The sequence below is a fragment of the Zonotrichia leucophrys genome, chromosome 4, assembly GCF_028769735.1.
Source record: "Zonotrichia leucophrys gambelii isolate GWCS_2022_RI chromosome 4, RI_Zleu_2.0, whole genome shotgun sequence".
Lineage (NCBI taxonomy): Eukaryota > Metazoa > Chordata > Aves > Passeriformes > Passerellidae > Zonotrichia > Zonotrichia leucophrys.
The window spans coordinates 44,532,612-44,602,734 of NC_088173.1; the positions used below are offsets into that span (position 1 = coordinate 44,532,612).

General features: G+C 46.3%; 3 protein-coding genes across 3 annotated transcripts; all 3 read left to right on the forward strand.

Annotated features, from left to right (window-relative positions):
- Window positions 1-9,254: 9,254 nt before the first annotated feature.
- Window positions 9,255-39,659, forward strand: LOC135447432 (ovocleidin-116-like). The gene is made up of 5 exons (XM_064712370.1): window positions 9,255-9,298; window positions 35,343-35,414; window positions 36,957-37,010; window positions 37,151-37,243; window positions 37,344-39,659. The coding sequence occupies exons 2-5, from the start codon at window positions 35,355-35,357 to the stop codon at window positions 39,330-39,332; spliced, it is 2,196 nt and encodes a 731-aa protein (XP_064568440.1). The 5' UTR covers window positions 9,255-9,298; window positions 35,343-35,354; the 3' UTR covers window positions 39,333-39,659.
- Window positions 14,962-19,118, forward strand: LOC135447429 (dentin matrix acidic phosphoprotein 1-like). Its single transcript, XM_064712368.1, has 5 exons — window positions 14,962-15,390; window positions 16,231-16,306; window positions 16,406-16,447; window positions 16,905-17,159; window positions 17,278-19,118. Exons 1-5 carry the CDS (start codon window positions 15,281-15,283, stop codon window positions 18,523-18,525), a joined length of 1,731 nt encoding a protein of 576 aa, XP_064568438.1. The 5' UTR covers window positions 14,962-15,280; the 3' UTR covers window positions 18,526-19,118.
- On the forward strand, window positions 27,523-32,461 carry IBSP (integrin binding sialoprotein). The gene is made up of 7 exons (XM_064712369.1): window positions 27,523-27,604; window positions 28,657-28,730; window positions 28,808-28,858; window positions 28,977-29,048; window positions 29,232-29,285; window positions 31,271-31,372; window positions 31,667-32,461. Exons 2-7 carry the CDS (start codon window positions 28,677-28,679, stop codon window positions 32,231-32,233), a joined length of 900 nt encoding a protein of 299 aa, XP_064568439.1. The 5' UTR covers window positions 27,523-27,604; window positions 28,657-28,676; the 3' UTR covers window positions 32,234-32,461.
- Window positions 39,660-70,123: the final 30,464 nt, after the last annotated feature.

Consider the following 70,123-nt stretch of genomic DNA (forward strand, 5'->3'; position numbering starts at 1 on the left):
AGCTGATAATGAGAATTGATCCCTCTGATGCTGCCAGTTTTACAGCTGCAAAAGCCATCGGACATAAGTCCTTGATGGCTGACTGCAATAAGATCAAAACCAAACCAAAAGTATTTCAGGACAAGTTAAAACAATTTTTAACAATCCATTCACATTAATTTACTGTAATTGTTTAATCTCTTATGTTTCCTTTCTACCATTTCATTTTATTTTATGCTTGTGTAGATCTTGTTAGATCTTTAGAGATTTGTTTTTTTGGGTTGGTTGTTTTGTTTTTTTTTCCAACCAGAGCTGTCTGTAATTTAAGACCAGATCAAGTCACAATGAGCTGCTTTGACTTAATTTGAGGAGGATCAAAATGAGACTCACTTATTGTGCAGAATTATTTTGATATTAGTTGGTGGGTTTTGTCTTCTCCCAGATCCTACATTTCTTTCAAGGGTTCCCTGTTTGGTACATGTTTTCACTAGGTCTACCAACACGTTCTTGAAAGGTTCCTCCAAGACCAGCCAGCATTTCTCGCTCTTTCTTTTCCAATATGAGAAAAGAAGGTGAATCTGTTTTTTTGGTCTTGTCTATTGGACTAAGGTTCCTGAACTGATATTTCAAGAGACTGTTGAAGGGAAATTAGGTTGCACCGTGGCTTTCAGCTGGACCACTGTACCGGTTCCAAAGGAGGTGTGTGCTTTTCTTGGCTCTTGTTGGCTATAATGCTTTATTGCTTTGCAGGATCACTGGAAAAATAATTATTCCAGTGGTAAGATAAGGGTTGTATTCCTAAACACAGAAACTACACATTATTTTCTCTTACAAAGGTAATTTTCTGTTCTAGACATAAACATCTGAAATGTGTTATCCTTAAAACAGATGACACTCTATGAAAGCTTCAGCTCTTTTGTAGTCAGTGGAAAAAAATTGCAGAGGGTTAGATATAAAGCATTCTAAAGTTTTAATTAAGAATAAAGAAGAAACAGTACCATAGCAGTAGAAGAGGTTCTCCTTCTTGGCCTGCCACTGATGTACCAGAAATCCTTGAGCCTTGCAAAATGTGGCTGCTTTTCTTGAGATGTGTTTTGGTGTCTGGAGCAGACCTTCTCAGCATGTGCCTTGCGCTGCAAGTGTCAGTGAAGGAGGATGGTACTCTTTGGGTCTTGGGTGAGCAAGGACTCCTAGGCTTCCATGGGGCGAGGTGGGGGCAGTGGGCTGGTGGAATTCTGGTGGATTATTGAATCAGAAAGACAATTCAGCGCTCACGGGCCCTGGGCCAGCGGAGCTCAGCGGCTGTGTGGGAAGGACATATTTAGTGATTTGCAGGGAGGGGAGCCAAAGGGAGCGGGTACAAGAGTTTCTGCTGCATCAGCTGCTCCCAGAAGCGCTGAACCAAGGGATCTGCTGGGGCAGCCACACTGTTGGCTGGAAAAGTGGAACACAGGGGATGCCAGCCCCTGCTGAACTGCCCAGTGCTGTTTCAGTGTGGTGCACATGGTGCGTGTGAGCCTGCAGAAGGGTAGAAATTCTAAATTAGGTATGTAAAACCCAGTATTGGTTGGAGACTCTTGCATAACTGAGGAGTTTGCTGTTTGGAAGCTGTTGCTATGGCTGTGCTGCCTGTCTGCCATCAGAGCGAGCTGGTGAGGAGTGTGGAAACCTCCATGAGCCTCTGCAGCAGAGGCTTTGTGGCTTCTGGTTCTGCAAGCATTAATAAGTTTATTCTTTTTTTTTTTTTTTTTTTTTTTGTCATCTCATTATTCCATAAAATGCTCCACCATAACTGGAATGCTTTCTGGGAAGTTGTCCAAAAATAGTGGAGGGGATGCACCAATGTAAGGGCAAAAGCACTTCCAGTGATAAAGGCAGCAATCCAGTCTCAAATTCCACATTCTGCCAATATCCTTTCTTCCTAAGGAGGGCACTTTACATATTGTGTTGACATGATTGGAAGAGAGGCTGAAGCAAAATGAAATGAAATATGCGAATGGTAAGAACTGTAATGCAAATGCTGAAAATTCAGTCCCTTTAGATAATATTTTAATTTGTTCTTTTTAAAGTTACAATTTTTGGCTTCTCTTCTGTTCACCCAAAATGGCAATAGACAATGGGTGTTGATTAGAGAAAATACAGTGAGAAATGTACAAACATTTACCATGTTTTATGTGGCCAACTGTGAAGTTTATAGTTAATAAAAAATTTTTTAAAAAACCAAAAGAGCCTGAAATCAGAGCTGAGCCCTCACTCTGTAGACCAAGCAGAAAAAAAACTCTTTGACAAAAGTCCATGAGAAATTCTTTAAATCCTTTTCCCTTTTATCTCTGCTTTTCTGCCTGGAAACTAATCCATGCCTATTGGAGTTGAAATTCTGCTTGTCTGTCAGCCAGTCGGTGCCTGAAAGGAGTGGGCATTATTTCAGAACTTCCCATTTGTTTTTTCTTTTGTTGTGCATGCTGAAAAGATGATTGGTTTTATCTATTCAAAACTCTTTGTGCTGTACCATCAGATTAGCTTTACTGGGTTATCAAAGATAAGTGGCTTTGCTGTGATTTTTCAGTGTTTGAGATATGGATGGACTCTCAGCTGATACAAGAAAACTGTTCAGGTGGCAACCCAGAAATTAGGACAAGTACAGCAATGTTAATTTTATGGTAACTAAATATATGAAGTCTTTTTGTCATAAGATTTTCTGATAATGGCTATTAACCTTGCCTTGAAGTTTTTAATTCACAGAAAAAAGTGCTGGGCTCTGAAGAACTGTGCAGAAACTTGAAGTGGAAATTTGTAGGAGTTTGAAGGTTATTATTGGAAAACTGTATGTGATTTGTAGGCTTTGTCTGATTCTGTGTTTAAACATCTTTCTTGGGAATTGCAGGACAGTGGGGAGGAAACATTTTGGTTTGGAGGATATTGAGGAATTATTGCTTATCAGAGCTGTTACATATTTACAAAATACTTCATTAAGCAAAATCTTCAATCTTTGCTTTTGATGACAAAATGCTTCAGTTGAGAAGATCTCTGGTTGTTTCCTGATGTTGCTGAGAGGTCTGGGCTTGTCTCGGAGCCATCAGTCCTAGTGCTGCAGTCCTCAGCCAGTCCCACTGTGTTGGGCACTGTGCTGTTTGGAAACCTTTCCAGTGGAGGATTAGTAATTCCCTAACCAGAAACAGGTGCTGGGCTATCGAGGTGAGGTATGGGGGGGAAGAGGGGAGGCAAGCAGTTGCTGAGCTAAGTGAAAGGGAGGATATACAGCAAACAATAAAGATTAAACATAGAAGAAATAAAACAGAGGAGTACAGGAGGTGAAAAAATCTGATTTATCTGTCTCACTGTGGCAGCTGCTAGACAGACACTTTAAACAAAGGAAGAAGAGCAAAACCTTAGAGGATTTTGTGTTATATTTATTAATGTACCCATCTCTGGCAGCAATGATCTGTGTGTCAAACTGACTGTGGATTAGGCTCAAAAGATATTTGTTTTTATTGGAGCTGTCTGCCCTTTTGCATGCTCACTCCTGCCAGAGGGTTCCTATTTCTGCCCACAAGAGAGTGGTGTTGAGCCATTGGCTTCCAGACCACGTACCAGGCTTCAACTTCCAGGTTTTTAAAATGAAAAGTAAATTTTAACATCAGTGTGTGACAGTGGTCACAGCAGTTTTCAGGATGAGGGAAGAGACGTAGATCTGACTCCATATTTCAGAAGGCTTGATTTATTATTTTATGATATATATTATATTATAACTATAGTAAAGAATAGAAGGAAAAGTTTCATCTTAGAAAGCTAGCTAAGCTAAGAATATAAAGGAATGAATAACAAAGGTTTGTGTCTCGGACAGAGAGTCCAAGCTAACTGGGCTGTGATTGGCCATTAATTGTAAACATCCAACATGGGCCAATCCCAGATGCACCTGATGCATTCCACAGCAGCAGATAACCATTGTTTACATTTTGTTCCTGGAGCCTCTCAGCTTCTCAGGAACAAAAAATCCTAAGAAAGGATTTTCATTAAAAGATGTCTGCGACATCAGTGCTCATTCTGGTCTACAAATAAAGTTTGGCTGTTCCATCAAATATGCTTTACCCCAAAATGAAAAGGTGTGTAGGCAAGGTGGAACTCAAGTGTTTTAGTGTAGATAAAGAAACTGTGCACATATACTGGCTATTATATCAACGATATAATACCTAGCTGTGTGTCTATGTGTTTTCTCTTTTTACTACAGAGATAAAAAACAGCAAAATGAACCACAACACAACAGTCAGACATGAAACAGTTGAGTCTGATTGCAGTCAGTGCTGGTGCATGTGTGCTGTGGAGTTCCAGGTGGTGAAGATCATAGCCTGCCAGGTGGTGTTGAGAGGGCTCTGAGCACATCCGTGGTTGCCTCTTAGCCATTAAATAAGTGATCAGGAGATTTAGGGAAATCTCAGTGTAACTTCCTTAACAAAAGGTGCATCTGAAGCCTTTCATGAGCTGATGAAATGGCCTTCATTTACACATCCATAGGAATTATTTAGATTCCCAAAAGATCACAGCCTGTAGCAACTCCCATTGGAAATGTTGGCAAGTACTGCTTGTCCTTTCCTACTGGAAATAATTGATAAGGTTCATGTGGACCATAGAGACATTTCATGGGGAGTTTAGTTTTCTTGAGAAAGGTAGAAAAATTGGTTGCAGACAGTGCTGGGGGTAGGAGGGAGTTGATGCCTCTGACCAGTTCTGTTCAGTTGTGCCACACCAAAGGAATACTGGAGGTGGGAGCCTTCTATCCCTTATTTTTGGGGAGGCAGGAGAATATCAGTTGTGGCTCTCTAGGTATATTATAGTAGTGATTCTGCCCAGGAAGTTTGCCCATGTATTTTTGCATGCATTTCTTTCTAAATTACTTTATCTACCAAAAAAAATCACTGATAATTATAGTAAATATAATATATAGATGTGCACATAGACAAATATAAGTTATAACTCCTGGACTAAGTAGTATTGGTACATTACTCCTTTTCTCTTTCCTCCTAAGAAAGAAAGCTTGACTTCCTTCTGGAGGCTTCTTGTGCTGAATTTGGAATTAAGATTTTTGTATTCTGGGAAATGAATTATTGGCACAGGTTTTTTTTACTCTAAAGGCTGCCCTTCTCTACCATCTTTTTTGTCTCCAAAGGCAATGCCTGGAGTCCTTTTAAGATTAGCAAGCATCTCTGGAACATAATAATAAATGCATATGAGCTGCTGCTGAGTATATTGAAACTCAGTTATCTCCCAAGAGCTTTACAGAGAAAATCTCACAAAGTGTGGCTTATCATTAAAAACTTTTAAAAAATCACAGAGATGTGAAGTTAAAGGTCTTCCTCTTTGTTCTTTTTGTGGCCTGCTACTTGGTCAGTTCTGCATCTAAAATCAGATTCTCTTGAATACAGATGATGTGGTTGCAATTTATGTTTTGCTCTAATCCAGGAGCCCTCCCTCACCAGTGTTTTATTCTATACAGCAGTAGTTCTGCCTACTTTCACATTCCAATTTTTTTATTGCACTGAGTTTTCCAACCCTTCAGCAGTCTCAGTTAGTCAAAACCCTGTTGCGGCTTTGTATTTCTTATTCTACCTGTGTTAAATGCTGTATGGGATGCAGTTCTGTCTGGGATTTTCGTGATGCCTGGGAAGACAAGAAGTTCCAGGCAGAGCTCCTGTTCCCTACATGTATGGAATGAGTCATGCTTCCTGGTGTGTGAGAGCAGCTCCAAACAGGGCCCAGGCTCCAGCACGGCCGCCCCTGTGCTGCTGCTATATCAGGCTCTGTCTGTGATGCAGTCAGCGTGTTAGAGACTCCCATCCCTCTCTCCTGAGAGCTGCTGCTCTGGACTGTGTCATGCTTGACCACAGTGCCTGCATAGGGTGAAATTATATGTTTAAAAAGGAGGGAGAGAAATAAACATCTTGCCCAGCTGGGGAACATTTGAGTCCCGTTGGGGAGGAGCTATTTTAAAGCTCAGACTGAAAGATGTCTATTTTTGCCCTTCAGCCAGACAGACTCAGCTAATGGTCTAAATTGTTCAAACCATTTTCTTGACCAAATTCTTAAAAAGAGGAATGAAAATGAGCAGGAAGGGTCCTTAAGCCAGCAAGAGATAGACAGGGCTCAAACCTGAAAAGATTTTATCTATACCCTTCTGTTCTTTGGGGCTGTAGAGATGCGCTTTATTTTTATAGTTGTAGTGTACATTTGCTTTAATAATGAGCCAAAGAGATTAAGTTCAGTGTGAGGATTTTAAGAGCAATACTGCTGAAAACACACTGTGGAGGTTGTGCAGTCTCCGCATGTGTCTCATGAGCAGGTGGTTATTTCACTCAATCATTTCAGATGCACAGCATGGCTGGAGGCTTTTGGGGAAGTGTAACACAGCCAGGACTGCTCACTGTGGCTCATCTTCCCTGTTTCTGATGTTCTGCTGAGCCCTTTCCTAAAAACTGCCTGTGTAGATGGGTTTAAATCTTAGGATAGGGAAAAAAACAAGTTTTATATTATGCATGGGTGCCATTTAATTGGATTTCCAACCTGACTGCCCTGTGAAGCAATTATGCAGCTGTTTGAGAGCACCATGAAGCAAATATAAGTGGGGGAAAAAGCCAAGTCCACTTGTGACAGGTAATCTGATGTAAAAAGTACACACAAAGGAGTTTGTCAATGTTGTTTATTTAGTGAGTGCTGTGATCTTTGGTGGTGACAGAAAGGCAATGAATCTGGTGAAGGGTCTGGAGCACAAGTCTGTTGAACAATGGCTGAGGGAGCTGGGGGTGTTTAGCCTGGAAAAAAGGAGGCTCAAGGGAAACCTTATCAGTCTCAACAACTGCCTGAAAGGAGGGTATAGCCAGGAGTGGGGCAGTCTCTTCTCCCCAGCAACCAGTGACAGGACAAGAAGGTGCCTCCAGCTGTGCCAGGGGAGGTTTAGGCTGTAAATTAGGAAGAATTTATTCACAAGAAAGGATGATTGGACATTGGAGTGGGCTGCCCAGGGACATGGTGGAGTCGCCATCACTGGAGCTGTTTATGGAAGGAATGGGTGTGGCACTTGGTGCCATGGTCTGGTTGGCATGGTGGTATTTGGTCACAGGTTGAACTTGATGGTGCTGAGGTCTTTTCCAAACTTAGTGATTCTGTGACATCCAGAAAGCCTTGGGCCATAAGAAGACAAGGATTGTGAAAGATTGCAATTAATCTGTTCCTTGTTATTTCAGGAACAGCATGGTCTTAGCATGGAGTGTCATCCTCTCCTGTCATGGTCCTGGTTCTGCTGATATTCCTTATAGTGTGTGACTTGTTTCAGCTCTAATGCTGGGCCTGTCTTCCTCAGGAATCAGAAAAACCCAAGTGTGATTTTGTACAGCTAAACGAGCCTTTCCTGCTCCTTGGCCTTTCTTACCCTGTTTCCAAGTCAGCATTTCAGAGAGCTTCCCTCACCTCTGGGAGCTTGGGGATATTGAGGAATTATTGCTTATCAGAGCAAATGCCCCCCTTGGGGCATTTTGGCTTGGCTATAGGCAGCTAGGCATTTCCCTGAATCAGAAAGCTGCTTTTAGGATTTTCAGGGCCCAGGAGAGTTTTGGTACCCTCCCCATGGCATTGTGTCCCCAGTTTCTGGGTGATTGCCCCCCTCTTCCCTCAGGTTTTTCACCTTGCTTTGTGCATCCTCAACTCCATGCAACTGCCTGTTCCTCAAATAGAAATAAATACTGAGGAGAGTGAGTTATTCATGCCAGCACAAAGGTCAGGCTGCTATCAAACCTGCCATCTCCGTGTGTGATGTCTCACAGCCTCTCGAAAGACAGAAACGGGGCTGTGGGTGAGTGGGTGTAATGTCTGTAATGTCTGTAATGTCTGTAATGTCTGTTGTTCAGCCAGCCAGGGGTTTAAAAATACCACTTGTGAATGACCTGATGAGAGCAGTTTTAGAAGGCAATCCACAACCAGCACGTTTCAGTTTTCTGATGGGAAAGGTATTTGAAGAGGTGTTTATATCAAAACAAAATTTACTAAACAAGAAGGGAATAGGACACTGAGGGGAGATAAATATCCATGGTGGAGTGGCTGGTGGCTTTCACTGCAGTTCTAATGCCTGTTTGGGGTCACTCAGGGCATTGGATTTGTACTGGGGAGAGGGGAGCAGAGGGGCAATGAGATGGGTGATCAAAGACTGGTTTTCATTTCCAAGCACCCTTCTCTAGCGCTGTAGCAACAACTTCCTGTCTATATGTATTATGCTAATTTCAGTGCTGAGAAATCCAAAAATAGCTGAGGAGAGAGGAATCAAATTATAGTTTTGCTATGGGATGAGGTAGTGGGAAGGACAAGTATGCTGTACCTTCTCCCCATGTGTGGGCATGGGTGCCTGTCTCCCTGTGCTCAGAAGGAAGCAGGACCCAAAGTGGGAGCAAGCCAAGCACTTGTGTGGAAGTGTCACCTTGTAGAGATCTCTGGCTGTTGCCTGCTTTGCCCCAGAAATTCATCTCCTGAGGTCCACAGCCATTAAAGAACAGCTTGTCAGCAGCGCCCCACATTGTGTAGAGCAAGACCTCCATGGCCACTTCATTTCAGAACCTAATCATTACAGAAAAGGAAAGAAAGGATAATAACTTGGAATATTTCTACATTTAAAATTCTCCATAATACTATATATTTTCTAGTTTCTTTGTTATCCCCTAAAGGCAGAAGTTTCAGGCCAAGTTCCAGTGAGCTGTGCATCACTCTGGAGTCTGCAGTGCCTAGCCCATGCCCAACTCTTGCTCCCACATGTCAGCCCCCCTGTGCTGCATCCCACACCTCCATCATGGAGCATTTCCCTGTGCTGCACCACTGTGATGGAATCATGACTATTAGCCCCTTGTTGGCGGTGGGGCTGTCCTGGTACAGCACAATAAGGGCTGGGTTTGTTAATGGGAAGTGGCTTTTCTGGAAAATATCACAACCTGAGTGGGGTTTGATGATGCCTCTGAGTGCACTAATGCTCGGCTAGCTCACATGGCTTTGTTTTGGGTTTTGGTTTCATTGAAATGAAAAAAAAAAGGGGGAAGTGAATCAAACTGAAACCTCCCTTTATTCTATTTATTTTTCAGTTGGAGGGAACGGAAAGATTTGAGCTTACCTGCTGGAGCACATTAGTCATGTGAAGAGATGATGGCTGTGGGCATGGGCAAGATTTGAGCGTGGGCTGGGTAGTGAAGTGCTTAATCCCACAGTGCTGAGAGGACTGTGTGTGCGATGGATCAGCTTTTGTGATTCTGGCCTGATTTCTTCAATAAGGAGTGCCAAGACCCTGCTGAAGGTAAAAGGATGCCCTGGCACATAAGCTGGGCTGACACTTCCAGCCATCCTGCGTGGTTGGGCAGACAGAGGAAGTCCTTTCATGGCTTTGCATTCCCATGTGGGTTGGTTCTGGGGAGGAGCCTGGTGGAAGACAGAGGTGGTGATGCAACTTCCTCGTAGAAAGCCACAAAGTGTACCATGTAATTACATCTGGGCAGAGCAGGGCTGCCCCCACAGCACAGTTACGTACGTGACTGGAGCAGACAGTGCTGGAATTTGCAGATATGTCAGGAGTCAGAAATACTAGAAACCCTCAGGAAAGGTTTTGTCAATAACTGAAGCCCTGAAGTTACTAAAAAAAGTTGGAGGGGAGCTTTGTGTTCCTGCTCCTGCTGTGGGACCATGCAGGTAGGGAAGAGGCAGCACATGTTCTCAACCGTGCTTCCTCATTCAGCACCTTGCTCTCATTTGTTTGCATCAGTCTTCCCAGCTTGCATATCAAACATATTTTCACCCCTTTTTGTTTGTGACTGGTTATGCAAAATCAAATTCTGTGCACAAGAGTCAATGCTTACCCAGTATTCATTTCTTATAAGCTTTTTTAAAAAGATTTCTGCTCCTAATCTCTTGTGCAATAATCTTTTGTGCATTCGGTGTTCAGAAAAAAACCACCAGTAATGAGAGAGTATTCCAGCAGGAATAGTGAAGAGAAACTAGACTGAGTCAAAAGGTATTGACTGTCATGTGCAATCACAGATATGCAGCTGCTTTGAGGTATACCATTGAATTCTACTGGAAGTTTAACAGAGTGTGAATGAGTTGTGTAAGAATTCATCTGTCATTTACAGCTGCTCATTGAAGGTGATTGGTATGAAATGACAAAGAACAACGTGGGGGGGGGGGCTGGGGGAATGGTTGGGAAGTTTTATTTATCTGTAAATCAAACAATGAAGAGTGTTAAAGTCATCATGGAAGAGTGAAGGCTGGATCCAGCCTTTGTGACTGGTATCTAAATTGGATGAATTGACTACTGAGGGAATAAGGTGAAGATCTCATAAATGTAGGTCTTAAAAGCAATCAGCTTCAATTCCTACTGCAGTCCCCATGAAAGTGGAGCAGAAATGCAGATCCCTGCCTCCGGATCAGGGGTGGCTGCTGTCAGTTGCCATGGTGATGTTCCCTTGCTGTATTTTAAGGTGCTGGAGTCAGCTGTGCCCAGCCTTCCTGGGAAATGCACACCAGCGTTTTGGCTGCTGGCTGAATGCTGATACAGGTTTGTCACCAACAATCCTACATACTGTTTTCAGGAAAACAACATCCAGTAAGCAATTCCAGATTTTTCTTTGTTGCTCTGATATTCAGAACACACTTATACTGCTTAAGCTTGGCCTGCCCCTCCCCCAGTATTTAATGACCTTTTTAGGAACCACGGAAAACCAAGAAACATCTCCTCGGATTTAATACTTGCTGAAAAGAAGTTTATCATAAGCATGTAGATTCCTGTATAGAGTAACTTCTACGGGATTTTTGTTGCATAGACCTTTGTGCAATATGGAATATTGTGGAAGATGTGGGTACAGCACCCACATAATAATAGTTAATAAAAAGATTGTGAACCAAATGAAAGTCACCAGATGTGTGATGTGTTATGCTTTTATTTTCTGAGGTTGTATTAGTTGAGACTTCTCTGGCTTTGTGAGTTGTTTGGCATTGCTTGAGTTTTGGTAGTGAAGGGTTTCAGTTTTGGTATTTTTTTGGTTCCTTATATTATTTTTTTAAAGTTATTAGGATTTTGAGGATTCAAATGTCCTTTGGAGGTATGAGCCAAATTGCTGATGATCTGTTGCTCAGAGCTGCACTGATGGTGTCAGTTTTTCCAGGCTCCCAGGGGACTGTGGTAGCGCTTCCTGTCCAGCTACACCGAGCAGCAAAAAATTTAGCCCGAGTGAGCCATAATGACAGTACAGGAATCAGAGGACTCCTGACTGCTCTCCAAGAGGGTCTGGCTCTCCATACAGACATCTTCATCCCTCAAGCTGCCCCCCTGTCCTGGCTTCTTTGCTTCCTCTGGGCACCTTGTGCTTCCACATTACCTGTTTGCACTCCTGCAGTGCCTACAATCGTGCAATCATTTCCACCACTTGTTTCCTTCTGATGTTTTTTTCCCCTCCAACAAGAAATCAGGGTGCTGTCACTCAGGAGACAGACACACACCTGACCTGCACAAACAGCACAACTGCCCCTATGTCACCCTGATGTGATCAGGGGCAAGGCTGGCCCCTGATCGCTGCTGTATTTTCCTTCCTGAGAGCACTGACACTATGCTGCTTTCCAGATCTTTGCAATTCCAGTTGGATGGGAGCAAGCACAGGGTGAAAGCTGCAGAAAGCTTTTCATATTAAGGCTGCATTATTGTTCCACTTCCAGCTTGTGATTGACAAACACTTACTGCTCCGACCTCCCAAGGGGTTGAATTGTGAGCAGGAAGTGATTGTAAAAGATATTGTACTCTGAGTGAGATGTTAGGAGCTGTAATTGCCCTCCAGTGTCTCTATGATTACTGCTGTCAGTGCTGAGCTATTGACAGCCCAGTGTTACTGGAGCTACCTGGTGGCTGTGCCAGCATTGTCAGAACAGGTCCCTGCTGTGAGGCAGAGCTGAGCATCTGTCCCTGCCCTTGTTTTGACTGAGGGCAGCAAGATGCAGCAGTGCCTGTGTGCAGGAAGGTGTGCTGGATCTGAAAGTGGCCAGGCAGAAATGAGACATCCTTATCCACACCCGATGAAGTCACAGCCTCAAATTAGTGAATTCAGCCAAGATTTATAGAAACTGACAATCCAGTCACACACATCTGGGAGGGATGGCACAAAGCACTTGTCCAGCCATGAGCTCCAGTTGCAGTGGGCATGATGTGGATAGCAGTTATTGCTCCATGTGTTTTGCTTTGGCAAAAGTGGCACAGAGCAGGTGCAGCACCTGTGAGACTTTGTCCCAACAGACCATTGGGGCGATACGCTGCTTTTGCTGGAGGTCATTGCTCAGAGCAGGAGGTAGAAAAATGCTATAAATAGACATATATAGAGTGTGAGGCTGGCACAGGAGGTGGGAAGTGAGGGATTTGGGGAGCTTGCCTTGCACAGGTTTGGGGAAAGGGCATGGTGCATCTTGTGAGTAGGATAAGGTTGGCTGCTCCCTTCGACAGCATCACAGAGACTTTAAACAATCTGTGATGTCTGAAATAGGTGCCTGAAATAGAGCAAATGACTGGTGTCTTTAAAGTGCCTTTTTTCTCTGGCTGTAGAGGAAACTCCATGGTGGACATGGAATAGGGTTAATGATCCTTCCCCTGTGCTGACAGGACGCCAGGGGAGAGGGCTGTTGGTTTTATGCAGAGGTCTAGCATTAGAAGGGGCCTTGTGTGTGTCTGTATTTCAGGGCCCCTGGACTCTGGCTCCTGTGAGATGCTCTTTTCCAGCAAGGAGAAGTAGCAAATTTTAGAGGCTTAGAAGAAATCCAGCCTGTGCATGGCTCTGTGTTGTGACAAACATGCTGGTAGTTCCAAATCACAGCATTTGCAGCTATGGGGCTTGCTCTCAGAAGGAGTTGGAATATCAGTGTTGCTCTTCAAACACCCAAAATGTCATCATTAGCTACTGGGCTCTGTGTCATGTTAATGCTGTGAATGGCAGACAATGTTTACTCAGGTAACAAAATGAAACTGTGTTATAACACCTGTCACCAGAAAGTGTGGGGGAAAGGGATTTGGATTTGGATCTGATCATAAGGTAGGAGGTGTTGCTGAGTGTTTGGTTGAGTGCTGAGGACATGTGCCTTGGGTCCTGCTCTCATCCTAGTCTTCCCTACTCCCCTCATTCATTGATCCTTTTCCTTTTGATGCTGCTGTCAAAATCCTTAAGTTTACTCAGGAAAGAAGTGCACCAGCAACATTAATATTATTAAAATACCCTGGACTGGAAAAAAAGAGGAAACAGAGTTTTTTTTCAACACTATTTAGTTCTTGAGGTTTTGATGCTGAGCTGATCAGTGGGGGAGAGCAGCTGTTCTGTTCTTCCTCCGCCAGCTGGCTGGCTGTAGTGCCAGCTAGTCCTTTGGCTTTGGTGTCTCTTATTCCTCCTGCTGTCTGCACTCATTTCTTTCCTCTGTTCTCATGAACCCTACACAGTCCAGACTGTCAAACAGAGGAGTGATATTCCTGCATCTTCTTACCAGTCTGCCAGTTTTCTGGTTTCTGACTTGGCCACATACTCCTTGGTAATCTGAGGGTGCCAACTTTAGCCTGGCCAGGCTTCCCCCATCTTCCTTCCAGGAACTGAGCATCTTGGTAGAATAGGACTTGTGGAAATGCCCAGTGTCATTTAAAACACCCAACAGACAGCTGCTGTTCCCCTCCTCAATCCATTTCTCACCTTTGATGTAACAACAATAATCCTTAATATTATTTTTTCTTTATAAAGTTAATTGTAAGGTTGCAATATGTGGGCTGGGGTTTCCTTTCCTTGAAAAACACAGGCAGATCTGCTTGGACAATCTGGCTAATGCTGTAGGATGATCTCTGGAAGGGATTTGGGGGCACACCTCATTGACGGACCCAGGGCTATTGGAGATTACAGGGGTGTGGGTCAGGTCAGTGTGCTGCCAGTGAGCATTGTTGGGTGTGCTGGTGTTTCAGGGCCTTTGCAAAGCAGGGAAGTGACCTTGGGGTAGTGGCTGGTGGGGCAATGGGTGACGTGTTGTATAAGAGCCGGGCATGCAGAGCTTGGTGTTCATCTCTTTCTTAAACTGCAGCACCTGGATGTGAGGCACCACCAGATCTTTGGGGGCTAAGTTAAATGCAGGTTTGGCATTAAAAAAAAAAAAAAAAAAAAAAAGACAAAACATGGTAATTGTTGGAGGCGCTTAAAAAAGATTGGTAACATGAACTCATAACTGGCTGGGGACAGGGGTATAATTTTGACACAGGTCAAAAGGAAAATACATCCCATGGTATCTGCAGCAGGGGTCAGGTGGGGAAGAAGAGGGAAAACATCTGCTGAAGGTATGGGCACAGGAATGAGTGGCTTGATGGTGACCATCTTGAGGCCAAGGGGCTGTGGGGAAAGCAGGGGGGCCACAGTGGCGCTGGCACCTCCCTGCATGGGGCGCAGGAGGAAGAAGAAAAATTATACTCATCACATTCAGCACCTTGTAGTCCTTGCAGGACAAACACACATGGACTGTGGGCTGGTAATGAGCCCTGGCTTAATCCTGACCCTGCCCAAGTTTCTTTCAGTCATTTATTTCACAGTGCCAGCATCTTCTGTGAATGTCAGCAAAGCTGCAACCCTGTCCATGTCCCCTTGGCACATATTGTGGTGTGAGTTTTCCAGAGCAGAGGTAGCATCCCCTCCCTGTCCAGCAGCTGGAAGGAGCACTGGAATGCTACACTCAGTGCAGAGTGTGAGATGTTCCCTATACTCTTCCATTGAGTATTTCCCTTCTCCCTGGTACAAGCACCCGTGTGGGCATGAAAATAAGATGAGTACTCTCTTTCTAGCGTGGTTTTGTGCTCCTGCCCCAAGGTACAGAACAGGGCTGAGACCTGGCAGGGAAATGGTCCCCGTGTGTTTCAGCACTCTGGCCCATGGCACAGGGCAAACTCTGCCCCCAAAGTTAGGTTGCACAGGTTAGGAGGACATCATCCCTGGGATGGGGTCCAATGCTTGGCGTGGGTGACGCTGTAGTTGTTTGCGTGTGTCATGGAGGGAAGTGTGTGAATGGGATAAATTTAGCAGTCAAAACACAGGGCCAGCACAGTCTGTCATTAACTGCCCTCCCATCCCATCATCCTGCAACCACAAGGAGCTTTTTTAGGGCCGGCGTCATGGCAGAGGCCAGAGGAAGTGTGGGAGGCCAGTTCCTGGTGACACCTCCAGGCGCAGCAGCGCTGCCCGGTGGTGCCATTGGCTGCCCCGGCCCGGGGCTGGCACTGACCAGCAGTTAAATGCCTGCCCTGGCACCCTGGGACACACAGCCTGGAGCATTCCAACACAGACAGCCAGCTCATCCCTTCCCCAGCACCATAGGAGACGGACGCGTGCATCACACCTTGAGGTAAAGGTCTTGGTTTCTTTGAGTTGATCTGGCATTGCCTGGAGGGAAAATGGCAATGTTTGAAAAAAGGGTTTGAAGACTTCCTCACAAGTTTTAGTTGAAAGCAGGAGGATTATCATCTGGGATGTAGGTGTTGCTTTGTCAGGGAAGAAGTCAGAAGTGTGCTCTTTCTAGCATGTTTTGGGTGCAGGGTGATGTTCAGTGTGGTTAGTGTATCCCATAGGGAAGAGGTGCTGGGCTGGGCTTAAAGAAAATGCTTGGAAAATGAGAGCAGAGCTGGAGGAAAGCCCCCACTGCTTTATCTGCCTGCCAGGCAGCAGTGCTGCTGGGGTGCCCACCCAGAGGGCTCTGGGGATGCAGCTGTCTGTGGCATTATCTCATTGGGATGCTCCACTTTGGAACAGTAGGAGATTTTATGAGGCTGTGGGGACCACTCCAGGGGGAGGTGCAGCTCTGCAGCCCATGGTCTCACAGTGCTGCCCATCTGAGGTGCAGGCTCCTGTAACAACTACTGAGCTAAGCCGAGTGGTGACATTACTATGGGAACAGGAAACGCAGGAGAGCTCTCCTGCTCCTTAATCATGGAGAGCTCTCCTGCTCCTTAATCATGCTCAGACAAAAATCCTGCCAGTACATGGCTGGGTATTTCAAATCCCAAACTAAAGGGAGATTTCTGCGCAGGAGGTGCCAGGAGGTGGCACAAGGACAAATCCCTGGCTTGTTTGATGACACGCCAGGCTGAGCACTGTGATTTGGGAGGGCTTTGTGGGACCAAATTCCAGCCAGAGTCACATGCAAAGGCTTTGCTCTAGCCTGCAAATATTTCATTCCTTGTTGCAGCCACAGGGACCACAGGGCTGACATGAGGGCTGCATTCCTGGTGCTGCTCCTATGGGCTGTGGCCTGTGCTCACCCTGTAAGTATCCCCTGGACTGACACTCCTACCCCAAACCCCTTGGTTTTGCCCGGCCAAGGCACACTGATCACTGACCAAATGTCTCCTGGATGTGTTTAGGTGCCTGGCCATGAACCCTCCCACTCCAGCGCCCTGCAGGAGGTAAGCCACAGGCGCTGCTGTCCCACAGGGAGCAGCCCCTAAGGGAGCAAGTCTGGGATGGGGAGCCAGCTCTGGGCAGGCCTCCTTGGACGAGGAACCTAGGAGGGATCTGCTGCTTCTATGGGTCTTTGAGCTTGTCTGTCTGCTCAGTCCTTTCAAGCTGGGTTGGTTTCACCCTGTTTTGACTTGTCTCCCTGTAAAAGTTCCCAGTTCACCTGACACCTTTTGCTGTGCTGGCCCTGAAATAGCCCAGCTTGGGCTTTTCTGGGCTGCTCTTTTGCTGGTGGCTACCATTTTATTTTGTATCTGCAGAAATAACTAAAGGGCTGAGGTGCAAGTAATAGAAAAGACTTGAGCTCTTGCATGGCTTGGGAGAAAGGTCCTGCAGCAGCAGCAGTAAAAGTACTGTGGTTGATATTTAATAAACCAAAAGCACCATGTCATGTTTTGCCTTCAGGATACCGCAAATGAAGATTACATTGGCAAGCTGGGCAACCGCCTAGATGGTGGGGATGGCAGACATCATCCTGCCAATCCAGAGACAGGGGAAAATGCACTTGCCAGGGACCTGGCAGGTGGGAATGCCGTGTATGAGGAGCTGGATGAGTTCAGTGGCCAAGATGTGGGAGGCCGAGTTGGGCAGGCTCAGCACATGAACCAGGTGGACCACGACGACACGAGTCCCCACAATGGGAATGACCTTGGTTTCCTGGTGAGTAAGTGAATGGAGAGGAATGTTTTGTTCTGCCAGGAAAGCTCCCTTGGCCCCAAAGCTGGCATTGGTCAAGGCTGTGCTTGGCTTTGCATTCATCTGTTTGTCACCTCCATAGGAGGTGGATGCCCGTGACACTGATGACGCTGACAATGGAGACCACTACGGCGCCAGAGCCAACGCGTTTTCCTCCCATGGTGGCGGGTTCCTGGACGAGGAGGATGACAGTGGGGACGACACCTTCGATGCCAATGGGCAAGAAGAGAGGGGTGAAGGCCCTACCTATGGGGCTGGTGCTGATGGGGCAGGGGAACACGAGCACGATGCTGGCCGTGGGGATGTCGGGGCTGGAGTGGGGCACAGCAGCAGCAGCAGCAGCAGTGAGAGCACTGGGGCAGACTACCGACGCTACAGGAACTATGGGCACACCTACAGGCACAGAGGGGCCAGCAGCAGCAGCCAGGAGGAGAGCTATGACTTCCAGGACGAAGCCATGCAGGGAGATGATCCCTCTGTCTTTGACGGCCCAGGCAGCAGCTACAGGATGCGCTACACTGGCCCCCGTGCTCTGGGGAACAGTGGGGAGAGTGCCCAGGGGGCTGGCTCCCACCGCTGGGAGGAGGGTGACAGCAGGTCCCCCGAGGTGGAGGATGGTGACTCTGGAGAAGACAGCCCATCTGTGGAGAACAACAGTCAGTCAGAAGAGCCTGTTGACAGCCAGTCAGAGGAAAAAAGCTCCAGCCACTCCAGGGAGGATGGGGATGGGGATGGGGAGGACAGCCCCTCCAGGGAAGATGAGGACAGTGAGTCCAGGGAGACCACTGCTGAGCAGTCAGATGAAGAGCCGGGGGAGACCCCAGAGGTGGTGAGAACCTTGAATGAGCACAGCAACGGCCAAACCTGGGAAGGTCAGGAGGACTGGGATTCTGCTGAGGACAGGAGTGTGCTGTCCACACCTGACAGTGAGTCCAGGGAAGAAGAGACTGAACTGAGCAAGTCCAGAGAAGATGATGATGACCAGAGCCATTCCACAGAGGAAACTGTGGAGGAGTCGGAGGAGGATGAGAATGACTCTGTGCCAAGCACATCAGCTGAGAGCCCAGAGGTGCCAGAGGATGACAGCAGCCCAGAGGACAACACAGGTGAGGACAGCAGGTCCACAGAGAGCGACAACAGCGAGTCCCAGGAAGATGAGGATGACGTGGAGAGCCACTCCCAGGAGGATGCCACTCAAGGGTCCAGCAGCCATGGGGACGACAGCTCCCTGCAGAGCCTGGAAAGCGGGGCCCACAAGCAGCAGCTGGGCGCCCTCCGGCGCAGACCTGCTGCTGACTACGATGACAATGACTGCCAGGATGGGTACTGACCTGTGCCCCGGGACCTCAGTGGCATCAGGGGTGTGGGGGGAGGAGGGGTTAATTTATTTGCCATATAGCCTGGTTGACTTCTTCTCAAGAAGTGGTTAAAATGGAGTGGTTAATGCTGTGGTTAAAATGGAACCAGGTTTGCCAGAGCTAGGCCTGGGCATGCTACACAGGGAATGAATGAAAGGCTTGCCAGGCACAGGGAGAACACCGAACCACAGCAAGAAAGGGTATTTTCTGTATCAAACTGGAGAGCAGCTGAGAGCTGTGAGGGCCAGCAGGGTGATCCTGCCCACTTGCCCCAGGGGCACAGTGGTGGCTTGGCACTTCTGGTCATGCTGGGCAGGTCCCTGTGTTCACTCCTTGTGTTCACCTACCCAGACTCCAGCTGGCGCTTTCCATTAACTCTATGTCCAGCACATAAAAAGGAAAAGTTACAGCTGGTATGCACATGGGGTGCATGGGCACAGCAGGGTATGAAGTACCACTTCAGGATGGGATGTATGTAATATTTTTAATATTTTGTAAGAAATGTACAGAAAACATTATACTGTATCCTTTTTGCACTTGTATTTCAAAGCTGAAATATACCCTGTTGATTTCTTTAATCATTATTAAAACCACCAAACTCCACTATAGTGTGGTTTGAGGTGTTGCTGTTTTTCTCTCCTGGGTGTGCCAGGGTCTGCAGTTTGGGGCTGGACCAGAAGGAGCAGGAAGCAAAGGGCAGGATATTTGTGTGGAGAGCCACAGCATGCCGGGAGGAGGGGGAAAGCAAAAGCTGAGGGTGTTCCCACTCCCTCTATTTCCAGGTGCCCCAAAGGCCACCCCTGCCCCTTGGTGGACTTGCAGTGCAGTGGAAAATCTGGCTGAGGACCCCAGTGAGCTGGGCCTGAGGCTTTGCTGTATTAAGGCCATCACCTCCTGCAATGTGAGCAAGGGTTGTGCTGCTCTTCCTGAGGTGCAAGGGTTGTGCTGCTCTTCCTGAGGTGCTGGCAAGGTGTCCCAGGGCATGAGGACTCTTCTGGTCCACTGGCTTTGTGTGCCCATGGTGGCGCCTGGTACCAGTTCCCTGCAGCAGAGATGCAGGTGAGCAAGGTAAAGGTGTTACCATGAGTAAAGCCTGTTTTACTCTCTGTGACATTTGGTTGATTTTTCCCTCCTATCAGCAAATAAACAACATGTTATTTAAAATCACATTGTTTTAAATGCCACCTAGACCCTTCTTCCTTGTTCACATGTGCAAGACAAGCAGTACAATGTGGGTTTTCATGCTGAAGGTGAAGCTTGGGCTGTTGTGTCACTGTGCAGTTTTACAGCATGGAGTTGTGGCTCTGCAGGGGACAGTCCCCAAGGGGCCAGGGTGAGTGGTTACATTCCCTTCAGCTGTCAGGTCTCAGGGCTGAGCATTGCAGTACCAAATTCAAGAACCAGTAAAAAACTGAAACCTTTTTCTGCTACTTATAGCACAACCACACTTAATTTGTAGCCTGTTTCCACTGCTTGAAGGCTGGGAGCTGAACAACTAGTAGTTTTTATGGAAATTGTGTTTTAATATTCACCCTGTGAAAACCTTTTTCTGCTTCTGTATGAGATCAGCTCTGAAACTTGTGGCTTCTCCATGCTGCTGTCTTGGGAAGGAGCCTCTTTCCTGACCCTTCATCCCACTAGTCCCCACTTCACTGTGAATACCTCAGCCGTGACCTGGCCCTTATTTTTTGGACCTCTCACATCAGTTGTGTGAATTGCTGGGGATACTGTGATGGCAGTGATGCCTGTCAGGGTCATGAGCACCAAAATTCCGGAGTGCAGCTCCACCACTGGGGTGAAAGACAGCAAGCGTGGCTATCTTGTGTTCGGTGTGGGTCACATCCCTGTCGCTGCAGTTTAGAGTTGTAGCAATGAGTGTTTGCTGCGGTGGGGCAGGCAGGGCTGGGAGCCCTCCCGCGGCCAGCAAGCGGTGCTGCTGTGCCGGCAGGGCCACGTTCTGGTGCCGCCTGTGTCGCAGGGCTGGGTCGCACCCCGGGGCCATCGGAGGCGATGGTCACATAGCGACAGCTGGTGGCGGTGGGGATGAAGCAGGTTTTTTGGGATCCCTCCAGGAAAAGGCGTGCAGCTCTGCAGTGAGCCCAGCCTGCGAGAAGCACAGTGGAAACATGTCAGGAGAGGGGTGAAACCGCTTCTTGCAAATTTGTGCATGACCCTGTGTCCATCTTCATCCTTCTGGGAGTGGTGCTGGGGTGCACAGCAGCCTGGCACAGCGGGGCAGGGGACTGCGTGTCCCTGTCCTCCTCACTTCATGCATGGAGAGAAAAACTGGATTGATTTGGGTTTAGTGTGGGCGGGAGGCACGAGTGCCTTGCCAACAGGGCCGAGGGCGTCCGGCTGTGTGTTCCTGGGGACATGCTGCCACTACAGCCGTGTCCTGGCCAGCAGCGCCCAAAACTTGCCTCCCGCTGGCTGGCTGCTCCCCAAAAGGCAGGGAGCCGGTGCCAGAGCAGACTGCTGCTGGCTGGTCCTGCCAGGACAGCTTCCCACGGACCATGCCTCCTGGGCACTGCCCTTCTCTGGGAAAACCTCCCACTTGGCCTCAGGGAGGGAGCAGCTCGTGTTGGGCTTATGCAGGGATTTGCCCAGAACCTGCCAAGGACATCTGCAAGATTTTGGGGGACACTGGTGTTATTGGACTGTCCCTATCAAATGCTGTTCATCTGTGTGTAAGCAGGACCACCCTGCTTGACATCTGGAAGGGCAGGATTTCACAGGGTGAGGTTTTTGATGGGCAGAGGGAGTGTGACCAAAAGATGCTCTTTGAGAGGATTTAAAGGGATTTTTAGGAGTTTATGTATTCGGTTTTTGTGCTGTGTGTGCACTGTGAGCATTAGAGGGGGAAACTCCTGCTCTTTGCTGCTGGGCTGCCAGGACAAGCAGCTGGGAAGGTCAGCCACAGGCTGTGCCATCGCTGGAGATGTTCCTGCCTCCAGTTTCAGGATGATTACGTGATGAAGTTGTCAGATTCAGTTTTTCTGATGGGTTAGGCAGGGATAAAAAATGCCCACGTCAATGTATGCTTTTATTATCCACCCACATGACGTTCTTTGTGCAGTGGGGGTGGCCTCCAGAACTGAATGCAGCAATTTACCCAGAAATCAGCATTGGGGGTTAAAGCAGGTATTTTTGGATCCATTTGGGTTTTTGAAAACATGAGTTTGCATAACCTTAAAATAAAGGTTTCTTGTGTTGGTTTTTTGGGTGGTTTAATTCTATTTTAAATAAGTAGCTGGTGGCTGAAGTGGTGGGAGGCAGCCGTGCTGAGCCTGGCTGTGGCAGCTGAACTTGGGGCAGCCACGGCATACAAGCTGTACTTATTCAACCTCATTATTTTCGTGGATTTGGTGGGAGAAACAGAGAGACCCATGCACTTGCAGGCCACCTCTCCATCCAGCAGTGGCTTTTTTGACAGTGCAGACAAATTTCCTGGGCTTTGCATGGTGATCTGAGTTCCACAGCTGGCTGCAGGCTTTTTCTTGGCCTGTGTTTGTGTTTACCAAAATGGGAATATTTGTGAAAGAAACATTGATAGAATCACAGAATGATCTTGGTTGGAAGGGACCTTAAACACCATCTCAATTCAACCCCCCTGCCATGGGCAGGGACACTAATCCAGGTTTCTCAGAGCCCCATCCAACCTGGTCTTGAACACTTCCAGGGACAGGGCACCTACTGCTTCTCTGAGCAACCTGTTCCAGTGCCTCCCCACCCTCACAGCAGAGAATTTCTTCCTAGTATTGAATCTAAACCTTCTCTCTCTCAGTTTGAAGTCATCCTCCTCTTGTCTTGTTGCTACATGCCTTTGTAAGAAACTTCTCTTCCTCTTCCTTGTAGGCTCCCTTCAGGTCTGATGGGGTTGTCTGGTCCATGACCCTGGGATGTAATTCTGTTGTGGGAACCACTCCTCTCCAAGCACACAGTGCGGCCAGGAGAGTTTGATTGCGTTTCTCTGCCCTTTTCAGTGGGGAGGAAAATCCTCTGACGGAATCACTGAGGCCATCAATCTGAACAAAAGAAATATCCCAGACGTGGGAAAACAGCCTGTGACCTCAGTGAAACCCCAAAATGTTACAAACCTTTTGAATGCTCAAAGGAAATTTTTCTTCCAGCTCTCTTTACTGCCATGCACTTTGATGGCAAATAACTTTCCCATCCCTGGCTTAGCCATGTCCTGGGAGTTTTATGGTTCCCCCAGCACTGCCCAAAGAAGTCAGGCACCACAGGATGGTACAAGTAAAGTGTAAGTGTTAGCATCCACCTGTACTGCATTCCCCCAGCTCATGATGGAAACCTTAAATCCTCTCATACTGCACTCCTCAATTTCATGATGGAAACCTTCAGAGTGAGCAAGTGGTTTGCAGTTCAGTTTTTTCCTGTTTCCTGAAATGCAAAGCTGCAAAGAGCTATTGTATTTTAGCAGAAGGCATCAGGTTACTGAACACAGGGGCTGAAACTGCACCTGGGGGGCCAAGGCAACATCTGCCCTTTCTGTCCTAGACCTGATGTTGCTTCACCTGCAGAGCAAAAAATTGGTTTTATGACAGTGTAAAAACTTTGTGAAGACACCTTTTAAAAATGGGAAATGAGTGCCTGAGTGTCAAGGTACTTTTTGCAGAAGACACGTACTTCTCTATGTATTTAGGCCAGTTTGGATGGGGCTTTAAGCAACCTGGTCTGGTGGGAGGTGTCCCTGCCATGGCAGGGGACTGGGACTAGATGAGATTTAGGGTCCCTTCCAATCCAAAGCATTCTGTGATTCTGTGATGTGTGGATATATACATCACTGTTCTGCAATTTATGTGTGTACACAATAACAAATAACCAGTTCAAGAGCAGCAGTTCCTGCTGATACACACATCACACTGCCTCTGCTGCAAGTGGGTCCTTTTTAATGCCATACTCAGGGGTTTTACCAAGTTAGAGCAGCATATGCAGTGACAGGGAGGTAGGAGCCATCACCAGCACAGCACAGAAGCAGCATGCTTCCATGCCTTTCAGATGCCTGGAGGTCCAGGGATGCCGATTTAACTTTGTTAGAGAGCTCAGTTCCTGAGCTGAATGTGCAGGGGGTTGGTTGTTACTTCTGCAATGAACAGAGGCTACCTTCCTGCTTGCCTTCTGAAAATAAGAGTTTTTGGGAGGGTTATTTGTCTTTTTCTCCTGAGAATGTGTTTGAGAGCTCTCACATGGATGGAGGCAGAGACAGCTGGGGGGACCAGACCTGGCTGGTCTTGCTCTGGCTGATGAGGAGTTTGTTGTTCCTGAAAAAAAGAAAAACAAACAAAGAGAGGAGATCCAATATACAGATATTGCTCAAACACGTGAGGGCCTGGCTGGTGGCAAGTCTGGGATTTGCGATAATGCTGCAACCTAGCCTCAGTGATTTGCTGGGGTTGGTTCCCAGAGCTCAGGGAACTTCAAAGTGCTCACATTACAGAGCTACTCCTGGCCTGAATTTTTCCAGGAAATAGAATTAACTTCCTTTTTCTGGTTTCTGCTTAGAGAAAAAGGAAAATCATGTGAAATGTTCAGTTGCAGAGGGGCCAATATATAAAGATTGTGTACTGATAATGGAGGCTGATACAAGGTGCATTTTAGATATTCTCCCCTCAAACTTTTATTCTAAAATTGGATGTTGGCAAAAGAATAATGAGTTATGTGTGCAGCTGATGCTGGTTTGCATTTGTGTTTGTGCTCTGAGAGGTAAGGAGAAAGAGGGGCATTCTTTATTCTTATTCTGTTGCTCCCTCTTCTTTCTCACCACTTCTCTCCCCAGCTGGTGATCGTGGTACACGCACTCCTGTCCCTGACAGTATGTGAGGAGAGCTGGAAGCCAAGGCAAGCTCTCAGGTGCCTCCTATGCAGGTTTTGGGGGTGCCCTGGCCGCTGAGCTGCATGGCAGGGGTGTCGCTATAGGACATGAAACAACATGAACGCACACACCGCTGCTTTCAAGGTGAACAAAAGGGAAGTTTATTTTCTGACTTTAGCATTTATCATTTTCTAAAAGTGACAGTGGATTGGAGGGTAAAAGTGCCACCCCCCCAATGACACTGGACAAACTAACAATCTATCAAATTTCTCTTCTTCCATAAAAGAATGCAAAACAATAAGTTATTTACAGAAAGTGTGTGAGCAAGTTTGCTACAAGAATGTAGAAATCAGAAGGCTTAGAAAATATTAAAAAATCAGGGCAACACAGGGGTGCCCCTTTCTCTGCTGCAGCAGCACCTTTGTCTCTTCCCACCATGCTCAAAGTGTCCTTCTGGTTTTGTTTTCTTTACTTATTTTTGTCTCTGAGGTTTCCTTTCAGAATAGCTTCAGGGCATGGAAATAGGATGGTGGGGCCTCAGCCCTGCAGTGCCGGGTAGGGCAGGAGCACTCTGCTCTTCTCATTTACCGCTCTGCAAAAATAATAACTAAATTTGGACTTAGGAGCCATGTCAGCCTGAGCCAGACAGGGACACTCTGACCCTGAGATCCTCAGGGGCTCAGGCAAGTAAGTACACCCAAACTGTACAGGGTGCCCTTGCTGGGTGCAAGCTGCAGCACAAAGCTGCAGCCAGCGGCTGGTGCAAACCCCGCCTTCCACTGGACCGCTTTGGTTAAAACCCCATCCTTTGGAGGCAGATAAGCTGTTCTATGTTTTGTTTCCAGCAAGATGATATCATTTCATAAAGCTTTCAAAGCCTGTATTCACTTTTAGTAACAGATCCGTTTCAGACAAAAGGATGACCACTCTGAGCCCTGCCACCTTGGAGACACGGAGTTCTTGCGAAAGCATTGAGACCAGTGCTCCATGCCTGCCATGTGATGATTTTAAAGTAGTAATAGAAAATAAATTTCAAATGGAAACATTAGGATATGCTGGCTGAGTTCCTGGTTGGTTTTCCACCATAGTGCCATTGAGGTTGCTGCTGCTGGTAGCTTGCCTGGGCAGCACCCGCTCCAGGAGCTAAACATAGGTGCTGGCTGCACAAGGCACTTCAGCACACGTTAATTATCCTGGTGTTTTTTAGGGATCTTGGGTGAAACGTGTGTTTTTATAGTCAGTTTTCCATATTTTTTTTTAAGCAGCCTGGAGTAGAAGCCCTTTAATTACATTAAAAATCACCTCCCACCAGGACTCTCTGTTCCCAAGCCCTGCTGAAATTTTAAGCTCAAAGCCAGGCACTTTGCTCACTGCTTTCCTAGGCCAGGCAGCTTAGGACAGCAGGGCACAATGGAAGGCAGGGCTATCTATCTCTGCCCTGAATGCCTAGCAGGGCAGCCCCTCCAGCTGCTCCAGCCCCATGGAGCTGGGGGTACATGGGAATCCTCATCCTCACAAATGCTGATCTCTATCTTTGTCAGAGGCTGCTGCGTTGGCACCAAAGAACTGCATGGCTGAGGTGTTTTTGTGGGTTTTTGTTTTGTTTTGCTTTGTTGTTTTTTTTTGTTTTGTTTTGTTTGTTTGGGTTTTTTTTGGGTTGGTTTTTTTTGCGTGGCTTTTCCTGGCATGAGGCGTCAGCTGAAAGCCACAGCCAGCTACAGGCCTCCCTTATAATTAGGACTCTTCACAGTCACAAAAGGGGCTTTGAAGCCCATGGGGCAGCTGTGCCCGGCAGCCCCAGGGGGTTGCATGGTGGGCATGTGGCATGGTCTGCTGCCAGGGCTGTTGGACCACTGGGGGGCTATGGGGGACCTCTCCCTCCTCAGAAACAATTAATGTGTGTAGTGCTCCATCAGCAATTATCAACTCCCCACCATGAACCTGTCAGTGATGGGCTCCCCTGCATGTAGCTGAGGCTGGTTTTGCCCCTAGTTTTGAGAAGAAACACTCAGGCATTTCATGGCAAAGTGGATTTTTCTGTCCTAAATAACCATAGTTTTACCACTGGCTAAGCTGACCATTACAGATCTGCCTGAAGGCGTTTATTTTTCAGCACCTCTCTTCCTTCTCCTCGGGCTGTCAGTCTGAAAGCATCAAGTGGGAGTTGCAGCTCTCCTTGCCACTGTGGAAAGCAAAGTTGCATTTGGTGAATAGTCATTCCCTGAACTGCTGCAGCCCAGATGTGCAGGAGCTTAGGGGCCTTTGCTGAGAAGGACAAGAAAAATCTGGGAAAGAGGGAGCAGAGGTGCACTGGAGAGCTGGATGGATAAAATCCAAGCAGGAAATGATAAATATAGGTAAAGGAGAGAAGACATCCCTGTGGAGGTGGGTGCAGGGGGTGGCATCCACTTGCTGTATCCTGTCACCAAGATCCCCAGTGTGATTTGAGGGCACATGTGGGTGGGGTTTTTCCATTTCGCCCCCACTCCCAGGAAGTTTGCTTTGCTGGGGACATACACAGATTTCAGCTGAGCAATGCCTGATTTTTGAGAGCAGGGGACTGGGCTGACCCCTGTGTGGGTCTGCGTAGTTTGCAGGGCATTAGAAACAAAGCTGACCTGCACTTTGTAGCAACACTGTGGTGGAAATGACTCTCAAAGGGGCACTGAGTGACACCTGTATCTGAGTCCCCTTTTCTTTCTCTTCCCTTACCAAGGCCTCTGCAGGCATCCTGGAGAGGGATTTTTTTTTGGATTTAGCTTTTTTTTGGTCTAACGGCTCTGCACAAGTGGCTGTGCGGCTGGGCCTTTGAGGTCGGTCTTTTTGTCTACTTGAAAAAACAGTGACAGGATTTCTCAAAAAGGGAGGTGGACAGCCCCCAGCAACATATTTCCCAATATTTATTTTAATTAAAACCCAGAGTGTTATTATACCCTCGGCCTCCCAGCCGCACATCTGAGGCCAGACCCTCAATTAAGTGGCGCAGGGCAAGCCTCTCTGGGTTTGGCAGCGGCGTGGGGTGCTATGTTTGTGCACCAAATCTGCCAGCGTTGAAGTTTTGGAGGGGTTTTGGTGCATGCTGGAGAGCTGGCGTCACTCTGGGCAGGGCGGTGACTGGCTTAGGGGGGGCAAAGCCAGACCTTATATCCCAGCAGGGCAGCAGCGGGAGGAAATCTGTGCCGGCTGACTCCATGGTTAGCTCTCAGTGCTGGGGCAGGGTAAGCTCGCTGCTGCTTTTCTCAGTTCGGTTGTGCATTGATGTCTGCTTTTTGCAGGGAGATGGGAGGGTCAGTTTGCTGGCAGGATTGGGGTGCTGCTTTTAGTCTTTTTCTGGATCTGTGGCTTCATGAAGCGCTTGGGTGGAGGGGATGAGCATCCAGAGCCTTGCTGCAAGTTCAGAGAAACTTGTGGACGCTTGTTTTATAGCCTGAATTAAGCAAAACTAGGGAAACTTCAAGCACAGATAAATGTAATAACAATTCCCTACAAGCACAGCTGATACTGGGTTTAGGCAGAGGAAGGGTAGGAGAAAGCCTGACTGGGAGCATTGTTCCCTGGGGGAAGGCTGGGCTGATGCTGGAAACGATTGGGTGTGCTCCTTTCTCCTTGATGCACGAGGGCAGGCTGTGTTTTGGTGCTTTGGGTGTGCAGCTCAGACCTGCCTAGAGCTAAGTCCCCTCCAGCAGTGCCTGTGGGGGGCTCTTTGCATTGGTGCCTTCCCACTGCTGTTTTTACCAGCGGCAGCCTGTGAAGCCAATTACTTCCATTATTTCTTTGCTTGTTTGTTTTTCCTCAGTGAGGTTACACTGTCTGTGGTGTAATTCCCAGGAGCAACTGCTTCCTGGGCAAAACCCAAGCAGGTCTTGGAGCTGTGGAAGGGTGGCCACAGTGGGCAGTGCTCCCAGCTGCTCCTGTTGCATCTCCAGTGGGGCTTGGCTTTCTCCCCTCCCTTAAGGGCAATGGGCAAACAGGAATAAGTCATCGTTCTCCAGGAAAGCTTTGAGTTCACTACATGGGGAAACTTGCTTTTCTGGTATATTGTGGCTTCTAGAAAAAACAAAATGTATTAATGGAAGTTGAGGCAGATCTTTAAAAAAAAAAAGAAGAAAAAGAAAGAATTGGCTCTATGGAGGGATTGGATGACCTCACCAAGGAAGGCTGGAAGTCATCCTTTCTTCTCCCCAGTCACCCACGTGGACACCGACACGTGGATGGTTTGGAGTGGTGCTGGTGCTTTCTAGCTGAAATGCAAGCCCTCAATGTGTTTCAGTGTTCCTAGAGACAGCAGCCATGAGGAGTGTCCTGGTGTTTGTCTGCCTGGTGGGAATGGCGTGCACCTTCTCGGTGAGTGCCAGCTGAGGGGGGCCCCTGGCCTTGCCAGGGCTGGTGTGGGGCACGTACCAACTCACCCTTTCCCCCAGGTCAAGAGCTGGCTGCGGCAACCCAAGCTGGATGACTCAGAAGAGAATGCGGTAGGGTCTCCCCTGTGCCTAGTACCACACAGGGCTGATCTTGAGGAAGAGCACATTTTGGTAGCTCCTGTACCCAAGGCCCCAGACTGATGGGATTTCCCCCTCCTTCTCCTGGTAGGTTTTCAAGAGCCGGCACCGGCATTACCTGTACAGATACATCTACGTGTATCCCCCGCAGCGACGGTACCAGGTGGGTGGCTCTGAGGGGTTGCTGCTGCTTTGCTGCCCTCCAAATGCAGAGATTTTGGCCCAAATGAGATGGGGGCAGGTCTGTGCCCTGTTGGCTTGGCCTGTGGGCCTGGGCACAGAACATTGTTCTTGTGACACCACTGGGAACCCACCCACCCGCCTCCAACTTGGTTTTTCCTCTTAGGGTAGTGACTCATCTGAGGAGGAGGGGGATGGCTCGGAGGAGGAGGAAGAGGGGGTGAGTATGGCAAACCAGCAGCCTGCAAAACAAATACAGGAATTTGGGAACTTTCTTTGGTTTTGTAGTCTCTTCTCATCAGCATTTGTGGTCACTGACTTCCCACAGGCTTGCACTCTGGATACAACTGGATTTTCTACTCTGGACCTTATTTTACTTTTTTTGTCGATATTTTCCTTTTGCTTTCCTTTTTCTTCCTGGGCAGGGGTTGCACCAAACAACCCTGAGACAAATTCTCTGGGTTTCCATTTCTAGTGGATCAGAAAGGAGCAGGATGGGCCAAAGAACAGAACCAGGGAGGTTCACACAAGGAAGAAGGTGCTGTTAGGAACTCCTCTAATCTTCATCTTTTAGGATCTGTTACCCCTGTAACACTGAGAATACCCCTATGGAAAACCCAGTTATGCTCTGCATGTGTGTTTGTGGAGAGACACAAACTGATGCTATATTGGGAAAGTCAAATTTGTATCAGTCAGATACAAAAACCAGATGGTAAAGCTGCTCCTGTCTGCTGGATCAGTGTGAGCTTGGGCACTTCTAGAGCTGTGAGAGCAACCCAGGTCCAAAATTAAATGTAAGGGATTACAAAGATCTTTTGTGCCTTATCGGGCTGCAAATGCTCAAAAATAGTCCAGTGGTCTCAGGCACATAGGTGCTTTGAAATAAGGATCTGGTATGCTTAGAATCCTGTGTGTCACGCTTAATCAAGTCTTTTATTTTTTTCTTTTTAAAAAGTTATTTAATGAAAGCAGGGAGTCTGGTTTTAAACCCTGCTTTGGAGGCCTGTCAGGGATTGGGATATAGCATGGGGTAGCCCCTGTGCCAGCTCTGGCACCTCCCTGCAATTTTCCCCATTTTAGCCGTTTCTCTCCCCTACCACTGCAATCTCTAAGGATAAATTTGAGCAGTAGGATGGGCAGCAAAATGTGGAATTTCATTTCTCAGAAAGAAATTAACTGGTATGCACGAATGTAGCTGCTCTTTAGGTCTGCCCTTTTCATTTTGAGGGCATAAGAGCATTGGCTGCTCTCATGCAAGGATGTGCCTTCACTGGCAGGGTGGTCAGCAAGATGAATCATGCTGATAGGCCCCAAGGTCAGTTATGTAAAAAGCATTATAAAGCATATCGGTTTGCAAAAAGCTTTATATTGGCTGCTGTATAGGGAGCATCACTTCCACTGGCACACCTGGCTGCACTGTGCAATTTGATGGCTCTCCTGCTGGAGAGGAGAGCAGCCTGGATTTTCTCTGCCAGCACCTGCACCTGTATTTCAAGGTCTGAGGTGGCCCAAAATGCCAGGGTAGCTGTCCTTGGACTTGACGTGTGAGCAGCAGGGATTGCCCAGGGCAGCGATGACACTGACCTCAGGTCTCCCTGCCATGGCTGGGCTCATGTGCTGGTGCCAACCAGCTCCACCTCCCAGGCTGGGCCCTGGGTGAATTGCCCCACCAGTTCCTCAGTGTCTGCTTCAGGCTCTGTTTGCATTTGGGTTATTCCTTACCCTTTTTTAGCCATGCACCCCACTGAGAGCCCCGCTCTGCTGCTGATCTCTGGGGCCAAGTGTTGCTGATGGCTGATTGCTGGTGGGGTTTGGGCTCACGCCTGGCTTTGAGCCATCACACTCTCACTGACTATCCACACATGGCATGCAGTGTGTTCGCGTGTATTGTGCCTGTGGCTTTCTTTGTTTTCTGGAAACTGGGGAGGTAACTTCAGAAGAAAAACCTTTAGATGCTTTGCAAAGCAAAACTTGGAGCCAGAATGGGAACATCTGACTCCAGCCACCACCACGTAATTGCACAGCTCCATCTGCCCTGCTGCAGCCTCTACATTTCAGCCTGGAACAAGATCCGTGAGAAAGCAGGGAACTTGGAGCGATGCCCAAATGCTCTGTGTGGATGCACTGTATCCCTCTCGCTGTGGAGAGGCCTGCGCTCCACTCCAGCTGCTGACCCCCTGCCCTGTCCTGTCCCTGTCCTTGCAGGGGCCATTTTATGCTGGAACCAAGGCAGCTGGACACCCAGCTGGAGCAGCCCCTGAGGACTGCCAAGCTACACTGGGAGGAGACATCCCATCCCCCCAGCAGGTGCGGTTTGGGGAGATAGAGGGAGCACCCACGGGGAGGGGCTGTTCATTGCATGTTTGCTTGTACCCATGGGATACCCTGCACTCTGTTTCTGCTTGGGGAGTTGCTGTGGAAGTACCTATAACTGGACAAAGCTCTGGACATTAACTTGGGGTTGGAAAGGGTACCCCAAAAAGACAGTCCTGCCATGAAAAGTGTGGGGGAATGCTCAGCTGCGCCCATACCTTCCCCTTTCCACATGGAGCTGCAAGCTCCTGACATCCAAGTTATGCTGTGCTGTCTTCCCTCTGCCAGGGCAAGGACTGCCAAAGGATCAGGCAGAGAACTGCCAGCAAGGGGGAAGACTCTGAAAATGAAGACAGTGATGAGAATGAGGAGGAAGAGGAGGAAGAAGAAGTAGATGAGAATGAGAATGGTGTCAACGGCACAAGCACCAATACCACAGAGAGTATTGGACCTCATGGCAATGGCACTGTGGGGGCTGAGGAGGGCACTGGTGAAGCTGAGGAAGAGGAGGAAGAGGAGGAGGAAGAAGAAGAGGAAGAAGAGGAGGAGGAAGAAGCTGAAGCTACCACCATTGCAAGCACCACCAACGAAGAGGGTCTGATACAGGCGACCACTATGGATGATGTGGGACCCACAGATGTCACCACAGATGCCACCACAGCTGGGGAGCTGTGGGAGTATGATGTGACAGCCAGGGACCACGGCCGGGGGGACGAGGGCACCACTGAGGGTGGGTACGAGGAACAGGATGAGTACGCACGTGGGGACAGCTACCGCGCCTATGAGGATGAGTACGGCTACTACAAAGGGCACGGGTACGACGTGTATGGCCAGGATTACTACTACAGCCAGTGAGCACAGCCCTGGTGCTGTCCCTGTCAGCCCCAGCCACTCAGGAAGGTGCATTCCAAGGCTCCCTGGAGCCACCACATGCCAGAAGGGATGCCATGCAGCTTGTCATGCACAGGCTGCCTCCCTGGCTCCATCCCAGGCTTTTTTTTTGTATCTTGCAAAGTGAAATGAAATGAAATGAAATGAAATGAAATGAAATGAAATGAAATGAAATAAAGCAACTGAACTGAGCTTGTTGGTGACAAAAGGTTTGCTGCCAAATTTTCTGCGGTCAGTGGAAGAATGCAGCACTTGGGGAGGGGCTGAGGGGCTGCATGATGCTTAGGGCTGAATCTTGTTATTCCAGCTCAGATGCACATGAAAGGAGGGAGGAATGGCAAGGATAACTTGGAAAGCTGCTGTAGAGTGCCCTCTGAAAAATGAAAGGGTGCTCTTAGGGACACTGCGGTGGGATTACAGCCTTGTTTTACGTAAAGTTGATGTGAATTTCCAATACGTGAGCAGTGATAACTTTATCATGTCTTCTGTTCCTTGGTAATGCACTTCCCATGGCCTGACCACACATCAAGCAATTTTAATAAGGGCAAAACCACTAATTTCTCTTTCTGTGCATCACTAGCTTTAGACGCACACCCCTGTAATGAGGGCTTTGCTTTGTCCCTGCACCAGTCATATGGGTATGAGGCTGGGTAACTTGGATGTGTGTCTTGAACACCAGTACTGCAGCCCAAAATGTCCCTGTCACACAGCCTCATTCCCAGGGCTGTCACAGTGACAGTGGTGCATCCACTCCCCTCCTTCATCAGCGATGGCGATACCTAGCTGGGAGTCCTCAGCTCAGGGTCCCTTTCCAACAGGAGTATGTCCCTGGCCAACTGGTGATCTGCACTATGGATAGGGATAGAACAAATCCCACTGGGTTCCAGGCAGATGCCACCATCTGGGAATAGTGATGGCCCTCATTCACAGTTTATGGCAGGTACCATGCTTCTCTTGCACTCCTAGGAAGGAAACCTGAGTTCAGCTTCTGATGCGGGTCCAACTGCAGAACTAGTCTGTTCCTGCAGCAGCAAGTCACTGGCCATTGTACAAAACTGCTTCTGTATGTCAAAGCCAGGCTGCAGCTTCTGGGGAGGCAGTAGGTGCTGCCTGCAGCATGGGCACCCCTGGGGACAAACCCCTATGGTGGCACTGAGGAGCCCTGCGTGCACTCATGGCTGGTGTGGGGACACGAGAGCTCCATCATCCACATCCCCGGGGGGTGCTCCGCTGCGTCAGGAAAGTGGCACGGACAAAGAGCCCTGGCACTGCCAGGGGCCAGGTCCTGCTCCTACAGGGCGCTTAGCCCAGCCCTGTGTGCGTCAGCCCCCCAGGCACCTGGCAAAGGCTCTCCTCCAGGAGCCAAGGCATGTGGGCTGGCTGCCCTGTGGGGTGGCATCCGACTGCCACTCCCTGGCCAGTGCCTAGGGTCAGTTTCCCGCTGGCTCCAGGATTTATTCCTGCTTGAGGCTGGATGCTGATGGTTTAAGCATTTCTGGTGATAACGTGGGCGTTGTGCCAGCTCCCAGGGTATAGGTTGGGGCGGAATGGAGAGTGGGATGGGAGCTGCTGCCACCACCTCCACAGTGACTGCCTGAGCCAGGCTGGCTGCAGCAGTGGGAGCCTTTCTTGGCAAGGGTGTATGTGACCAGCAATGCCACCCAAAGTATAGGTGGAGAGAAGGAGGGTTTGTACATGGTCCACGCCCTTGTAGCACTTCTTTGTAATGAAGTAGGGCTCAAAGGGACCTGTGCAAGCAGTGCAGGGAAAAACATACATATTTTTTTCTTTTTTGCCATACATATTTCTTCTCTTTTGTGCTTGCACAGGTTTAACTCAGAGCGGTTGAGGCTGAAACCCAAAAAGCAAGTGTCAGAAGACACAGCATGGTGAGGCTCTCAGTTTGGCCAACACTGCCCTTCTGTGCCAAAGGGCCAGGACCAGGCCTGGCTCTGGATCTTGCCCTTCCATTTCTGCAGCCCTGCCAGCTTTCCCATGTTGGTCACAGTGAGCAAGCCAAGACCTACTGCACACCCTCTTATCAATAACCAAGCTGGATGTGTGCCACACTAAGATCTGCACTAATCATTGAGCAATTTTGCCTTCAGAACAGATATTTATAAACTGTGCTTTCTGTTTATCCAGCCAGGTGGAACATTTGATAGCTGTCTTTTACCACAAACACATTTTTAGCTGGAAATTACTCCCCCTGGTTATCTGTGAGTGCTGCCACAGCTGACAAATGTCCCTGGGCAGGAGCTGATTGGCTCTGTGCACCCGGGGCCAACTTTAAATTTCAGCAAAGTGGGCACAGGCTCCACAGTCTGCCTGTGGGACCTGCTTCCGACAGGAAAAGGTAATCTTCTCACCTAGTTTCCTGCCCTGTCTCTCCCTAGCCCTTCAGCTCTGCTGTCCTTGAGCAGGGATTCTCCTGCTTTCACTCTGGGCAAGGCACAGTGGGGATGGGGACACCCTGATCCTTGGCTGCGCACATCTCTTGAGCTTACATTGCTTTTGTACTGCTGATCTTTGTGCATGTATTTCCTTCTGGTGTTTCCTGTAGCAATACTGGTATGGCTTCAGTCTCTGGGATGGACCTGCAAGCCCAGGCAAGGGTGGTTGGGTGAAATGAGAATTGGCCAATAGAGATATTGCCTGCTGCCATTTATCAGTGCTGTGAAAGCCTAAAGCCTGCTGCTTTCTTAATTGGGATTTATGAACAGCTTAACTTGCAGCAACTTTCGGGGATCATTTATTACAAATATCCACCCAAGCTGCCTTGACAGAGGAAGTTAGGCAGTTTTAATAGCCAGTGTCAGAGCTCCCACTTGGAGCAGCTGGCTGTGCCCTAAGCACATGGTGAGAGCATTGCCCTTGTTGTGAGGGATGCAAAGAGGCAGGACAATGCCAAGGGCCACCACAAAGCCTGGGAAAAACCAGGGTCGCTGCAAAACCCTGCTGCCATGGGAGCTTTGGGATAGCAGGAGCTTTTAGGTTGCTGCTAACCAGGATTATTGAGGACCACAAGTCCCAGGAATACTAACTGCAGCTATGCTTCACTTTGTACCTCCAGGAGCAGCCCAAGATGCAAACTTTCCTTGCCTGTCTGTGCCTGTGCCTGCTCAGCACAGCCCTCGCCACACCTGTGAGTATGGCTTTTCCTGGGTTCCTGCTGGAAGCATGAGATGTGCTATCCAGTGCATCCTGGCATGCTTTCAGCAGTGGGAAAACATAGGTTGTAGTTGTGCATACCACCTCTGGTGCTTGGGGAATGAAGTAACGTGAACAGCAGAGGTGACCCCAGAAGAAAAAATATATATTAGCACTGGGGTGGCTGAGCATGTTCCTTCAGCTTAGCAATCAGGGCATTGCACAAGTGTCCATCTGGGTGGCTGTACCTCCTGGATTTCTGTGGGTCTGGGATCTGCCTGGTGCTTCTGGCCTGCAAACAGCCTGAATGAAGCCACAGGCAGGGAGGTGCGGGGAGGATGCTCATCTTATCTGTGTGGGGAACAGTGGTCAGAGGGGTGCCCACAATTATTTTCCAGCTCTCCTAATTTGAAATATTGAGAGATTTAACTAAAAACAGGGCAAGTTAAGATGAATATAATATGAGCCATTTTTGTCTTGCATAACTGTTACTGAGATTACTAAATACACAGCTAGAATGCAAGTCTGCTCCTAGAAAAGGCTTGCTTTTAAGTCAGGGTAAGGAGGAGGGAAATCTCATCTTCCTGAGATGGCCCCTCCCATGTGTCTCTTACCCCATAGAGCAAGCTCTTACAACCTGGTCTGTAGCAGAGCAGCCCAGGGGAAGGCAATAAATCATCACAGATTTTCTTTTCAGATAGGAGCACACATGGGAGTTAATGCTATGCTGTGTGACCAGAGCTGTAATCTGTCCTTTCACACTATTCACAAACAATGAAACAACCTGGGGATATTCAATACTTTGGGGTGTGTTTCTGCCCCTTCAGTTGGGCTTGGGACGTTTCAGGGACTAATTTTTCTGAAATCAAAGAGGACTCTCCTCCATGGTGTTCTCTCTCACTCTGGCATGTAAGGGATGCCTGAAATGGCTTTGTGGGGCTCACAGGATGCTCCCACTAGTAGGTTCCCCAGCCCTGAGGGATGCACTGGCCAATATCCACCAAAAGATGCCAGGATAATCAGGGAGAGCTGCAAACCTGCAAGCATGTACAGAAACTCAGCTGTGAGGACACACAGGTTGCTGCTCAGTAGCTTAGTAAACACTGGAAACTCCACCAGTTAACCAGCTCTGTACTCAGCACAGGCAGATCCAAGCAGTAAGATGGAGCATTCTTTTGTGAGCAATGATGCTGTGTATTAAAAATGCTCTGTGGTAAAATCCTCAGCAGCAGTCTCCAGGAAAAGGTTATTTGTTATTTATCAACAACACCATATGAAGGCTAGCATGCAATACAATCATGCTCTAGCAAAATTCACAATAGTTTTCCGATCCTGGAAACAGGATTTTGACCTTTCCTACTACTGCTGTCTTTAAGTCAGCACCCCAGCTGGTGCCTGGGAATTTGGTGGCTAATCAATGCAGTTTTCCCACCCTTCCCTGAAGGTGGGAAAGGGTGGGTGGTCAGCAGTTAGCACTGCCTGTGTGCTGAGGCAGTGTTTGATGCCTTAGCTCTTCCCTGTGTTTTGCTGCCCACAGGTGCCACTGCCGCTGCCTGAGAGAGCTGCTGGGAACTGTGTGGGACAACACCGGGTGTGTATCCTTCTGCCACCTCCTGGGGCCTCAGTGGGTACTGGTGGGACTCTACTGCAGTGCCAGACGCAGAAAGGGAAACTCCTGCCAATGCAATTAATAAGGAAATTGTGGGTTTTGGTTATTTTCTTCCCTACCAGATATTTCTGAAAAGCTGCAATGCCAAGCATGGCTTCTACATTTTCAAATATGTCTACTCATTCTCAACGCGGAGGAACCAGACGCAGATAAAGGTAAGGATGGAGCCAGGGGACACTGTGGGACCCTGGCCTGCCTGGGGTACCCCCAGCAGCAATCCATCACCCTGACCTCTCCCTTGTGTGTACTACACAGAAAGAAGAGGCTGACCACCAGAGTATCATCCCCAGCCACCGACTGGATGACGGCAATGCCAGGAGGGAGCCACCAGCTGGGTCAGCTGGCACAGCCCCAGAGCACAGTGACAACAGCAGCAGTGAAGTAATTGAGTATGGGATTGTCTTCAGTCCCGAAAACCGCAGCACCCCAGGCATCAGCAAGGATGGTCCCAGTCCTCAGCCTGGCACTGGCATGCGCGCACGTGGCAGTGGGGGTGGCATGGGTCCCACCCCATCCAGCTCAGAGGGCAGCGGCGATCTGGATTTGGTGGTGGAAGGTGATGGCGGTGTTCCCATTCTCCCTCAGGGTGAACGCCCTAGTGAGATTGTGGTGGGGAACAGGTCCAGGGTCAGGAGTGAGAATAAGGATGATGGTATCCCCAGGGTGGTTCTGGAGGGGGGAGCCGTGACTGTGGGGAGGGGGAGGGCCCCTACTACCAGAGGCGCAGGGGATGAGGGCAGCGGAGAGGCCACTGTCTCTGGCCAAGGGCAGGAGAGTGTTAAGCAGAGTACAGCGACAGGAGGCACTGCTTTGTCCTCTGTCACTGAGAAGATGGAGGATGTCCAAGTGGATGCTGCAGGTGTGGATGAATACGCTTACATCCCCGATTCAGGCAGCGTAACCATCACCCACGGGAGCCTGGGCAGCACAGACAGGGCCAAGGGTTTCACCCAGGTCTCTCCAGGCCAGGATGATGAGGTAAACATATTCATTGGAAGAGCCAACATCCATATGGGGGAGCAGGTAACCACCCAGGCTGGTGTCACAGCAAGTAGGGAGAATGATGGCATCCCCTCTGTGGGAAGCAGCAGGCCCCCCCTCAGGCTGGACGTCACCGTGGCACCCAGTGGAGGTGAAGATGACAGCATGCCTGCCCGCAGGCAGCCTGAAAGACTGGCCACCACAGCCACCCCAACCCATGGGGACAGTATTACCAGCAGCCTCAGGGACAGCCGTCTCACTGGAGAGGATGAGGAAGGTGCCACCACCACCATCAGTGTTGATAGAGGACTGACAACCCCTGTTCCCTGGAGAGTCACTAGTGGTGACATTACCAGCCCCACAGTGGCTAGCATCCATGGGAAAGATGATGATGAGGTGAGAGGAGAGGGGCAGAAGTCCAAGGGGAAGCCAGACCATGTGGCTACCACGAGCCCCCACCACAGGGGTGACGTGGAGGCCACTATCACAGTCCCAGCCAGGGGGGCCAGCATCCGCCCAGCCCCTACTGAGGGGTTCCGCACCACCCCGTCAGTGACAGCCGGCAGCCACAGGGCAGGCATGGGCACTGTGCTCGGCAGAGGAGGGAGTGGGGAAGTGGGGACAGCCACCTCCACTCCCCCCCGTGTGGAGACACGGCCCGGGGCTGGGATGAGGGTCCGTCCAGGGGGAGCAGGGCTGGACAAGACACCCAGGACGGACAAAGCACCATTTCCAAGTGGGAAACCCAGCGGCGGGGTGTCGAGTGGGGGCCAGAAAAGTGTTGGCGGCTATGATGGCGATGCTGGCGGCAGATCTCAAGCTGCCAAAGCAGGAGCCAGCCCCGCTCCACAGGCAGGGCAAGCCACGGGCAGCATGGCAGCCGGCAGTGGCCGGGAGCAGGGGCGAGGTGCAGAGAGTGGGACAGCAGGGCTGGGGGCCGGGGGTGGCCGCCTGCCCGGGCACCATGGCAGGAGGCTGGGGGCCGGGGCGCCGGGCACCATTGCAACACTGGGCCGCAGCCGGCAGCTGGACCAGGTGAAACGTGCTGACGAGCTCCATGTCCGTGAGCGGGCCTTTTACAGCCTTGGCGGGGCGGGCGGCGGTCCCCACGGCCCCTATCCCGGCCTCGGGAGTGCCGACAGCAGCCAGTCCTCCGAGGGGGACCGGGGCAGCCACAGCGAGAGTGCACAGACGGGACTGCAGCCCTCAGGGTGGGGATCCCCAGGGTACCCCCAAGGCCGCTGGATCCAGGGGCCCCTCTGAGGCGTGGCCGGTATTCACCCCAGTAGGCTCCAGCGGTGGAGCTGGGGGGCAACTCGCTGTGTTTTCCCCCTTGGTATCCCCCCTGCGGGCTCTGCTCTTGCCTGGGTGAGGGGCAGGTTGCTGGGGGGCACACAGTGCTTCACAGCCCAGGAGCCAAAAATCACTGGTTCATGCAATCTGCTGTTAATCTGGGGGAGGCTGCACATGGCACAGCAGCAGGAATGCACGGGTGTGCTGTGCTGGACAGCCAGGGAACAGCAGCTGCGCTACAGGGCATAGGGTAGCGATGTTTGTGCACTGATGCGAAGCAACTAAAGAAGCAGTGAGAAAAAGCCTCTGTCCTTGCAGTTTCACTTCAGCCTACTGGAGAAATAAAGGCATTTCTGTACCTGTGGATCTGCTGACTCTGGTGTTTGCAATGGGACTTCAGGCAGTCACTGCCACAAGCAGCATGCTGGGGGTGGGCTGGTCCCTGGGCATAAAGGGATTTCTGGCCCCAGTGCATCCCTGGCCCTGCCATTTCTTGTGGGACTGCAATTTGGCCAACAAGCCCTACACATCCCTCCCCTGGGATACCAGATCCTGCCCAGAGCCACCAGCATCCCTGGGCTTGCTAGGGAGGCCCACAGAGCATCCTCCCCCTCAGTTCATCCACTTCCCCCAGCAAGAAGTCCCCATCATGCCCTCCTGATGGTACATTTCCTGGCCACACTGTCCTTCCAGGAGCATCAAAGCACTCTGACTGTGCCACCACCACTCCTGCCACTGGCCCCTGCACACAGGCCTGGCCGGGCTTCGACACACTGGAGCCATGCCCTCAGTGTTAATCAAAGTTAATCACTGTTTATGCAATTGCAGGTTGCTTTTTCTGTCTGAGAAGCTGCTAAAACAGGCGTGTTTAGGAGCGGCACAGTGGGAGAGGCATTGAGCCTTGAGGGGAGAGGTACTGCCTCAGCACATGCGGAGGGGACTCACCACCTGTGCTGTGCCTGTGCAGGGAGTAGGTAGGAGCAGGTAGGAGCAGCCGTGATGTCAGTGAAGTACTCACAGAGTACCTGCTTCCCTGCCCTCTGCACACCTGCATGCAGGGAAGTGGCAGATCCTGTTACGGCACACAGAATCACAGGATGGTTTGGGTTGGAAGGGACCATAAAGATCATCTAGTTCCAACTCCCCTGACACAGGCAGGGATGCCACTCTCGACACCAGGTTGCTCAAAGTCCCATCCAAGCTGGCCTTGAACACTTCCAGGGATGAAACATCCATAGGTTCTTGCAGCAATTTGGTACTGAGAATTCATACATAGTTGATTCATGCTGGAACACTAGGGCACTGTGTCTCACTGGTGCTATCAGTTACCACCAGCTCTTGGGACTCTGCTTTGCTACTGCTCATGCTCTCCAGCAGAAAAAGTCAAAATTGCATGTGCCCCCCATGTCCCCCAACAGATCATTAGGCCCTGGTGTCTCTGGGGAAGCTGCTCTGTGTACCTTGGTCCCAGTGCTGGAGAAACATGGAGATGTAGGCAGCCTGTGGCAGGGATTTGCCTGCAGCTTCCCAGGCTTGGGGCAGCATGCAGAGGACCCCTAAGGGCTCATGGACCTCCCATGCTGGCCCATCCGGCTCAGACTAAAAGGTGCTGCAGAGTTGCTGCCAGTCTGGGCTGGATAACTCACCCCTAGAATTGCCATGGCACATCACACCCCTGGATTTATGGACTACGGCAATGCTCTGGGGGTCTAGGGCTCGGCATGATTGCCTGGCAAATGAAGAGCATGGTTTTGGGGTCTCACTGCTGACAGGGTTGGAACTAAGAAGTTTGCAGCCCCAGCACAGTGCACAGGCCCCTCCATCCTCAGTCCTGACCATACCAGGTCCAAAAGATTAAGCAACATCCTTAAGCGAGGGCTGGGCACCATCTAGTGGAATAAAAAGCCTGTTGCTGGGAATGTTTTGTGCCTGTTGAAAGATGCCCAATTCTGCCTGATGCTGGCGTGGGCACTGCTGCCATCTTGTCCCACCGCTTCCTCGAGGTCCTGGGGAGCTCTGCCTGAATGGAGAGGTTAGGTATAAAAGTGGCTAGTTCAGGTATAAATGGCATGCACATAAACCAGCATTACCTCCTTGCACAGTCACTGCAAAAGCATCTGGAATTTTTTTGTTGTGACCCTGGCTCTGCATCTGGGAGAATACAGTATTTTGGTATGCTCACCCCGAGCCCCCTGCTCAGCACCACGATGCTGCCTGGCCCTGCTCTTTCAAATCTCACCTTCCAAATGGCACAAGAGGCCACTGAATATAAAGATTGCAAGTTTCCCTAGGAAAAGGTTTTCCCAGAATATTGAGCAAAGCAGGGAGCTGTTTTTTCCTTGCAGTGAAGGGTGAGCAGATGAGGGCTGGCAGGATGGGGGTTGGCAGGGTGACACTGCCCACCCCTCATGCTCAAACACCCACAGCAAGCTTACAGCTGAGCTAGAGGTAGTCACCAAGCCTGGGAGAGGTTCTTCTGTAGCCTTTTGCTCTTTGGCTCGGCTGAGCTGTGTGTTTTTGAGAAAAGATTTAGTTTAGACTTAATAAATAGACATCTACATTATGTTCCTTGTGTTATGGAGTTTTTTTGTTTTGTTTTTGTTTGTTTTTTTTTTTAAATTAAGGGCAGCAGTGATTTATCTACAGGTGTTTCTTCACTCTGGGGTAGCAGAGGCTGCCCCTGAAGTGATTTAAGGTCATTCATCCCACCTTGTAAGTGCACGAACTCAAGTGAAGAGTGATATATACTGTCTGAGGGTGCAGAACAAAAAATTAATTGTCCCTAAAAATCCCATCTACTCTGATGAATGTTAATTGTGGTCATGTGACCAGGCAAGTATGGGTACACACTGCTGCTTCAGGCCGGCAAGGTTGTAAAGAACTGCTAAAATGCTTTTTAAAAGAAGCCTAAAAACCAATGGTGCACTTTGAGGAACCATTCAAATGGAGTTTTGAACTATACATTTTCAGCTACAGAGATCAATGCTGGCTGTTTGGACGGGGCAGGTGGTCCCCATCACAAATAGCCCTTCTCAGGTGTTTCCTTGGCTGTGGGGTGGTAGTGGGAACCTCCCAGAGACACAAGAGCGCCTTCCCCGATGTAACACCATGGTTTTTCAGAAGAGGGCAAAAGCAGACAGCCAGAGGGAGCAGTTGAAAGCAACATCTCTCAAAAGAGACTGAGCATGGCTGTAGGACAGTAATGATTTTCCTTGTCACCTGCTGTAGTTACTCAGTGAGACCCATCTTCATCCCACACTAAAGACCAGGGACTGACAGGGACTGAAATACTGGGCACAGCCCCAGCACACCCTTCCTCCCAGTGCTCAGCCTTCCTGCTCCAAAGTTGGCAGCCAAGGCTGGGCAACTGCAGGGGGCCTGAGTACATCCGGGTTTTTGGACAATGGAAGATGCCCCAAAGCCTCCATCCTTTGCCTCATCGACATTGAGGAGGGTGCAAAGCAGCCCCAGCAACAGGAAACTTGGGGTTTATTTCTGCAGAGGAAGCCACACAGTACTGCCTATTATCAGGGGGGTTCAAAAATTATTTTACTTTGAACAGTCTCTAACAGACCATCCACCAGCACTTCCCTGTAAACATTTTGGAAAACATTTTCTGAAGTCAGAACCATTGCTATAGTCAAGTAAAGGCACATTTTGATACATGGAGTAAAATGCATATCTCAGTGACATAAGTAAAAAATATTGTTAGCCAATATTACAATCTGTTTGGGGCGTCTTTTGGTAATCCTTGCCTATTTCCCTGCATCCTCATGGTAGCTTTAGAGGGACTGTTCTGCAAGGTTTCTTTGGGGAGCAATTGCCTTGCAGCTGGATACTTTGTGAAACAACATCCTACACTACATTCACCCTTCTTAAATTACTTCATGGGCTTTACTTGCTCTGATCATCAGGGTACTCTTGATTTTGAAGAGTACAGAGCTGACAATCTCTGGCCAGTGAACTGTGGGTTTTTCACACTTCCTGAGGTTGTCTGGAAAAAACTTCTCCTGCCAAAAAATCCTGGCAAATCGTAGCCACTGTGTGAAAATCCCAATGCTATTCCTCCAGGTGATTGATATGCCAAGCCAGTCAGTCTGGGTTCAGCTTAGGCTGTTGGCTATAATTAATAAGAAATTAATGGGAAATCGGTAGATAAAAACTTCTTCTGTCATGAAATGGAATGGCAGGGGGTGTTTCAGAGATCTTACACCTTGCTTCAAAGCTGGCCTGCATGGGAGGAGATAAAATAGGTATGTCACCTTTTCAGCTTCCCTGCAATGTGCAGAGAAGGGATAGGAGTTTTATTTCCCTCCCACCACCAAGTGATGAGTATTTTCAATAGTGGCTTTAATTAAAAAAGTGTTGGGCCTTACAATAAAATCTCCCAGCCCCCTGCTGCCATCATCCACCAGTGATGAGGAAGATCAAGCCTGACAGCCTTCAAATGCTTGACTTACTGAAAACTGACCCTCCTTTTCCTCAGCGCTCCCTTCTCCCTTATCCCTGTTGAGACATTCCTGCAAAAAGCCATCCAATTCCACCCAAAAATACAAATGGGGCTGAGCCTGCTCAGCCAACCTCAGCTGTAGTTGTAGAGTGAGTGAACAGGCTCCCTGCCTAAACACATGGGATATTTCATATGCCAGTAAATCCATTTGTGCTTCATCTCATTTTAGACACTCCTGCTTTCCAAAAATGTTGGGTCCAAAGGGCAGAGTTTTAGATAATAAAAATCCTAAAGGAGATCTAATGCTTGAAATAAAAATGCTAAGGTGCTTGATCAATTCCAAATGCATATTTGATATATGAATAATTTGTGCCAGGCACTGAATATGAGAAATGAAGGATGTGTGTATGATGACCAAAACCAGCCTTTGCTTCAATTTCCAGACACAGAACTGAGAAAAATGGGAAAGTCATCCCCAACCATCTTTAACCACTCAATACTTTTCCCATTACCTAAGGGCAACTCTTGTATCAACAGAAAAATTATTGTAAGAAATGATCCTCCTCATGTAGATTGTGAGCTGAAAATATCCATATGCTATCCACAGCACTGGATGAATTTCCACCATTGTCCCCACACCCGAGAGCACTCATGGGACCAGGGGCTGAGGAGCATCCCTGTATCCAGCAGGGCTGGGATGGGTTTACTGCTACTCTCAGGAGCACCAGCCCAACCCTTTGAATGCAGGTCCAGTGGCAGACTGGCTAGAAGAAAAACTGAATTTTAATTTCACTTTCCTTCCTGTGTTGCCTTTCATAGCAGAGCAGGGCTTCAAGAGGAAGGTGCTGTCTCCAGGAGCAGAGCAAATCTCCTCCCAATCTTCTTGTGAAATGCTCAGCAGAGGAATAGTTGAACACCTGAAAAATTCAAGACTTCTGAGACTTTAAAAAAGAATCTAAATTATTAGACTTTCACCAATTTAGAAAAAAAATCCAATCCAACCTCAAAAATCTCTCCATTTAGTTTAAATTTCTATTTACTGGGGATTAAAGTTAAAACAGTCTCATGTGAGTTTTCAGCCCCAGACTAAAAAACATGAAGGAGCTGTGGAATGCCTCTCCCTGGAAGGCCAGTCTGGCCAGGGTCCTGCACACCCTGGTGTGGTGGATGGTGTCCCTGCCCATGGCAGGAGATAGGAACCAGCTGATGTTTAAGGTCTCTTCCATGCCAAAGCATTCTGGGACTCCAGGAGGGAGCAAAGAGGGCTTCTGCTACCATTAATGGAATGTTGCCACAGCCAAACCGTTGCCACAGGGATTCCATGCCAGGGTGCCCAGGTGACCTGGGGTCTGTTGAGACAGTTGATGGTTGCTCTGCTGGGAAGCAGATGCAAAGTGTCTGTCTCCGCCGTGTAGTGTGCATCTTCTCCATCCCTGGTGGGAACAGAAGGTGATTTGCTGACATTTATGAGGAAAACCCTTGGCTGACTACACAGGTAAGTGTAGATTATTTTTGAAAAGGTTTCTGATGCTGAGGGGCTGTTCTGGGCTTCTGGCCCAGCTGCAGGTGTCTGAGACTCCAGTACTGAACTTGTACAGAAGCTGGTGACTCAGGGATGGGAATCCTAGAGCAGGGGTGGTATTTAGGAGAACAGGTATTCCAGATAGGTAATCTCTTCTCTTCTCTTCTGGTAGGTTTGGAAAAGCCCTCTGACCCCTAGAGGTCAGGGTTTTGTAGCAGTGTGCTACCTAAAGGAATCAAAGGGATCAATCACTGCAGCTTCTCTGACATCATTCTCTGATGCCTTACACTTCCAGTGGTTTTAGGTCATGAAGCACCATAAACACAGTGAGTACTTTACTACTCAATGCAAATCCTATTCCTAATACACATTGTCTGGGGTACTTCTGGAAAGGATTTAAAGAGTTTGTAGCAAATGCCTGGGAAAAGAAGCCTATTAAGACTTCATGTAACTTTATGTTTTGGGACATGGAAGATTTTGAACCTCTGGGTGCTAGCAGTTTTTCATAAATGCTTACACTGTGAACAATGATCTGATAAAATTGCGAAGTAGTCTCCTCATTTTCAAGCCTTTGGGATAGGCTTTTTCTTGGTGAGACAGCTGGCAAGAGATCAGGGGCGACTCCTTTTCCTTGACGTGCTCAGGGAGGAGTGACCCATAGCACTATGTGATGCATATTCCAGCCTCTTCATTAGTGTTATCTGTACCCTTCTGCTTTCATTGGTGTTGCAAAAATGGGGGCCACGTTACCCTTATGCCCACAGAAAATGCTAAGGCTTTGCTCCCTCCTAGAATCAGCAAAAGCACTGTGGAGAAGCAGATGATTCCAGTCAAGCTCAGAAACTGAGCAGGTTGCTGGCTCCTAGCACAGGTGGAGCTTCAGAGCCAGAGCCAGTAGACTGTGAGGAAAGTGATACACTTTCTTTTGAGCTTGGTAAGGACAGAATCTGCTTCTGGAGGGCTGGGGTCCACTCAAATGTGTGCATTTGCCAGTCTCTAGGCCCTTTAGTGGGGAAGAAGGGAAATGTGGGATTTTAGGAAGCACCTAATATGGCATCTGTAAACAGCAAGGCTCCTGGCAAGCACATGGGTTTGTTACTGCGCTATGATACATTTGCACCAGTGGGAGATGACCTGTGTAGCAAAGGTCCAAGTGCTGCTCAAGTACCTTAGTGTCCACTCTGAGCAGCTGGCAGCTGCCCCTGCTGCCACTACACAGGGTAGCAAACTTAAGTCTGGGATCTCCCAGCTGGGAAGCAGATAAGGAAACATTGTCATTAGCCATGCCCCATCCCTCCAAGGAATCTCTACAGTATGGTTGTGTAAAATCAGGATACCTGCTATGATTCCATCTTTGGTTTGGTTTTTTTTTCCTGTGTGATAAACATTCCCCTGTGTTAGATAAATCTTGTCTCCTGCAAGCTGCTGTCATCCAACAGAACTGTGTGAGGAGTTCAGCCACTCTTTCTTGCAGAGGACAGGGCTGGCAATGCACTCCTGTGGACTGTTGAGAGCAAAGCTGAAGTGAAATGTTGGACACATTCCTGAAAAGGAGAGACCCAGGGCACAGATGAATCCTACCTCAGCCTGCTCCTCTGGCGCTGCCCATTTCATTCCTCTGCAATTTCTCATATTGATTCTAACATTCTGGTTTTCAGCTGGTGAGGAATTCATAGGTGTCCCAGCTGACTCTCCTGACTCTGAAGACACCAGTCTAACTGGAAATGATTCTGGCAGTATTGTGGTAAGAAGTGAATGACAAGTTTCTCTCTATCTCACAGCCAAATTAGTTTTCTCTTGTGTTGCCAGGCCTGTGTTTTGGCATCCAAATGTTCAGGGCTGAAACACAGATCTGACTTACCTACTTCAGATATAGCTCTCAGTCAACCCCAAAGGCACCTGTGAATGCATCACAGACACCTGAGTATCACTTGCAGAGTGATTTAAAGAGTAATTTAAAATTTGTTGCTCTAAAACTTGGGGACAATGTTTAGCAATCATGGGTAATAGAATAGAAGGTGCCAATGTAAAGCTGAAGCTGATCTAGAAACACACAAGATACAGGCCAGTGATTTAAAGAAAAAGGAAAGATGAGGACAGGAAGCCTTTGACTTCTCGAATACAAAGTGTTTAGCTGCAACATTGCTTTGAGGTACTCCTGTCACTTAGATACCAAGCACTACTGTAGCTGGCTGGGGTACTGACTGTTTATTACTCCAAGTATTTAAAGTTTATTAATCCAGTTCTATTTTTCACTCTAAGAATTATTTTACAAAGATCTGGCCCACAGGGTAGTTTATTCCCTGAGTTTTGCATGGAAAAGCAGAAACATGCAGCAGTGATGCTGGCAAAAGTTTTGAACTTTATGGAAGAATCTGCATTATCCAGCCCCAATTCTGCAAAAAATAATTGTGGACTTGGGGGTGGATTTTTTTCTTCAGCAGCTGTTCATCTCAAACAAAGAGTTTATGGCTATCACAGCTCAACTTGCCCATTTTTGGGAGAAAAAGGGAAAGAAACACTTCCAACCTAAATCCAGTCAGGGAACTGAAACAGAGGAGCAGGGTGGAAGGTGTTCATGTGATTCCTAAGTTACCTCTGTTTCTAACCCATTCTAGCAATGGGAGCAGAACCAGCAGCACCCACTTTCCAGAGCAGCAGATAATTCAGCCATGCTACTGGCAAGTGATGATGACGTGGAACCACGAGATAGTGATGGGTATGTGAGAGATAAAGCGTTTCTCCAAAGTGTAAATTCTGACATAAGGTAGAAAGATGCTTCTTGTCACGTTCCTGGGTTCTGCTTAATTCTGTGTGAAAACTTCAGACCTAGAATATAATATCCTGTCTGGAAGAGAGCTACTTTAAAAAAAGGAACTCCTAGCAAAATCCAATGGAAATTTTTCTTCTGTGTTCATGAGGTCATTAATGAATGTGTCTTACATAATTGCTTGAGATATGCTGAACTGCTTGCAGTACATAGGAGTTTTTGGAATAATTGTGTTGCTGGGCTGGGGTGTTGCTAAGTCAGAGCAGGGGATGTTTTAATTTCTGACATTCTGTGTATCAGTAACACTTTATGTGTGGTGAAATTAATGACTGCATGTACTTTCTGGCTGTGCTCTCTCTAGTGCATGGTCATCAGGTATTCTTAGTTCTCCAAACTGGGTGGATGAGTACTTAGAGGTAAGGATCCATGTGTTGTTATAGTTTCTGTTTTGTGGGAGGGGAATGGGCAGAGAGGGCACTGTACTGCTCATGTGGCCAGTGTGAGATGCTGTGGGCAGCTGGCTTGAAGCACAGCCCTTGCTTTGGAGCTCCAAAGAGCTCAACCCTCCAGGTCACTTCTTGGTGGTGTACCCTGAGGGCAAAACTCCTGCCAAGGTGGCACTGGCAGATCTGTGGGTTCCTCATTCTTCTAGCAGCTACTGACAGATTGCAGACATTGGAGTTCTATTTGCCCAGTGCCCATAGAGCAGACAACTGGAATTTTTTCCTCCCAATCCCTGTTCTGGCTTTCTTTTCTCATCAGCTCTGCAACCGATATGAAATTTCTATGGCTAACACAACTTAATTTTCCTGTTTGGCAAATTAAAAGAGAAAGAGGGAAGGATTTGCCTCTTCCTAAATCCAGATAGGGATGAAGCAGGGGAGGAGGAGGAGGGTTTTAACATGTTTCTTAAGCTGCTACCCTTTCTACCCACCTGCATGGAGGAGTACCCACTTTTCTCCATACCAGTGGATGATTCAGTTGTGCTGCTGGCCAGTGATGATGAAGAAGACCTGAGAGATGATGATGGGTATGTGACAGATAAAGTATCTCTCCAAAGTCTCATTTCTGAGAGAGCAGCAACAGCTTTTTGCCAAGATTTTAGGTTCTGTTTAATCCTGTGCACAACGTTAATACCTGGAATATAGTGGGCTTTATGGAAGAGAACTGAGTAAAAAACAAAACAAAACAAACCCATCAGAAACTTTTCTGTTCATGAAGCGATTATTGATTGTATCTTACACTGTGGTTTGGGATATGTTGAAATGTTTGCAGTACATAAAAGTACTTATAATGGTCGTGTTGCTGGACTGGGCTGTTGCTGGGCTGGGATGTAGCTAGATCAGAATAGGAAATACTTAATTTCTGACATTTTATGTATCAGTAACCCTTGTTGTGTGGTGAAAATAATGACTGCATATTTTTCTTGTTCTGTTCACTCTACCACAAGGCTCTTTGGTCCCCTATCAAGTGTGCTTTACAAGGACTGCTTCTTATGGGTAAGAATCCCAGTGTCCTCCTCCTTTTATTTTCTGTGGGAAGGGAATGGGGCAGAGGAGGAGCTATGGGACTCATCTGGCTAATGGGCAGCTGGTTTGAGGTGCAGCCCTTGCTTTGAAACTCCAACCTGTACATCCTTCCAAGTCATTTTTTTGCACCAAGGGAAAAGCCCTTATCAAGATGGCACTACCAAATCTCTGGATTCCTCATTATTTAGCAGCAGTTGACTGAGGATATTTCAAGTCTTCTTTGCCAGCTGCCCATAGAGAAGCAAACAGGAATTCTTTATTCCCAGTCCCTGTTGTGTTTTACTTTCTTCAGCAGTTGTTCATCTAACACCAAGTGTTTGTGGCTCTCACAACAGAATTTGCCCATTTGGGGGCGAAAGAGGAAAAGAAACATGTATAAACCAAATTCAGTCATGGAACTGGGGTAGCAGGGTGGAGTGTGTTCAGGTGGTTCCTCAACTGCCTCTGCTTCTACCCTGTTGCAGCAGCTGGAGCAAAACCAGCAGCACCCACTTGTTTCCAGAGCAGATGATAATTCAGTCCTGCTACTGGCAAGTGATGATGAGGAAGGAAGAACCAACAATAGGTATGTGGGGGATAAAGTGTCTCTCTACAGTCTAATTTCTGACATAGGGTAGAAACAGTCTTTTGACAAAGTTTGGGTTCTGCTTGATATTATGCAAAAACTTTAGACCTAGAATATAATATCCTGTCTGGAAGAGAGCTACTTTAAAAAAAGGAACTCCTAGCAAAATCCAATGGAAATTTTTCTTCTGTGTTCATGAGGTCATTAATGAATGTGTCTTACATAATTGCTTGAGATATGCTGAACTGCTTGCAGTACATAGGAGTTTTTGGAATAATTGTGTTGCTGGGCTGGGGTGTTGCTAAGTCAGAGCAGGGGATGTTTTAATTTCTGACATTCTGTGTATCAGTAACACTTTATGTGTGGTGAAATTAATGACTGCATGTTCTTTTGGCTGTGCTCTCTCTAGTGCATGGTCATCAGGTATTCTTAGTTCTCCAAACTGGGTGGATGAGTACTTAGAGGTAAGGATCCATGTGTTGTTATAGTTTCTGTTTTGTGGGAGGGGAATGGGCAGAGAGGGCACTGTACTGCTCATGTGGCCAGTGTGAGATGCTGTGGGCAGCTGGCTTGAAGCACAGCCCTTGCTTTGGAGCTCCAAAGAGCTCAACCCTCCAGGTCACTTCTTGGTGGTGTACCCTGAGGGCAAAACTCCTGCCAAGGTGGCACTGGCAGATCTGTGGGTTCCTCATTCTTCTAGCAGCTACTGACAGATTGCAGACATTGGAGTTCTATTTGCCCAGTGCCCATAGAGCAGACAACTGGAATTTTTTCCTCCCAATCCCAGTTCTGCTTTTTGGGGTTTTTTGTTTTGTTTTTGGTGTGTGTTTGTTTGTTTTGGTTTTTTCTTTTTTTTAGTTCATCTAATAATGAATTTTCCTGTTTGGGGAAAATTGAGGGAAAGAAACACCTCCAGCCAACATCCAGTTTGGAAGCTAAAATGGGAGGAGGGAGGAGGGTTTTCAGGAGGTTCTAAACCTGCCTCTGTTTCTATCCTGTTCTAGCAGTGGGAAGAGAACTAGCAGCAAGCTCTTATTTGTTCTCAGGACAATAGCTATTTGGCTACTACTTTTAATGTTCTTAACCAAAATTAGAGAGCGATAGCCTAGCACTCTTCATCTGATCTGTTGTAATTGCTTGGATGTGCTGGTGGTGGTATGTACCCCAGGGCTGCACACCAAAGTCTAACTGTATTTTCTTTTTTCTCTCTTCCCATATGCACTGATGCAAGCTTATTGAAGGTGAGTTTACATTTTAAAGTTGATAATGGAACTGTTATAAATATAATTATTAGTTTTTCTGTGTCTTTTCCAACCATCTCAAACACCAGGGATTGAAACTGCATTTAGCAAAAGGCAAAGAACAGTGCTAAAGCCTCTGGACAGTGTCTCAAAGAATGGATCCCACTTATGTCTGATAGCTGCTATCAAACACAGTATAAAATCCCCACAACATAAGTTGTTGATTTATACTTATGTAGAAAGGAACTTTAATTTGGTGACATTTTCTGTAATTTTTAATTGCTTAGTGCTTGATTATTGTTACATGGACATGGGAGTTGCAGAGATCATTGTTGCATGTGTATTCTGAGAATTAAAAAACAAGGAGCAGTTCCTACCCTTTAGGTGTTACCAGGCCATTAAAAAATGTATCTCCTTTGAACTATATGTGTTATAATTTTCAAGTTACCTTAACACCATAGCAGTCCCTGTTAGTACGAATTGTGTGAGAGAACTTCCCTTTATAAGGCAGATTTGTTCACAAATGGTATAACTCTGTGGAACTTATGACACTGAGACTCTCTCAGGTAACATTTTTAGCTGTTCATAGGGTGAATAGAGCAAATGTTTTGTTTTGGTCTGTAGCAGAATAGTCTCAATGCGTGGAAGAGGTCAGCCTCAATATTTAGGGAAACTAGTTTATTTAAGACTGATTTTAACCCAGCTGAATAGGGTCCATTTCAAATAGGAACCATTACAGACCATTTATAATAACTCATTTAAAGGGCAGTTCCAAGGAGAGAGAGTAAATAATAGATCTAACTTACTGAAATTAAATTGCAGAGTGTGATCAGCAAAGAAGCCAGCTGCTGTTGGACAGCTCTGCACTGAGTGATGATGATGAAGATGAAGCAGCAGATAATGATGTATCTGTGACTGATTCTGAATCTGAAGAAAGGGATTCATCAGAAGATGAAACTGGGAGTTCAGAGTATGTACACCTCATGATGTACCGGACATTGAATTTTGCCTTTTGTTTTTCATACAGACAAGACTGTGTTTTACTGCTGTGAGCTGGCTTACCTTTGCAACCTTTACTTACTCTACCTATTTCCCTCTTCCAGTGATGACCACATGCCATGCTGCATGATGATCAAATGATACCATTTTTACTTTAGGAGAGGAAGGCAGCCCAAGGCAGATGGAAAGCTTTGCACACAACCCTCAAGACGAGTTTGGGAGTATAGCAAGAGAGGGTGATTAGGCACAGGCCATAGCTCACAATACATTACATTTTGTTTTCATGCCAGGCTTCAGTAGTGCTGTTAGATAAAGAAATACTTTCATTGGTATTGATGGCTTGGCAGCAGCTGGACAAATTCTGTGCAGGCTTTATTAAAGCTGGTGTGCTTTGGATTACTGGAAGGCAAGATAGGAGAGAACTTAATATAAAAAAGGCATAATTTTTCCCTTTGATCTCAAGCTGCTCTGTTACAGCTTGTGCCTTCCTGCTCTGTTTAGGTAGAGCTGAAGAGCAGCACTTAATGCTGAGCAAAGTCCCTCTTGCCAGAGCTGTCTGCAGTGTTACTCTGTAGTGTCAGGCCTTGTTCCATTCTACAACTAATAATTCCCAGAGGACAGCTCAATGCTGTAGTTACAAAGCTGTTATTGATGACCTGTTGGACATAAAGGCTGCTGTACATAGACTGCCCAGTGCTGGAGGCTGCTGATACTTCAAATCCTAGAGCAGGGTGCCTGACTTCATCCTCCTCTCAATGACACCCAAGATGCTCTTTCCTTTGGGAGACCCAGACACTCATTATTGCCTACAACAAACTGAGAGAGTTAAGGATATTCAGGGTTCTCCAAAGGAAATGCGTCATGGCTGCTCAGTGCACCTGGAGATTATGTGACATTTTGTGTGTCAGTGTGGTGACATAAACAGCCACATGTTCTTTTTGGTTCTATTCTCTCTAGTGCTTGGCCACCAGGTACTGTTAGGTGTCCGATCTGCATGGATTTTTACCCACAGGTAAGGACCCACCTGTTGTCATCTTTCCATCTTTGTGGGTGGGGAAGGGGAGCTGCACGACCCAGCTGGCTGATGTGGGATGCTGTGGGCAGCTGGTTTGAAGCACAGACCTTGCTTTGGAGCTCTAAAAGTTACTTCTTGTTGGTGTACATAGAGGGAGACACTCTTGCCAAGGAGGCACTGCCAGAGCTATGTGTTCCTCATTATTCAGCAGTAACTGATATGTTGCAGATACTCCAAGTCCTGTTTGCCTGCTTCCAGTAAAGCAGCTAACTCAAATTCTTTCCTGTTCAATCCTTTCTTCCAGATTGTGCAAAGTGGACGACTGATTTTGTCAACACTGTGTGGCCATGTCTTCTGCAGTCAGTGCCTGCCTTTTGCCCTTCAGACTGCCAGCTTTTGCCCAACCTGCAGGACAGATCTCACTCCAGGACAATATCATCCCATTTATATATAAGCACTTCTATTTTTCAAGACAGTCTCAGATGGATTTGGGGGGATAGTTGGTATAATGAGTTTTTTCTCTCTGTGTATATAGTTTTTGTTGTATAAAGTTCCATTTTCTCTGAATTTATTTACAAATAAATTTTAACTTTATTTAAATATCATCAAGTCTGCTAATCTATGTTGGATTCTGCTGGTAGACAGAGATTTCTTTTAACAGGTGGAAATAAAACCCCTGGTTTGATCAGTCAGAACTGCCTGCTCTTTTCATCACACTATAGTAACTGATTTTTGGGTGAAAATGCTAAAGGCATAAGCTTTGTAGTTCTTGTGATAGCATGTGTTTTATAGAGGAAGAGAAACAGGCACTGCTTGGGGTGAGAAGGCTTTCCTTTTTTAGGACAGACACAGCTGGATGTTTTGCTAAAAAATGTCATTATTTCAGTGCTTTGAAGGTTGAAAGAGCAGCAGCAGGTGCACACATCCAAAGACAACTATTTTCTTTGAGAATAATTCATTTGTATCTAGACAGCTTGTTTATGGCCCAAGCTGCTTCTTTGTCACTGATTAGAGCGTTCCATTGATGATTGCCAGCTGATGACAGGAGCACTGCCAGCTTCTATGAAGCTCTTCAGCTTCTAAAAAGCCTGTAAGATTAGGGACATAATTGCTTCAATATAATTGCTTTGTTATAACTTCTTCAATATTGCTTCAAATCCAGTGCACTATACTAGTAGTTATAGCTACCTAGCTGTAAATAACCCTGATTAAGCCCTTTAAAAAAATATTATTGCAACCAATTTAAATGAATAATTCAATTTATTTTTAGAAATATATTTGGTTTGCCATCCTTTGTGCTGCTGGACAAAGTTACATAAAGTTTGAATTACCCCCGTATAACCTTTTGGACATATACCACTGACAAAGTCTGGTGCCCAAGACTGGATTGCAAACTAAGCTCTTCTTCGAGAAATTCAAAAAGCAAGGGGGTTCTTTCCACACCTTTCAACGTAATGGGAGGTCTTCTCTTAATAAACTTTTTCTGAAGCTCCCAATCTGCCTGCAACACAGGTGCCAAACCCCCACTGTTGTCTCAGGCATCTCACAGCAGTGTGGACAAGCCCTTCACACCCGTGTTTCACCTCTGGGAAGATGTGCTGGCCACTGATCTTGCAGGCACTGCTGCTTTGCACACTCCTCCCACCAGAAACTTGATCCAAGGACAATTTCTGGGCATGAAAAGTACATGTTTAAGGAGGGGTGGCAGCCCAGCTTGGCTTGCTTTGTCAGTAAACTGCTTAACTTTCTCTGCAGTCAGCGTCTTGCAAAAGCCAAACACAAGCAGCTCGGGCTGCATGAAAACATGTGCAGCAGACTGGCCTGAAAGCAAAAACAAAGCTGCAATTTACTGGAAGGGAAGGTCTGCTTTAAATTTACAGAAAAGAGCATATATAGAAACCTAACAAAAGCATGCAATGATTGTCTGGCCAGGACCAGGGGATGCGAGAAGTGGTGATGTGAATCAGCTATCAGATGTTAAACATACTTTGTCTTGGTCAGGTCATAATCCCATATCCTTGATGACAAGCATCTCTTCCTAATACTAAAACTGCAGAAATGCTGTTAGAAAAGCAAAACCTCAGCTTGAATTTAGGTTGGCCAGAGATGTTGAAAACTGCCAGAAAAGGTTCTTTAGATGCATAAACAACAGGCAGAAACCTAAAGGAAATATTGGTCCTCTGTTAAAAAGGAGAGGTGAGTTAATCACCAGAAACACTAAAAAGGTTGGTTGTGAGGCAGAAGTTCTCAACCTTTCCTTACCTCTGTCTTTGCCACTACTGCTGCTCTCCACCTTGAGAGAAATTGGATAAAATAGTTGCAGTTGGCATGTATTTAAGTGGAGTCCTGATGGCAGCGTAGGCTGCACATGCCAGCAATGAAGGGGCATCCTTAGGCAAGCTATGGAAATTCAGAGCACTGCATGAGCAGCAGGACTTGTGCCAAAAATATTTCAGTCAATGCTCAAAAGCTTTTGTGCGGATCACACCAAGCTTCAAGGCAGGGTTTGCAAAGTTGATTTCTTGGGGATAATATATTAATTAAACAATCAAGCTCATGAGAGCAGAGTTGCTGAAGGAGTATGGACACTGCCATCTGGATGGCAGATTGCAGGAGCCACTTAGTACTATCACACCCGACCATCTTGGCACTGGTGCCACCTTGGGTCTGGAAACTATCCTGTGTATAGTGGATTTTCAGGAGCCAGCCGGCCACTCCCAGCCACAGGACCCCAAACACAAACCACGGCGCTTTTCCCTGGATAAAAAACTCACCTGCCCCGCTTCTGGATGGCAGATTGCAGGGGCCACTTGGTACTATCAAACCAGCCTGACTTGGCACTGGTGCCACCTTGGGTCTGGGAACCTTCCTGCGTATCGTGGATTTTCAGGAGCCAGCCGGCCACTCCCAGCCACAGGCCCCCAAACACAAACAGGGGCAGAGCTGGAGCTTCCATGCTCCCTCTGTCCTTTTTCAGATCTCAAGATTCTCCTGTTAAGCCTTCACAGAAAATGAGGAGTGTATATGTTTGGGGTTGCATCAGCAATCTGGGAGAAATCCACCAATGTACAGTGTCTCACACTCGACATCTATTCTTCTTTGGCCTGATATATTAGTTACATAATAGAGAGATTATTTAAATATTGTTTGCAAGTCTTGCATTCCTTCATTATTTTAAAGCTGCCATGCTTGCCCAGAAGTTTTTCAAAGTCCTTTTTTGCACATTGTGCTAAAAGCAGAGCAAACTGTCTGACAAGCAGGTTAAAAGACCTCAGGGAAAGAAAAAGGCAGTGAAGCAAAAAGTGCAATTGGCTGCAAAATTGTCACCTGCAGCACTTTTATATCTGTATAGATATTTTCCATTTAGTACTGTCCAAGCTAGAGTAAAAGAGCAATCAGGAATTCAGCCTGAAGGCACTGGATGAGCTTGTACTGATGGGGTTGCTGAGGAGATGATGTCAGGAGTATACCAGGTGGATGCTGGCATATCAGTCCAAATCCTGTTTTTTACTACAGTGTTTGCAGTCTTGAGGGTCACATCCAGCTGAGCTAGGGAACACCTACCATTGCCCAGCTGCTAGCATCTGACGATAGTTTCTCCAACACAATATTATGATTTAAACAAGTGGTATGTCTCCCATTTTAGAATTGCATACTGGAGCAGAGAGCTGCTGCAAGCTCCCGTCTTACAAAAAAGGTTGTAATTTTAGGTTTCTTCTAATTTTCAGTCCATTGTAAGAAAGGATAACGTCAAGTCTAATCTATAATTTTGTAGGTTTATCTAATCCAAGTTTCTTTTCATTTTCTTTTGCTGGTAATATTCTATTTAGAATTAAACTTCAAATTAACACCAAAGTATCTGAGGGAATGTTCCAACCTCTTTGCTAGCTGAGCATGTGATGACAGCATTAGTAACTGTCCAGCATCATTAATTTTGAGGATAAAAGTGGAAGTGCTGTGGCCTGGTCCGACATTGAAAATTGATATTAAAGTACTTAAATAATCCCAAGGTTTTCAGTGGCTTATACAGGATAGGTAGAAAAATAAAGAGATAGAGTTCTATAGTTTTTACGTCTGGTGTCTTAATACTTTCTACCATAATGAATTATGGGGAATATTTTTGGTAATGCAACTGATGAAATCCTGATGGCAGGGTAAAAGGGTTTGGGTACCTCCCATCCCCTACTAAGCAACATTGTTCATATATTTTTTCTTTTCAGGTTGTTATTACTGGTTTTGCCCAATATATGTCAAAGTTGCTGCAGCCACACATATGTCATTTGTAATATAAGTAATATGTATAATATGTAATATAAGTTTCTATTTTTTGGTGTTTTCAATTTTCAAGTTTTCCTTCCTAAAGGTGGAGAGTTTATTTCCTGCCCTGCAGTCTTTCAAGAAGGGGGCTGTTCTCAAAGAGTTTTAGGAAGTCATTTCCACTAGCTATTCCTTCTACTGTGTCTTTAAAAACTGTGTGACCCTAGTCAGTTTAGCATGACTAGCACCTGCTTCCTTATTTCATATACTTTTTAAAAATTTGTCTTAATCATCTTTATATGAAAGTCACCTTTAGCCTTTAATTTGCATTGTTGTTATGCTTCCTCTGTGTGTGTGTGCATGTAACACCAAAAAAAGAGGCTTTCATGCTCTTTACTTCCCAGCTTGACTGCGTGGGTGACGGAAATTTCTCAGGAGATGCTGTCAGATCCCAGCTACAGCTGAGCTCCATCAATGAGTGAGCTGTGAAGCACAGAACTTCCCTGCAGACACTGAGTGCCCTATGTAGGAACTGCTCATGTTTTAGTGCTCTACCAGATCAGGTTTTAGTGCTCTAACAGAAAAAGACCTTTTTTCCAGGTCTTCTCCTCACCACGTTTCTTTTAGCAATGTCTATTTCATTCCGCTTCAGTATTTTCCCCAGCTGGATTTTAATGTGAGAATAATCCTACAAGCAACAGAAGAAATATCTTTCTCAACCAGGACAGGCCAGTCTGCTTTTGCAAAGTTGTCTGCCTTCAGCTTCCTGATTTCTTCCTTCAGTTGTCAACACAGGGCAAAATGGCCTCACTTCTACCTAATTCTTACTCTGGGCTTAGGCTCAGAATGCTGACTTCATTCAAGCAAATGTAATTCTAAAACAATCTGTATGCCAGATAACTGTGACAGGAGCAGAACTTCACAGTCTGGTTCTGTGCTGGCTTTAGTACTGACTTCTTTGATATTAGTCCAGCTGGTTCCCTTAAGATTGGTTGTCTAATATGAATGGTGATCCTTAACTGCAAAGTCTGAGCACTTTAAGCAGGGGTCCATCTAGAGTTCTAGAAAGCAAACAGCTTCAGTTCACACATGCAGACAGAATAAAATTGGGTACAAACAGAAATAATCTGCTGTAGCCCAGTGCCCCTTATCCCCACATCAATTACAGGTGAGCTGGTTGGGCAGCAGCAGCTAATGTACCCTAAAGAAAATGGGTATCAGGGCAGCTTTCCTTTATAAGTGCAATATAATACCTTGATCTGTGTCTGTGGCAGAGGGGAGGATGCACAAGTCAGGGAGCAGCAAACATGGGAGACACTGGAGAATATCCAGGGTGGGCTGTCCTGCTCCTGAGTCTGGGTTTGTGCTGCTCAGGCACTGAATTTAGAAAATATTGGTCCACCTGTCCTGTCTCTTAGAGCACTTACCCACGAAAAGGAGAATAATCTCTGCAATATCTGGAGCCCTTTGAAGTCTTTTCTGAGCAAGAGAGACAGACTGTTTAATGCCTTTTCTTCTAATGGAGCTCTGATACTTAAATATGCAGCAGCAAGTCAGAAGAATCAATTTGTTGCTTCTATGAGGGGCATAATTCATCCTCCCTCATTGAAAAGGTCAAGGATGCAGAGACAACTCTCAGCTTCCAAGTAAATATTCCTTTTATGTTCCTTTAGTGCAAATACCAGGCAGTAAGTAGGGAAGCATAAAAGGAAGTCATGCTGCAGGCTTTTACCTGAAGTAGGTGTTTTGTCATGGATTAATGGCAAATCATAATACATTATTTATCAGATAATAAGTGTGATAATTGTTCCTATTTATCACGAGCCTACCTCAGCTCATTCTCCTTTCATTCCTTCAGTCAAGCTGCCTCTGGAGATTTACAAGACAAAAACAGTCTAAAGGTCATTCCAACAATTTTTACTGATAATGACATCTTGATTAACTCCTAATTGAGAAGTGTAAACTACAGACACTTAAGGTAATGCAACTGACCCACATTCTCACAGCATAATGCAGAGAGTCCTTGTCTGTCTCACAGCCACCCAGAGAAGATCATCCCCTTTCTCTAATAACCATATCTCCAGAATGAGTTAGGAAGAAACTTTTATTATCATTACACTTTCCCTATAGCAAGAGTATGATGTTGATGTGTAGATGTGATATTATGGAAGCACCTGTGCTTTGGGCTCAGTTCCAGGACTGCATTGTAGCATAGCATTTTGGCTTTCAGTCAAAAATCTATCTCTTCTTACTCTTGTTGTTGATATGGTGTGAAGACAATAATTCCCTTTTTTTCTACATCTCTATTTAGATTTCTTTGGACATTGCAAAAAAATAGAGGTCACACGCAAAAGTACTCATTGCTGGAGGATTAGAAAAAGAAGGGGATATGTGTAAAATAGTAAAAAAAAAGGGAGAAAAAGGAAGGTCTGGGCCATAACCCTGCAGGAAGCCTCAGGCCTCTGGACAGAGCTCTGTAAATTGTTAATGCTTTCTTGCCTTGGATAGCAGGGTGTTAATGCCTCCTGCAGCTGAAGGCTGTCTGCCTGCTGGGAGAAACACTAAGAGCTTTTTTCAGCATCTCATCCTCTGCAACAAAAGAAATAGCAGACTGAAGGACCACATCCAGTGACTTAAATTTGTTCATGTCTAGTCAGTCCATTGCTTGCCCGAGCTTGGGGGGCAGAGCCCCTTACAGCGAAGGCATTTTGAAAAGGTTTGAGTTGGGAAGCATGGAGTTGTAGCCATTTGCAGCCAGGTTTATTGGCAGGGGCTGGTGATATGACTCCAGAGCATGACTTGGAATTGTACTTCAGGAGACCTCCTTCACTAGCCTGTTTGTGTTTTCCTTGGTAGATATTTCTTTAATGGTATTGGCTGGTGTTATCAAAATTTGCCAGTAACTGCAAAGCTGCAGCCTTTAAAAAAGAATATAACTTGGTAGAGGATCATGTAGAATATGGAAAATGCTCATAAGACTTTAAGTTACAAAGGTTTCCCATTATTGCCTGCTGAGCAGCAAGTGGTAGCCTTTGAGATTTCAGGAAAAAATTGATTATTATTGTGGATAACGGAAAAATCCTTATGTTGCTGGACTGATTCAGGTTCAAGGGAATGCCCTCTATTTTGTGTCTCTAGAAAAGCTAATGATATCCCTCTGTGAAAGAACTGTGTGAACTGAATGTAGTGGGTTTAGTGGTCACCAAATCACCAGTGCACCCACTAGAATATATTTACTAATTTTTCTGCTGTGAGATATGGATTAGAAGAAGGTGGGCAAAACAGACTCAAAATTTAATGCATATGAAGAAAACTTTATTGACAGAACTAAAAGAAAAAATTAAAAGAAATCAGAATAAAACTTTCAGAACACTTCTCCTCCTCCATCACTCTCTTTTCTTTCCCACTGACAACATAAAGAGACAAAACCTGGGACTTTGAGTCAGTTTACCACCTCTACAATAGTCTTTCTTCAGTTCTCTTAGGGAGAGGAGTCTCTCTTGCCATGCCATGGAGACTTCTCCACAAGAAACAGTTCTCTCATGGCATTTAATTTCCACGAATAACAGTCACCCAGTAATCTGCAATTGTGAAGTCCTATCGTTTGCTGCCTTCCCACAGGGAAGGTTCATGGGCTGTGTCAAATTATTGGGGTGCTATTTTAAGCATGAGCTGTAGTAGCATAAAAACAAAAGTTCTTTTCATCCATCTCTGGGAACAGAGATTTCCTTCTTTCCTGGGGCAAAGTTTCTCATCTCTCTTGTCTCTTTCTGTTCAAGTTTCTTATTGGATAACAGCTACTACAACATCTGCTTATTCCAACACTAGTGCTTCTGCTTATGGCTGTGATTAGAACACTACAATGCATTCCATGAATTACAGGGAAAAATATATATCAAATACATCTTCACCATAGCCTTACAAAATAATTTCAGCCCAAAACTATAGCATCTGCTTAATCCACTCCCATCTAGAATTTGGCTCCTTCTTCACTGACCTCAGTGTCCCATGTTGTTTTCTTTACATGCCTTCACCCTTTCCTTTTCCTGATTCAGGAGAGAATTGATGTTCGTAGGTTTGTTTATTCTGAAGCTTTATCAATTGAAAGAGTTTTTATAGAGCTCTGCAGGGTTGAAAGGTTGATCTCATCCTGGCTCTGGAATTGAGGAATTGCTGTGTCTTTCACTGCTGGCACCATGCAAGTTGTGCTGGATGCCGGTGCCACCCCTGTGCCTTTCCTTCATGTGGGGTGTTGGAAAGAAAGAAAAACTGCTGCTGCTGCTTTTGCCCTTTGGTCTGCAGCATAGCTGGCTAAAAGCAGCTAAGCAAACAAAGTTCATTGCAAGTCATCATGCTGAGATATCTGCAGCTGTGCAGTGCTGCACTGGCTGAGTGCTGCTGGTCACACTGATTTCAGCCGCACAGTCCCAGCCATGGGATCACTCCCAGTGCTGGTCCTGGAGTAAAAAAAAATTCATTTGTGAGCAATGCTGAGATAGGTGTAGCCCCATGGTGCTGCCTTGGCCATGTAGGGCTGGTCTCAGCTGTGTGGTTGATCATGGTGCTGGGACAGTCCTGGTGGCACGGCCCAGCTGTGGCAGAAATCTCAGCCAAGCCACAGGCTGACCTGGCAATGCAGGGCTGGCCCAACCAGGCCCGGCCTGACCCGGCCTTGTACCTGGCTCGGCCACTTACCTCTTCAAAGGCCAGACCCCAAGAGAGCTTCTCACAGGCATGCCCATCCTTAAATGTGTTTTCATAGAGGCACATCCAGCTCTTTTAAGTGGTTTCACCAGGGGCCAATCTTCCAACCTAGGCAGCTGATTGGTTCTGCCAGGTCTCCACAGGGAACCCCTTTGTGGTTTAGCCAGCTATGCTGCAGACCAAAGGGCAAAAGCACCAAAGGTCATGGACTCCCTCCCCAGTTAAAAACCAAACCTACATTAAACCAGAACTCTGAACAAGAGATATATATTAATACAATTTGGAAATATCAAGAGCCCTTCCAAATGTTGATGTGTTGCTAATGTATTTATTGCCCTGACTTATGACGGCGTTCACAGGGATCTCAGGTTGAGGGAAGAGATGAGGATTTGACTCCATGTTTCAGAAGGCTTGATTTATTATTTTATGATATATATTACATTAAAACTATACTAAAAAAATGAAAAAAAAGATTTCATCAAAAGCTAGCTAAAAATAAAATAAGAAAAAATGATAACAAAAGCTTCTGTCTTGGACTCTCTGTCCGAGCCAGCTAAGCTGTGATTAGCCATTAATTAAAAACAACCAACATAGACTAATCAAAGATCTACCTGTTACATTCCACAGCAGCAGATAATCAATGTTTACATTTTGTTCCTGAGGTCTCTCAGCTTCTCAGGAGGAAAAATCTTAAAGAAAGGATTTTTCATAAAAGATGTCTACGACACTGCCTCACGTATGGTAGCCAGTCTCTTGTGTCACAGAGAGAGCAAAAGTATTACAGTCCACACTCTAGGAATTTCTAACCATTTGTGTTTTTTAACATGCTGTCCTGGGTCTTCAGAATGTTCTTCCAAGTGTCTCTCATTGTAATCTTCAAGCCTTCCTAGAGCCCCCCACCAAAAGATTGTTGGGATTTTGAGCCAACCTGTTTCATCCCAGTGCTAATCAGTCTTCTCCCAGTGAGTTAGGCATAGATGCCTCTTTGTGTAAATTTATATTTGATTGCTACAACTTACAAAATGAAGAAAAAGGCTCTCTAAAGCACAATTTTTAGTTTATGTCTATGGTAAACTATCCTTTAGTTTCTCTTTACATGATACCATGATTGATTGTTGTTTTCCAGCTGTTTTTCTTCTCCTGGCTAGGACTGTTGCAAAACATGGATTCCTAGATAGGAGTGGTGTTTTGTTTCTTAAACCTCTACCTAGCTTTTCTCAATATGCCTGGAAAAGGGAAAGTAGCCTCGTAGGAGTCATGTGGTAAAAGATACCATGAAATCAGCTGGATCATGGAGTACTAAATGTTGTGGGTTGCCAGGCACCTTAAAGGCCATCTAGTTCAAACTGCTGTGGATAGGGATACTTTACACTAGACCAGATTGTTCAGAGCTCCATCCAATCTGGCCTCGAACATTTCCAGGGATGAGACCTACACCTTATCTGGGCCAATGTGTTCCTGTGCCTCACTATCCTCACAGTAAAGGAATTCTTCCTAATATTTAATGAATCTTCCAGTTTGAAACCATTGCCCTTTGTCATATGACTACATGCTGAAAGAATTAAGATGTTGCTGGGAGAGATATAGCCATCCAATTACCACACGGAGTCTACAAAATACCTTTTTGGTGTGCCTCAAAAGAGCAGTATTGCACCTCAGATAAACCTGTATTTGCATTCAAAATCTTTGTATTAGAAAGCAAGTCACCTGGACAAGTGGGGTAAATCCTGCTAATTTGGTTCCTGCATTGCCTGGCTATGGGGTTCATGTTCCATGGGGTCACACAAGGTGGCCAAGCTTTTTGCAAAACCCAGTTCTCAGAACAGTAAGAGGCCAAATCCATTGAAGCTGGTGTAAAAGGATTAGATTTGCTTCTATTGACACCTGCTACTGAATCCAGCAGTCCCAGAATCACACTAATGACTGGGACTTGTTTAAAAGTGTTGTTATATCACACTTGACATTACTGGAGATGTATCAGATAAATGACTACAAACAAGAACTTCTAAATATGTGGTTTTTTCTGCAGTAAGTCAGAAGAAAATGTATTTAATACATCTTGCAGAGAGCACCTTCTGAGAAATTGTCTTCTGCTGTACAGTCTTCTAGGAAACTGGGACTATAGTTGTTAGACACAGCTTGATTGAGACACTGCTAGGAAATAAGAGGGAGATGTCCTGATTTTTCAGTAGACATTGTCAAACAGTTGAAACAGGCTTCCTATCAGCATTATTCTCCAAGCCAGGGTAAGGAAGGCTTTCTTTCTTTTAAGCATTGTATGAGTTCAGGCCAAATAATGAAGATGACAAGCAGTCTCCAGCTATACATGGGAAAAACTAGCTCATGCTGACTTGTATGCAAGTGGATTTATGCTTATCACAGAGTGACATGGCATCAACCATACTGCCTTTTGCAAAGTATTTATGGCCAAAATAATGTGTAGTGAGAGATTCAGTAGGTTAGGCAGAGTGAAAACGAAATTGATTCTCTTTGGACGAGCTCACTAATGGCTAGTAGTGCAGCAAAGGGATCAAATTGCTTTTAAGTGCCAAATAGCTTTAAGGTTTTTATAGTGGTTATAGGTTTTTCTGGTTTTGACATTGTTTGATATGAAATGCTTTCATGCCATCTCAGGAAGTGGGTGTGTATAGCAGAAGAGCATCAAAATTGCTGAGAGTGTTACACCAAATGTTGTGGTTTTTTAACTCAAATTTCCAACAATTTCTAGCATAAAGGAAAAAGGACCAGTGCAAAGTGTACCTTCCTCTCATGACTAGAAAAATGATCCGCATCGAGAAAATATAAGAAACATTAAATATGTGCTTCTACATGAAACACACACCAGAAGACAAGAGAGTCCTGGGGATGTATTTGTTAAGTAACTAAATTCAGACATACTTGGCTTATGGTTTCAAAGTTCCATTATTGCTTTCACAGCTCATGATGCTGTTTCTCTGCTTTTCTATATCCTCAGTGGCAGCTATATCTAGTCAGAACTCAATTCTGTATCTTCCACAGTGAAAAAGGTTTCTACTACACCCAAATCAAGATGAAGGCTGGTAATAAAACCTACCTGTATTGAAATAATGGAAGGAATATAAGGACACTATCTTGCATTTGGGCTTAGTCTTGTTTCTGCAAGTATCAGTATTGAACTGAAGCACAGCCTTCTGTAATGAGGCATATTTGTCTAATTGCTTCCACATAAGCTAAGTCTCTTCTGTGCTGGGGTCTTTTTCCCCCTTCATACTTGCATGCATACTACTAAGGCATATTATACTGCCTTAGGTTTTGACACTAACAGCAGCACAAGTTAATCAAATACCAAAAGGTTTTCCCATCCATATGATATTTCACTTCAGAGCAAGGTGCAGAGGCTTGTACGGCAATGCGCGCACTTTCAGGGAAAGAACAGGGAAAATCAGGCCAGACTGGTAAGTGACCCAGCTAACCTCTCTCCCTTTACACAACACTGAGTTTTTTCTTCAATAAAGTCTCACTCAGAGCAATCTCAATTTTTCATCACAGAAGTTTCCAGTGCACTGCCAGGGGGTTTACATAAATCTCACTGTCCTTTCTGATTTTTTTTTTTCCTTTCACACCCCCCACACCTGAGTCCCTGTGTTGCCATTTCTTTAAATCTTTTATCCTTAGGTTAGTACTGATGGCAATATGGATTACCCATCACCACCTCCAAATATTGCACCAAGTCTTCTCCTGTTCTCACCCTGCCATGCTTCCAGCCACAGAAGTGATGAAAGAAATTTGAAAGGAACAAGTCCTAAACCAAGCTCAGTGCATTTCCCTTTTTACAGCTTATTACTTTCTGGATGTTTCTTTTGACTTGTCTTCAGTCATTGTGGAACTAACTCTGAAGTGATTCCTAAAATATCTGCTCCTCTGCTAGATGTTAACAGCAGCACATACAGGATGAGAAAAGAAGGGCACTTTGGGCATCAAGTTAAACAAGAGCTTTGTTCTGAGTCTAGGGTGGGTGTATTTTTTTTTTTTGTTTTTGGTTTTTGTTGTTTTTGTTGTTTTGGTTTATTTTATGTAAGGGATTTTCCTCAGCAGGAGCACAGTAGTTAGACCTCTGTGTGCGTAAGTTGCAATCAGACACATGCAATCGCTGACAGAAGAGTTCCATGGAATGAGGGGGGGATAAAAGCATGACAAAATCCCCCAAAATCCCCAAAACCAACAACAAACTAGTTTACAGTTTCCTTTTAGTCTCCAAATCTTCCCTTGCTGAGCAGTTTTTAAAGGAACACTAACCTTTGCAGGCCCAGTGAGCTCACAAACAAGGGCAGATCATTGCCTGGCTAATGAAGCAGGTTCTCAGGCCTAATATACAATCTCCAAAAAGTGAAAGAGGTGTAAGGAGCTCTGCACAGCCCAGGTTGTAGTTTTCAGGGGCTCAGCTTCTGGTGTGGAATTGCTGGTGGCTCTTGCTGCTCTTTGGCCTTGCATGAGGGATAGCAGGATGGCTGACACTCTAGGATGCTGCAGTGAGTCACCATGTGTTCCTGTCAGGAGGTGCTACAAGCCTGCGTTTTCATTTAAACACTTCCCCCTCTGAGGGAGTTGCATTCAGTTGGAAATGAGTAAAAATAACTCTTGTCCTTACCCTTCTTCTGCACTGGCAGGACTCTTCCTAGAGCTTTGGTGTTGCAGAATGAGGCCTTTGTCGGGGATGAGCCATTTGTCGGTGAGGGGAGACTCGGACACTCAATATGAGTGATAAGAAAGTAAGAAAGTTCCGTTTATTGAAGAGAGCATCAGACACTTATACAGCGAGCAATAAGCTCATGAATATTCTGTAATTTACACCGTCCATTGGCCACACCACCACATCAGCTCTTCCCCATTCCTCAGGGGTTACATCTCTCTTTTCTCATGTCTCTTTCACTATTTGTTATCATACTACAGCTATGCCCAAGAACACACTATCTTGCAGGTGTAGGACTTGGAATTAGCCACAGCTTTGTAATTTTCCATTCTCTAGCAGCTAAATTGCCAACACTTTGGTTTTTCTCCTTTCCTTTGCTGGGATTAATTTCATTTTTAAAGGCTTATACTCCTCAAAGTGTATTGTCGCATTGCAGCTGATCTGAGGCTGCCCCCTAAACTCAACCAACCTAGAAGAAAACAAGTCCCCAGTTACAGTGGGGATAGGTTGGATTCAAACCCAAGCAAAGACCTCAGCCAGCCCTGTTCTAGCTTAGAAGCAGATACACCACTGGCCAGAGAGCTTGGCAGAGAGGTCTCATCCAATCCATTACCTGAGCCCAGGAAATCCATATTAAACTCATTTCTGTGTGCTGGTGACCCACTGGTGTGTCGTGTGTCTGTCTTCAACCCTCGACTCCACGTATCAGAAGTGAATCATCCTTGTAATTTATCAGCAAGCTGGGAATCTTTCTCCATTCTTTAATTAATCTGGTCCATTGATTAGAATAATTTTTGGGAAGCTGTGGAAGCTTTTGGGTCAGACTCTTGGAGTTTAAGATGTCAGTGTGAGTTGATTAGCTCAAATAGAAGAGTCTTATCAGATGATGAAGTCTTATCAGATGATGAATTCTTATCTACAGCGTTGACACTGACAGTTTGTTTTTCATTTTACATCAGCTCTACACTTCACAGAAAAATTGTAAATGAAGAAGGTTATTTGTCACTAGTAGATAGCAAGGTGATGGAAAGAGGTGTGGATTAGTCAGACTTCAGTGACTATTTTTGCAAAAAGATATGATGTTAAGAGATAGCTCTGAGGTATGAAGTGAGAAATCTGATTTCTTTTTTTAAATGCAGATGGAACAACCATTCATCCCTATATTCTGTATTTACACCAAACATTAATTTGTCTCTGGGAATTACATAAAGGCTTAAGTTGGCCCCAAGTTTAGAAGAAGTCACTCTCAGTGGATTGTCAGAGCACAAAATCTCCCCTGAGGGCCAAAAAGAGCTTCTCTTTTTAGAAGTTGTAAGGTTTTGTATTTCTTAGGAATCCCAGACTACATAGCTTTGTGCTTGGAAAATTTATATGGGTTTCTCCAGTGTGCTTGTCAGAGCAATCCTTCAGATCACATAAGTTGTGGTGTGGGAGTATGAAAAACCCATTGGTGTTGTGTTGGGAGTGAAACACTGCCTCACTCTGCCAGTCTTTTATTGTAAAAGAACTTTATAACTGGTTTGATAGGAAAATCAACAGAAGAGTGAGTTCTGTTCTGGCTTTGTTTCAAATGAAATTTGAATAAAATATTTGGAAATATTTTCCAAAGGCAATGATGGAAGATCGCTGGTAAATACTGTTGTGTCAGGAACTCTTCCATGTTGGAGGCCTCCAGGAGGAGTTGTGAGACACAGCTGGGGGGAGTAGCTCAGGGAGAGAGGAGCTCTGCCTGGGATGGACCATGGGAAGGGGCAGGGCAGGCTTGAAGGTGAAGTCCTGAATGTGTTCCTCTGCTTCTGTGTGCCACCAGTCTGAGGCAGGTGTAATTTTCTCATGTAATTGCAGCTCTCTACTCCTGTCAGCATCTGCTGATGTGTTTGTGTTCAGGAATTGGACAGGAGGGATTGAGATGTCTGTACATTTAGCCCTGTGGGAGGACCTCCAAAGAACCATTACTTATTTTCAAGATGCTGAGTGTCAGGACTGGATGTGATTTTTGAGGTCATTAGCACCTAATATTTATTTATGGTTCTAGCATTTCAAAAACCTCATATTTAAAATTTATTTTTCCCTTTTCCTGCCTTTTCCCTATTTGCTTATTACTGATCAGGCACGTCCAGTAACTGCTTGCAGTATATTGTCTTGTGTAGTTTAAGATTTAGTTGTTTTAAATGTAACTCTTTTTTATAATGTTCTTTTTCTCCAGATGATACAGATATAAATATTGATTGGTTGCCTTTTTTAGGCTGAAAGAACAGAAATTAACTTGGTTCTCTAATTCTACTCCATCCAATAACTTATCAGCAGAACCATTTCTCCTGTGCCTTCCAACTAGAAAAACAAGAGTTAGCATTTCTATTTACTACTTTCTCTTACAGTCTGAGCACCAAGATTATCTCTGCCTTAAAGAGATATTTCAGTATTCTCTCAGGAGCACTCAGTATTCTCTCTGGAGCAATGTCTGCCAGATATTAATCCAGTGGTGAACATCCTCTGTACTATGTTTTCAGCAGCACCCATCTGGTGGATTGCTGCTTTTTCCCTTGTTCCCCACTTTAAATAAGAGATGATTTTATATGTGTGCAGAAAACTGAGTGTCTGCTGTGGACATAGAGAGAATAATGTAATTTGTAGGATCAGTCTGTCCCAGCCTTGAGCAGCCTGGGAGCTGCCTACTGGAAACACAAAAGTTCCTTACAGATTATGGCAAATTTTTTCTAAGCATTGAGGATTGAACTTGTAAGGCCACAAGGATGACAATATCTTGCATATAAAGTATATCTAAATCAGTATATATTGCTGTATTAAACTGACATAATAATTAAAAGAAATAAAATCAAAACTGCAAATGTACAGATCATTTTTCCACTGAATCTTTTACATTGCCTCTGCAAAATTTTTTTGTCAACAGTATTTTCTGTGTTGTGCTTCTTTCAATGCCTGAAGTGCTATCCTACATGAACAGGAGAAGCAGAGTTGTTACTTTCAGTGCATTCTGTTTTAAGACAGAATTTTCAAGAGCTGTAATAATATTTTTAAT

Excerpts from the sequence above, each read along its gene's own strand:
- LOC135447432 (XM_064712370.1), top strand. The coding sequence starts at position 35,355 with ATGCAAACTTTCCTTGCCTGTCTGTGCCTGTGCCTGCTCAGCACAGCC. Across the intron at positions 35,415-36,956 it reads GCACAGCCCTCGCCACACCT|GTGCCACTGCCGCTGCCTGA; the intron begins GTGAGTATGGCT and ends TGCTGCCCACAG. Across the intron at positions 37,011-37,150 it reads ACTGTGTGGGACAACACCGG|ATATTTCTGAAAAGCTGCAA; the intron begins GTGTGTATCCTT and ends CTTCCCTACCAG.
- LOC135447429 (XM_064712368.1), top strand. The coding sequence starts at position 15,281 with ATGCCTGCCCTGGCACCCTGGGACACACAGCCTGGAGCATTCCAACAC. Across the intron at positions 15,391-16,230 it reads CGCGTGCATCACACCTTGAG|CCACAGGGACCACAGGGCTG; the intron begins GTAAAGGTCTTG and ends TCCTTGTTGCAG. Across the intron at positions 17,160-17,277 it reads GGAATGACCTTGGTTTCCTG|GAGGTGGATGCCCGTGACAC; the intron begins GTGAGTAAGTGA and ends TCACCTCCATAG.
- IBSP (XM_064712369.1), top strand. The coding sequence starts at position 28,677 with ATGAGGAGTGTCCTGGTGTTTGTCTGCCTGGTGGGAATGGCGTGCACC. Across the intron at positions 28,859-28,976 it reads ATGACTCAGAAGAGAATGCG|GTTTTCAAGAGCCGGCACCG; the intron begins GTAGGGTCTCCC and ends TTCTCCTGGTAG. Across the intron at positions 29,049-29,231 it reads CCCCGCAGCGACGGTACCAG|GGTAGTGACTCATCTGAGGA; the intron begins GTGGGTGGCTCT and ends TTTTCCTCTTAG.